This window comes from Humulus lupulus, chromosome X (genome assembly GCF_963169125.1).
Source record: "Humulus lupulus chromosome X, drHumLupu1.1, whole genome shotgun sequence".
Taxonomy (NCBI): domain Eukaryota; kingdom Viridiplantae; phylum Streptophyta; class Magnoliopsida; order Rosales; family Cannabaceae; genus Humulus; species Humulus lupulus.
The window spans coordinates 192,246,629-192,318,060 of record NC_084802.1 but is presented as its reverse complement, the minus strand read 5'-3'; the positions used below and the strand labels follow the sequence as shown (position 1 = coordinate 192,318,060).

Sequence of the window (71,432 nt, the reverse complement as noted above, 5' to 3'; positions counted from 1 at the left end):
GTTTGAGATTATCGAGAATAGCGGGAATTGGAGAGCGTTAATTATGATTAACGAGATAGGTGGAAAATACCATATATGCCCTTGGGAGCCTTTCGAAACTTTAAATTGACCTAGGGGTAAAATGGTCATTTCACCCCTAGGATAGATATAAGCCATTTTTGGCTGAGGTTGAGGTAGAAAAACAGAGCACGTTTGAGAGCTTTCCCGTATCATCTTCTCCTCAGGTTTCTTTGTGATTTTTGAATCAATCGGATTCTAGCTTGGGAAGCAAGCTTTGGAAGTTTAGGAGTGTGTTCCTCCATTGAAGGGCTTCATAAGCTGAGTTTTGGGTAAGTTTCTAGCCATAGAATTCCTTGGTTTGCTCTGTTTCAGCTTTGTTTTGCAGCTGTGATTTCTAGGTTGAGACTTTGGTTTTGTTGGGAGTTTTGGCAAGGGTTCCTATGGTCGGATGTTTGGGGTATGTTAGGATGGTTTTTGGGTTCATTTGGCATCAAAAATGGGTTTTGGAAGCTTTGGAATCAGGTGGGAATCGAAGGAGATGAAAAAGGGTGTTTCAGGGAATTTCAGTGCTGGAGGTAGCGCTCTAGCGCCCACCTTAGGGCGATACAGCGCTACTCAGGAGGCAGATGGACGTGTTGGGGGTTCTGAGTATAGCGCTGGGGCGCTAGGGGTTGAGCGTTGTAGCGCTACTCTGTTCTTTCAAAGTCCCGTTTTGAGTGTTTTTAAGGGTTTTTGACTTGGGGTTTCAATCCTTAAGGCCCGAGATCGAATCTACTCACCTTGTGGGCGTGTTTCGAGGTCTCGAGAGTGGTGCTTAGGTTAAAACCCTATCCATGTTGATTCTCATTAATTGAGGTTTGTACGCCCTGGTTTTCCCACGGGCTGGTTAGCAGGTGAGCCTCGGACTAATCAAGGTTAGTCCGTAAACTTCCCCAGGTTAGAGATCTGGTTTTCCAGGTCGTACTCACTTAGCTCGAGGTATCCTCAAGAACTCGCCAATGCTGCCTAAGACTGGGGGAAGGAGTCCTTAAGGCCGAAGGTTGGGTCAGTGAAGCAGCTCGTTGTGCGAGCTTCTGCTCGTGGATCTCTGATCCTTTGTAAAGTCAACACACGCAAGATAAACGTGCCTATATCTGACATCACATGTCCGATATCTCCCTGACTTTCCGGGCACGCATCAGGAACGTGCGCATTCAGACACCCACGGCTGGGTTGGGCCGTGCGGCCCATTATCTCCTTACATACTGATTAGACCACACTTATGTGTCAGGTTTAGGAATTAATCATAAATGTTACAGAGTTGATATGACCAATGGTAAGGTCACGTGATGACCTCCCTACCAACTTCCAGGTGCCTTCTCCTATAAATATGGGGACCCTGGGAGTTGATAGGGGTTGGAAAAAATAGTCTCTGAAGAGCCATATACTTTGTAAACCAAATACTCAGAATACATCAATAATATTGACTAGTGGAGTAGAATGATTTTAACCTTTGAACCACTTAAAAACGTATCTTGAGTCACATAGTTCATTCTCTAAGATTTCATATCTGTGACGGTTCTACTTTCAGCACGAATCCCTTTCTCTTCTTCTCTTAATTACCTGTTGGCGAAGAACCGCGTCAACAGTTTGGTGTTTTCATTGAGAGCAAGTTCGATTAGTGCTACCACAAACATCCAACTATGGTGACCACTCGATCCAGGCATGGCAACGAAACAGAACAACATGATGGGCAGGAGGCCCACCATGTTGCCATCCCTGATGAGCAAATTCCTGGAGTCCAGCAGAGGCCAGGAAAGCAGCCGGCGGGCCAGGACGACACTGGAAGCTCAACACCCCGGCCACCTAATCCGAACCCGTGTTATTATACTGCGGTGGAGATGGAGAATGCTCAACTGAGGAGCCAGTTAGCAACAGCCGGTCGGCAAATCCAGGATATTCTGGCCCGACTACCCCCTCTCACAACCAACGTTAACGTTGGAGAGAGGCAAGGTGAGGCTCCTAAGTCTCGCCGGAGTAATCGGTCCAGACATAGCCGTTCAGATAGGCCTTATGCAGCCAACTCTGCCCCTTCATCACACCATCAAGAGGCAAACTTCAGGGAAATGCCTGGGGTCAGACAACAGGAATACAGCCGTTCGGTGAGGACGTCAACCCCTAGCTCTCAACCTTCCTCGAGGGCGCCCAGGAGAGCTCGAGGAAACTCCCGAAGGAGATCCGGGGCGGGCGAGCAGCGCCAGCCCATCCCAGAAGACCGTCCTGCGCCTCGTCCAGCTCGCCCTGCGCAGGACCAGCAAGCTGGCAGGGCCGAAAGGCCCCCGCCAAATTTGATCTGTCCGGACGGAACTAGGATCGCCTCCCCAGTCAGGCATCCTCCTTCTCCAATCAGATACCCATCTCCTCAGCCCTTTCGGGACATCCCAGCCTACGGGAGTAGTAGGAGAGACCCGCCGTCGGCTGGGCCTTCCTGGCGCAGCAGGGTGCCAGGGGAAGGATCAGGTCGTAACCGCCAAAGACGCACTCCAAGCCTATCCAGCAGGAGCCACTGGACCGGTAGTCGCCGGAGTGATCTCTCGGGAGGAGACCTGCGTCAGCGACTGAGTTCGGCACAAAGTCACCAGACTACGCAGGGAGGCGACCTCCGAGATCACCTCAACTCTCACAGAGACGATTGAACCGAAGATGGTAGGCAGGCCCGCTCGGCAGGAGTCCGATCCGAAGTACGTAATGGAGGGAATGCCCCAAATAACCTGTCTCAAGATAGGAGGGGCAACAACCCACCTAATGTGTACAATGGGTCCGGAGCTGTGGAACAGCCCCGGAATAACCCAGGATCTCAGGAAAAAACCCTTGAGCGCCTAACTCAGATGGAGGAGCTGATGAGAAAGCTCCTAACAGAAAAAGAAAAAGACGAGTATGACTCTGGCGATGAAATGGAACTCTTCGCCCCCAATATAGCAGCGACGGCCTACCCATCTGGTTTCCGTATGCCCCATTTGTCAAAGTTCAACGGGGACGGGGACCCGTCGGATCATTTGGGGATGTTCAACACCCTAATGATGGCTCATAACATTGGCCCGGAGCTGCGTTGCTTGATCTTTCCTTCCACACTGATCATACCTGCCAGGCAGTGGTTCAAGCAAAGTAAAAGACAGTCAATCAGTTCCTGGAAGACTTTTTCAGCTGACTTCAAAAGGGCATTCCGCGCCTCCCAGGCCGCCCGAATCCAGGCAGACTCCCTAGCTAACGTAAGACAGCAGCCCGGTGAGACGCTAAAAGCCTACTTGAGCAGATTCGCGAATGTCGCTGCTCGAGCCCGGGACGCTAACGATAGCTCTAAGCTCATGGCCATGAGAACCGGAATCCTAGTCGGAGGAGACCTGTGGAAAGATATTCAGAGGAAGGGGGTCGGCTCGGTTAACGAATTCCTTAACAGAGCCCAAGAATGGATAAACTTAGAAGAAGCTGAAGCTTCAGCCGTGGGGACCAGCCAGGTTCCCGAGAAGCCCGCTGGGGCAGGGATGGAGATCGCGGTGGCAATCCCCGGCGACGCGCAGAACAACCAGCCCGGCGGTGGCAAAAGAAAGGGAAACGGTGAAAACAGCCAGCACGGTCAAAAGAAGAATAAGTTTGTGGAAAAATTCAAGCCCGTGTTCACAACATATACCGAGCTCACCCAGTCCAGGGAAAATATTTTCCTGGCCAACGCTGATCGGGTCCCCTGGAAGAGGCCGGAGCCATTGAAGCACCACAAGGGAAAGAGAGATACTTCGAAGTTCTGCCGTTTCCATAACGACATCGGCCACAATACCAACGATTGCAGACATCTAAAAGATGAAATTGAGACTCTCATCTGAGCAGGCCCCTTGGCGCAATATTCACGAAACAGGGTCCCAGCGAGTCGACCAACTCCAGAAGTCCCAGCCAATCAGCCCGGGCCTCGGGTAGATCAGGACGTCCCTCCTCCCGTGATCGAGGGAGAGATATCCACCATCTCTGGAGGGCCGCATATGGCTGGCACGAGCAGAGGCGCACAGAAGAGGTATGTGAATGAGTTAAAGGCTCATAACGGAGCGGAGTTTGTCCCGGAACAACGTCAGTCCAAACAGCAACGGTTAGAGAAACAACCGATAACTTTCACGGAGGAAGACGCAGGCCATGTCCAATTCCCTCATAACGATCCCTTGGTCGTAGCAGTCCAGCTCGCCAACCGGAAAGTAAGGAGAGTGTTGGTGGACAATGGGAGCTCGGTGAACCTCCTATTCCGATCCACCTTAGAAAAGATGGGTCTGACTGTCGCCGAGCTAAAGGCAACCTCGATGATGCTGTATGGCTTTTCGGGAGAAGGATCAGCAGCGATAGGGACAATCGAGCTGGTGATCACCCTAGGAGAAGAGTCTCGGACAGTCTCCAAGCTACTTGAGTTCGTGGTCATTGACTGCTCCGCTGCCTACAAAGCCATTTTGGGCCGACCTGCGCTCATAGCTTTCGAGGCCATCACTTCCGTTCGACATCTCGCCATGAAGTTCCCTACTTCAACAGGAGTCTGTACCATCAAGGGCGATCAGCTCGCTGCCAGGGAATGCTACAGCATTTCCATGAAGGGAAAGTCTAAACCCAGGCAGCTGGCAATGGCCATTCAGGGCGAGGAGGAATCTCAGGGACCCTTGGCGGCTCCTGAGATTGAAAAACCTCAAAAGACCGAAGAAGAAAAGATCGCCTTGAGCGAGGACATTGACCCCCGTGTAGGCGAGGACAGATCCGAGCTCCAGGCTATTGAAGAGCTTGAGGAGGTGAACATTGATAAACAAAACCCATCACAGACGGTTAAGCTTGGGAAGAACCTCTCTGACCAAAGAAAAGCGGAGCTGACTACTTTTCTACAAAAAAACCTGGACGTGTTCGCATGGTCGCACGAGGACATGGTGGGGATTAGTCCGAGTGTCATCATGCATACACTCCACCTGGATAAAAGTGTTCCGGCCAAATCCCAAAAGCAGAGGCGTTTAGGAACGACCCGAGCCGAAGCCCTTGAAGAAGAAGTGGCCCGGCTCAAAAAGTGTGGCTTTATCCGCGAAGCCAAATTCCCAATTTGGGTCGCTAATCCCGTGCTAGTTCCAAAGCCCAACGGGAAGTGGCGGACCTGTATTGACTTCTCCGACTTGAATAAAGCCTGCCCCAAGGATTGCTTTCCATTGCCAAGGATCGATCAGTTGGTGGATGCCACGGCGGGGCACGAGCTCATGTCCTTCATGGACGCGTACTCAGGCTACAATCAGATCGCGATGAACCCGGCGGACCAGGAGCATACCAGCTTCATGACCCCAACGAATGTCTATTGCTATAAGGTCATGCCATTTGGTCTGAAGAATGCCGGAGCTACCTATCAGAGGCTAGTAAACAGAATGTTCACGGACCAGATCGGAAAGAACGTGGAGGTGTATGTTGATGACATGCTTGTCAAATCAAAGACTGCCGACAACCATGTTCCCGACCTGGAAGAATGTTTTAAAATACTACGAGAGTATGGCATGAGGCTCAATCCTCAGAAATGCACGTTCGGTGTCGCATCATGGAAATTCCTGGGGTTCATAGTCAATACCCGAGGAATCGAGGCAAACCCCGACAAAATCAGGTCACTACTTGAGCTTCCTTCCTCCAGGTCGCGGAAAGACGTCCAAGGCCTCACAGGAAGGGTGGCAGCACTCAACCGGTTCATTTCCAAATCAACCGACAAATGTTTGCCCTTCTACAACCTGCTCCGAGGAAACAAGAAATTTGAGTGGACAGTAGAATGTGAAAGCGCATTCCTCGACTTGAAGGCGCATCTGGCTGAACCGCCCGTGCTGTCCAAGCCCAGGGCAGGAGAACCTCTTTTCCTCTACATGGCCGTCACTGAGGATGCAGTTAGCGCCGTGCTAGTACGAGAAGAGGACCAAGTTCAAAAGCCAATCTACTACATCAGCAAGAGACTCCTCGGAGCAGAGTCGCGATACCCACTGATGGAAAAATTGGCGTTTTGCCTAATCACAGCCTCACGAAAGCTCAGACCATATTTCCAGTTCCACTCGGTGCACGTCATGACCGATCAGCCTCTAAGGCAGGTGTTGCAAAAGCCTGAAGCATCGGGATGTTTGCTAAAGTGGGCGATCAAACTCAGTCAGTTCGAGATTTTCTATACTCCACGAACTTCCATAAAAAGTCAGGCCTTGGCCGACTTCGTGGCGGAGTGCACGGGATTCCAGGAGAATCCATCAGAAGGCTTGCCTTAGGTCGCTTCCCCACATTCGTCATGGAAGATCTTCGTTGATGGTTCATCTAACGAGAACGGCTCCGGGGCCGGAATCATCCTGATATCCCCCGAGGGACATAGATTCCACTCGGCGCTAAGGTTCGGGTTCAAGGCATCTAACAACGAGGCAGAGTACGAGGCTTTATTGGCTGGGCTGAGGGTAGCTAGTGAGCTAAAGGCGAGCTCCATCCAGTGCTTCAGTGACTCCCAGCTCGTGGTGAACCAGGTCCTGGGAGAGTATCAGGCGCGAGGACCCAAGATGGCAGCCTATTTGGCAAAAGTAAAAGCCGAGCTGGCCACATTAGGGCGAGGGTCGATCGAACAGATACCTCGGGAGCAGAACGCCAACGCAGATGCTCTCGCCAAACTCGCCACCTCGGGAGAGGCAGAAACCCTGGGGTTGGTGCCAATAGAATTTTAAAAAAAGCCAAGTATAGAGGGAGATCGGGCAGAGATCGAGATGATTGATATTAGGCCGACCTGGATGACCCCCATTCTTGAGTATCTCGTCGAAGGCAGGTTACCCGAAGAGCGTAACGACGCACGACGAGTCCTTTATCAAGCTCCTAGATATACGCTAGTCGAAGGAGTGTTGTACCGACGTGGGCACTCCCTACCTCTCCTTTGGTGCGTTCTTCCAAGTGAAGTGAAGGCCATCCTGCAGGAAGTTCACGAAGGATTCTGCGGAGACCACACTGGGGGGCAAAGCCTGGCCTTAAAGGTTCTCAGGCAAGGTTATTATTGGCCGACTCTGTCCAAAGACTCAATCTCGTATGTGAAAAGGTGCGACAAGTGTCAGCGATTCGCTGTGGTTGCCCGAGCTCCTCCGGTCGAGCTAAAAATGATCTCGGCTCCTTGGCCATTTGCCGTTTGGGGAATAGATCTAGTGGGCGCCCTGCCCACCGGAAAGGGAGGGGTCCGTTACGCCGTGGTAGCCATTGACTACTTCACCAAGTGGGCCGAAGCAGAGCCATTGGCGACAATAACATCAAAGAAAGTACTCGACTTTGTGGTGAAAAGCATCATTTGTCGATTTGGCCTTCCTAAGAAGATCGCCTCTGACAACGGCACCCAATTTGACAGCGATCTGTTCACCGAATTTTGTGAAAGGCACGGAATTGTGAAAAGTTTCTCGTCCGTGGCCTATCCCCAGGCGAACGGCCAGGTCGAGGCTGTGAACAAAACTCTAAAGACAAGCCTCAAGAAGAGGCTAGACGAGGCAAAAGGGGTCTGGCCAGACCAACTCCCCCAGGTCCTGTGGGCGTACCGGACCTCGCATCGAACTCCCACGGGTCACACTCCTTTCTCCCTAGCCTTCGGGAGTGAAGCAGTCCTCCCTGTGGAGGTTAAGGTTCTGTCGCATAGAGTCCAATCCTACGACCAAGACCGGAACCACGAACTCCTGTGCCATTCCCTAGACCTGATTGATGAAAAGCGGGAGGATTCGCAACTCCAACTCGCCCATTATCAGCAAAAGATCACTCGCTACTTCAACACCAAGGTCAAAAAACGCGTCTTTAGCGTTGGCGATTTGGTCCTAAGGAGAGTTTTCCTGGCCGGAAAAGATCCCAAAGATGGGGTTTTGGGACCAAACTGGGAAGGACCATACCAGGTCATCGAAGTCATCAAGGAGGGAACTTATAAGTTAGCTCGACTTGATGGAGGGGCGATCCCGCGGACTTGGAATGCCATCCACTTAAAGAAATACTATCAATGATCCACTTGTAAGGCCTGGAGGGCCACTTTCTATGTATAAATAAGAATCGAATGTTTCTTTTTATTTGCAAGTGTGATTTTAAAAGTAACCACGAAAAACCCTTTCCCAGTTACTTGGGAGGCATATGGTACCTGGACATAACCAGGTCTCCTTAACGACTTAGGTGTTGACTCTTATCTATGGGTAAGGGTTAGCGCGAACTAAGTCCTATCCTGGTTTTAACCGGGTCATAAAACTTAGAAGTTAACTTAAATTTATTGATCGTGGTTCTTCTTAAAGAGCTCGGGATATGGATAAAAGTTAACACGAACTAAGTTTTCAAAATAAGTTCCTGGTTTTAACCGGGTCATAAAACTTAGAAGTTAACTTAAGTTTATTGATCGTGGTTCTTCTTAAAGAGCTCGGGATATGGATAAAAGTTAACACGAACTAAGTTTTCAAAATAAGTTCCTGGTTTTAACCGGGTCATAAAACTTAGAAGTTAACTTAAATTTATTGATCGTGGTTCTTCTTAAAGAGCTCGGGATATGGATAAAAGTTAACACGAACTAAGTTTTCAAAATAAGTTCTTGGTTTTAACCGGGTCATAAAACTTAGAAGTTAACTTAAATTTATTGATCGTGGTTCTTCTTAAAGAGCTCGGGATATGGATAAAAGTTAACACGAACTAAGTTTTCAAAATAAGTTCCTGGTTTTAACCGGGTCATAAAACTTAGAAGTTAACTTAAATTTATTGATCGTGGTTCTTCTTAAAGAGCTCGGGATATGGATAAAAGTTAACACGAACTAAGTTTTTTAAAATAAGTTCCTGGTTTTAACCGGGTCATAAAACTTAGAAGTTAACTTAAGTTTATTGATCGTGGTTCTTCTTAAAGAGCTCGGGATATGGATAAAAGTTAACACGAACTAAGTTTTCAAAATAAGTTCCTGGTTTTAACCGGGTCATAAAACTTAGAAGTTAACTTAAATTTATTGATCGTGGTTCTTCTTAAAGAGCTCGGGATATGGATAAAAGTTAACACGAACTAAGTTTTCCAAATAAGTTCCTGGTTTTAACCGGGTCATAAAACTTAGAAGTTAACTTAAATTTATTGATCGTGGTTCTTCTTAAAGAGCTCGGGATATGGATAAAAGTTAACATGAACTAAGTTTTCAAAATAAGGTCCTGGTTTTAACCGGGTCATAAGACTTGGATGTTAACTTAAGTTTATTGGTCGTGGCTCTTTCTTAAAGAGCTCGGGATATAAATAACGGTTAGCATGAACTAAGCTTATATAAATATATATATATAAGTTAAGATTGCCAAGTAAATCGTCTCGAGGTGAAAACACCTCATGAAAAGGTTACAAAGAAAATAAAAATAATTAAAATTGCTCAAAGAGAAGTGCCCTAAGCCCCATTAGCTGGTCCTTTGGAGGTCGCGGTCTCGTCCTGCTCCACCGCGCCAGAGGCCTCCCCAGTCTCCGAGGGCGGTGCCTCTTTGTTTAGGCGGGCTTGGAGCTTCGGCAACAAAAAAGCCCAGAGGTCCGGCGGCATAAAAGAGAAGTCAGCATCCGGGTTATGGGCCCAGCAGTGATAGAACAGGTCCTGCATTGACTGCTCCGAGATGGCCCGCTCGGCTTCCAAGGCGGCCTCCAGGGCAGTCTGGGCCTCGGTCTTCGCTTCCTCGAGATCTGCTCGCGAAGTGGCAAGGGAGGTTTTAAGTTCTCGGTTCTCGGAGCGGCTCCTCTCTAGCTCGGCCTTCAAAGCCGCCAGCGCATCTTTCGCCGCCTGAGCTTCCTGAAGGGCGGCCTGGCGCTCAGCCTCCATCTCCTCGAGCCGAGCCTTGGTCCTAGCGATACCTCGATGAGCGGCAGCAATGCCCTGCAAGAAAGGAAGGATAAGTTGGCTAAGTGGAAAAACAAGGCATTGTGTAAGTGTTACAGCTTTAAAAGAGTGGGGCAAATTACCGTTAGGGTCATGTCCAACGAAGACTCTATGACTCGGACCGGGCTCGTTGCTTCGATAGCCCGGAGATCTTTCTCTTTGAGCTTGTAGAAGCGGCCGACGGCATAGCTCGCCGACTCATACACCATCCCCCGGAATGCTTCTAGGATCTTTCCCAGATCCTGGGGGTCGACCGGGATGCGTACGTCCGGAGTCCCGACCTCCAGTACCACGTTCTGGGTGGCTGGTGGAGACCGCTGGGGCGGCAGGGGCATGTGTCCTGCTCGGGCAACAGGGAGGATCGCCCCCTCGACCTGGGATGGCGGGGTCTTTTCCTTCTCCTTAGCCGGGGATTTGGTGGAGGCCCCGGCTGCGCTCTTGGACTCTCGGAGCCTTTTCAACCTTGGCCCTGCTGGGGGATTCCCGCCGAAGACTACACCCCGCAGATTACCCCCGGGCTGAGACATCTCTTCTGCCAAAGACAAAAACATGGTTATTACAAGTTAGCAAACATGCAGAGGTTAAAAGCAAAAAAGTATACGAATATTAAGGGAGCCCTACCCCCCGAGCTGGAAGAGCCTAGGACAATTATCTCACGAACTGGCGCGGATTCTAGGTCCGGTTCTGACTCGGGGCTTGACTCTTCTACATATTGTCTAAGCCCCGGGGCATAGGTACCCCTCTGAAGTGATGGCCATGTGCGTAAGTTGGTCCCATACTCCTCAAAAAGGATCGACCTAAAAGTTAGGGTGTTATCTACTACTATGGTACCCCTAGGCCGGCTCTCTTGGTGATCCAGCACGAGCCGGTCAACACAATGGAGCAGGAGTGTATTCAGGTCCGGGTCCCTCCCGTGATTATGGACGATCTGCCTAGGGTTGAACCTAACCAGCCAGGGGTCTGCAGTGGCCCTATCTACATTCTTAAACAAATAAGGGTTACCTTGACCGGAAGGACCCGCGGCTGCTCCGGTTTGGATCCTCTCCTCATCCATCCCCTGAGCGACCTCCAAGGTCCTCTTTCTATTCCTCACGAGCGGAACTTCAGCTGTTTCGTCCTCCTCGTCCTCCTCTTCCGCGACCTCCTCCACGGTGATAGGTCTGTTTGCGCGAGCTGGGGGCGGCCCCCGGAGCCTCTTTAGGTTCAGAGTCTGATTTGGAAAGATCAGTTTGCAGAACACCATCGTCTCGTCCGTCACGAGCGTGCGGTAGTCCTTTTCACTGGGGGGCAAGCCCGCTAGTGTTTCATATTGACCCCCGAGGGTCGCAGAATTCTCGGTCCTCGCGTAGATGGCTGCAAGATTGGGCTGGAATCAGAATGGAGTACGGGGGAGCTAAAATTAAACAAAACTCAAAAGGCGAGCTAGGGTCAGGGTTCACTTACGAGGACGATTGAAGTAGTGGTGCTCACAGTTCCGGAACCCAGTTGACATGAAAAACTGGTCCTTGAAGTCATTTGGATGACTTGGCAGCTCGATGACTGCCGCCGTATTAGGAAAACGGGTTAAATAGTAAAACCCGTCACCTCGCCCCCGCTGATCCGGGCTGGCTTTGAGGCAAAAGAAATATAAAATATCAGCAGGAGTAGGGACCTCCCACTCCTGCTTCTTGAACAAGTACCTCAACCCCGCCAGCAGACGGTAGGAGTTGGGGGGGAGCTGAAAAGGGGCCAACCCCACGATGTTCAGGAAGTCAGCGAAGCACTGATCCAGGGGAAGGAAGGCCCCTGCCTTGAAGTGCTCACCGCTCCAGGCCGCGAACGATTCATCGAGTGGCGTGCAGCTCCGCTCGCCCTCCGCAGCAGGCCGGGCAATCACTGAGGCTTTCCCCAGTGGGATGTTGTGGATGAGGAAGAGTTTGTTGATCTTCGGCTGGTCGGTTATCTTTGAGACGATTCTCTCCGCCTCAAAGAATGCGTCGGGGGCCACCTCAACCTGCTTCTCCACGGCCGGCCCGAAGTGGGGGATCGGCGAGCTTGGCATCACCGCCTTTCCTTTCTCTTGATGGGAGATCGAGCTTCCCACGTTCTTCTGAGGCAGGTCCCTTTTTGGAGCCATCTGGTCGCCTATCGAACAAAAGAAAACACTTTAGAAAAGGCGACCCAAGCAGAAGGACGAAGCAATTATTATTTACACGAGCTGAGGTAAGCCTAGCCCGTGGAGAGTGGAACCACGCGGTTCAATGAACACGCGCATATGCTCCCAACAGATCCCAGGTTACTCGGAATTCGTGTGTCAGGGGGCTCAGAGTAAAAAATTGCCTTGGGGGGGAAGTTTCAGCAGGCAAAATGTTGAAAAACCGCTTTTGAAGCATATCCCCTAAGCTACCCGGTTTTGCACCCAAAGTTCCTAAAAATCCTAACCAGAAATTGTTCCTGAAGAAGCATCTTGAAACCCATACTCTAAGGTGATTTCCTACAACAAGTGTGCCCTAGCCTAAAAGGGGCTGTCACCCTCCTACCCACGCAACCCCGAGAACCCTTGCATGCGGCTACAGTAAAAAATTTCACCTAGGCAGTGGCATGTTTTCAAAATGAATAGGGTCAGAAAACTTACAGTATATGGCTGGATGGAAAACGTGAGTGTTGTGTTGGTAGGAGCCTCGTCGATGCAGTAGCTTCCAAAGCTTTGGAGAAACTCGTGTGCCTAAGCTTCAAGAACAAGGAAAATGGTGGCAGTAGAGTCGAGGGTTTCGTTCTTCTGAAAGTCAGAGAAGGAAGAAGGAAAGAGATTTGGGGAAATTTCTGAATGAAGGGGTGGTCCGTGCGTAGGATGGCCACCCCCTTTTTATATAAGGGAAGGATCACGTGAAGAAGGCTCTTGGATGGCCCTAGTGAGGGATCCGAGGCCTTCCACTCGAAATATGAAACGACGGCTAGGCAATAGGCTAGGCCATTAAATGCGGTTCTCGTAAAACGTACCGTCACCACCCACGGCGTTCCACGTATCAGACGCCTACGCAAAAAGTGGAATGTGAAGGGTTGTAGGGAAGTCTAGAAGCCCCTACTGTGGTCTTCTATATATGACGTCATATACCACGAGCAGGAGCTTGGGGGGCAGATGTACGCCCTGGTTTTCCCACGGGCTGGTTAGCAGGTCGAGCCTCAGACTAATCAAGGTTAGTCCGTAAACTTCCCCAGGTCAGAGATCTGGTTTTCCAGGTCGTACTCACTTAGCTCGAGGTATCCTCAAGAACTCGCCAATGCTGCCTAAGACTGGGGGAATGAGTCCTTAAGGCCGAAGGTTGGGTCAGTGAAGCAGCTCGTTGTGCGAGCTTCTGCTTGTGGATCTCTGATCCTTTGTAAAGTCAACACACGCAAGATAAACGTGCCTATATCTGACATCACATGTCCGATATCTCCCTGACTTTCCGGGCACGCATCAGGAACGTGCGCATTCAGACACCCACGGCTGGGTTGGGCCGTGCGGCCCATTATCTCCTTACATACTGATTAGACCACACTTATGTGTCAGGTTTAGGAATTAATCATAAATGTTACAGAGTTGATATGACCAATGGTAAGGTCACGTGATGACCTCCCTACCAACTTCCAGGTGCCTTCTCCTATAAATATGGGGACCCTGGGAGTTGATAGGGGTTGGAAAAAATAGTCTCTGAAGAGCCATATACTTTGTAAACCAAATACCCAGAATACATCAATAATATTGACTAGTGGAGTAGAAGGATTTTAACCTTTGAACCACTTAAAAACGTATCTTGAGTCACATAGTTCATTCTCTAAGATTTCATATCTGTGACGGTTCTACTTTCAGCACGAATCCCTTTCTCTTCTTCTCTTAATTACCTGTTGGCGAAGAACCGCGTCAACAAGGTTATAATTGGTTATGATTAGGTGAATGCTAAGGAATCAAAGGTCGATTGTTCTCAGGAGTCGGTCTTGTTATTATTTCTCGCTCGAACCAGAGGTAAGAGAATTGCACCCCAAACGTGACATGCATAGTTATTCGTGAGGCATGTTGGTTGAATAAATGTGGACATGAATTGATTGTGGAATACTTAGCAAATATTGCTCACTTGTGCATGATACTGACTCATTAGTCAGATTTGGCAAAGGTGTTAGTATCAACTGTGAAGCTGTGACTTATTAGTCAGGTTCGGCAGTGGTACTGGGCACTGGTCACATTGCGCTGACTCATTAGTCAGAACGGCCTTAGCGTGTTCAACGCAAGCCAATAAAGATTAGATCTAATCGAATTTTTGCATTGAATGATTCAAAGAGCATTAATGCCGGACCGACCTCAAGGTCGATGAATAATATAAGCACTTAAAGGCTAGTGGCTTACCTAGCAGCCACTCTTCCACTTGAAATAGTGACTTGCTTGTTAGTCACTCAGTATGGTTTACCAGAACCTGTTGAAGGCTAGTGGCTTACCTAGTAGCCACTCTTCCATTCGAATTAGTGACCTGTTTATCAGTCACTCAGTATGGTTTATCAAAACCTCAAGTGATATTCACTCATCTGTTTGAAATCTATGAGCTCTGTGTGATTATAATGATAATCATTTGATGATGTTTACATATAATGTTATGTTTTCTTGCTGGGCTTGGCTCATGGGTGCTATGTGGTGTAGGTAAAGGAAAAGAAAAGCTCACCCAGCTTTGAGTGGAGATCTTAGGTGGTGATGTGTACATATGCGGCCGCTTGACCACCACGGCCAAGGAGTTCTCAGAGGAACTAGGGGGTTTACCCTATTTTTGCCGCTTAGGTCGATGGGGTTTGAAATTTTGGAACAGTAATGACCTTTTGAGTTGTAAACAACGTGTAAATGTTCTTGTGGGCCCATGAACAGTTTTATGTATCAATAAAACATATCCTTTCCTTTTTAATGGTTTTCACCTTAACCTGTTAATAACACTTAGATCACGTTTTTAACCAAAGGACTCAGGCAATGAGTCAAATTTCTGGTTCACCGTAACTGTTCTGGGGTAACCAGGGCGTTACAGAATTCTATACCGAAGGGGATACTCAATGCCACTCCTCAGGTGTATTTCAAAAGAGAAGGCCAAAGAATTAATGAGAGAGGTCCATGAAGGCTTTTGTGGAGACCATGCTGGGGGGCAGAGCTTATCGAAGAAAATCCTAAGGCAAGGGTACTTCTGGCCAACAATGAATGAAGACTCGATGGAATTTGTTCGAAAGTGCGACAAGTGCCAGAGATTCTCCAAGATTCCACGAGCAACCCCCAATGAGCTAAAACAGATGCAAAGTCCGTGGCCATTCGCAGTATGGGGAATAGACCTAATTGGATATTTTCCCACAGGGAAAGGCGGTGTCAGATACGCCGTGGTGGCTGTTGATTACTTCACAAAGTGGGCCGAAGCTGAGCCAGTTGCAACCATAACGACCAAGAAAGTGCTGGATTTTGTGGTCAAGAACATTGTGTGTCGCTATGGATTGCCAAGAAAAATTGTCTCGGACAACGGCACACAGTTTGATAGTGATCTGTTCACGGATTTTTGCGAGCGGCATGGAATTATCAAGAGCTTTTCTTCAGTTGCTCACCCTCAGGCAAACAGACAAGTTGAGGCAGTCAATAAAACACTAAAGGATACTCTGAAGAAAAGGCTTAAGGAATCAAAGGGGACATGGCCAGAGCAATTGCCTGAAGTCCTCTAGTCGTACAGGACATCCCATCGAATAGCAACGGGCCATACTCCATTCTCCTTGGCTTATGGGTATGAGGCTATGATGCCTATTGAATTAGATTCGCCATCACATCGATGGATAGCGTACGACCAAGATGATAACAACCAGTTATTGATGGAGTCTTTGGATTTGGTCGATGAAAGGCGCGAGCAAGCCCAACTCCGAGTAGTAGCTTACCACAAAAGGTCGCCCGGTATTTTAACTCTAAAGTACGAGAAAGGAAATTTAATCTGGGAGATCTAGTACTTAGAAGAGTTTTCCTTAACACCCATGACCAAGCCGCTAGAGTACTCGGACCTAACTGGGAAGGACCGTACCAAGTCGAAGAAGTCCTCCATCCAGGCACTTATAAACTTGCTCGCTTAAATGGAGATCTCATTCCTCGCTATTGGAATGGAAAACACCTGCGCAAGTACTATCAATAAAAAACTCTTCTTAAAGAATTGGTTTGTATTAATTTTACTTTTTACAAGTTTATGAACAAGGGTTAGTCATTTTTATGACTGATCGCTTATAAGTGTAAGATCATTTTATTGATCACTCGTACATACACGATTTTTCCATTTATTACGAGAAATAAAAGGGACTGTGCGTAGCCAGTCAATCTTACCAACCATTGTATTTATTACAAGTATTTTCTCATTACGTGTGTTGTTTTGCTATATTTTCATTTTTACAAGTATTATTTCCGAGTAGAAATGTTCGAACAGGTCCTAGTCAAGGCAAGTGACCGAGGACCTAAAGCTCCTCAATCACTTGGGGGGCATATAAGCTATCTAGTAAGCAAAGCATATCAAAAGGTATGTAAACACACGAGCAAAATAAGTGAAAGCATGCTATGGTACTTAGAGTATTTTTCAAAATTTTTGTTATTTTGTTAAATCAAACCAAAGTACTATGCTAAGTTCGGTCATACGAACAGATGTTATAATAAAATGCAAGTATTATAATATAAAAAATGAATCCCTTTACACCACGAGAAGTCACTGCTCGGATGTAATTGTTTGTTAAAAGGAAAAAAGCTGCCCATGCAGCAATAAAGATAGAAATTGTATTTACATCACGACCCGTAGGTCGTGTATCTACAAGATAAAGTTAAAAGAAAAACAAAAATACTACGAGGCAGGAGGGACTTGAGGATTCCCCTGGTCGACAGTGGTTTCAGCTTCATTTTCCGCGCCGTCAATTCCCGTGGCTAGGGAGATTTCTGGGGAGGCAGGAATGTTGGCTCTCTCTTCTTCCTCCAGGAGAGCAATGCACCAGGCTATTTCAGTTTGCCTCAGCTACTCAGAAAGATAATTGAAGTTGGCCCCACGATTATGCTTCCAGAACTCATAAAAGCAATGGTGGGTAGCTCCCTTATACCTTTCCAAGTTGCTGGCATTAGTCTCCTCAAGCTCCTTGACACGCCCCTCCAGCTCCTCAGTCTCTTTTCTACTCGCGATCAGCCCAGCCTCAAGCTATTTGGCCTCTTGACAATTAAGTTTAGCAAACTCCCTAAACTTCTCTTTGTCTTCATTGGCTTTAGTCAAAGCAGTCTGAAACTGTTGAAGCTCTTTGGCCAGCTTAGAGTTTTGCTCGAGCAGTTCAGTGTTTCTCCCGAGCAATTCAGTGTTTTTCCCCTCGAGCACCTTGACCTCCTCAGCATGTTTGGCGTCGGATTCTTTGGTCTGGGTGACCGAAACCCCTGTGCGGCGCCAGCCAGCAGTTATAGTCAGTATTCCCTACGATCAGATAAAGATATAAGATGATGGCGGGAAATGACAAAATAAACAAAACTTAGCAATAGAAAGCAACTTACACTGGCTATCTTGTTCAGTCCTCAGTTTATTATCTGATCGGCCTCCATAGAGTCTGTGCCGATGATGGCCTCTCGGCTGCGTTTTTGCTTGGAGAGTTTGTATATTCTCTCTCTGGCCGCGGTGACCACGGTGCTTGTCAGGACATCTCCAAGTTGATCGTGAGGTGGTTGGTTGGCAGGTACCGAAGGGTGCAGGGGGAGACTGTTGGTTGAGTGGAGACGGAGGGTGCGTTGCTTCTTTGGAAGGAGCGGCTGCTGGAGGATCCTTAGTCCAGGCCTTTTTGGTCGAAGGAGTTTTGCTGCTCTCTCCACGGTGTCGCTTGCTCTTGCTCGAAGGAGCAGCAGGTGTGCTGTAGCGGTCAAACATATCTCCAGACGACATATCTGCAAGTAAGGAAACATTGCGAGCAGTTAGAAGATATGTATAGATGGAGTTAAAAATGAGAACAAGGAAATTATAAGTAGAGTGCCCAAGCTATAACTATTGATCGATGTATTACATACTGAACTACTACTACACTCACTCAATGCCTGGAAGAAATATGAATTTAAATTGGGAGTGTACTTAAAGTTGCCGTCCCCATTAAATAAATGACAGAGAATGGGCAAACTGTCTAAAAGTGAGAAGACAGTACCGTTCTTGTCTGAAAACTCTTCGATGGGTGCAGGGGGTTCGGAAACTTTCTCTTTTCCCTTTCCCCTAGGGACAGGGGGAACATTTGCTCGCGGGGTGCTGGAGGGTTCCCTGATTGTCACCCCAGTTGCCCTCCTCCTTAGAGGCTGTGACACATCTTGGTGCTGTTCGGGAACTTCTCCGCCAATGGCACTCCTCGCCGTTGACTCCCTCACATCCTGGTGAGGTGCCAGAAGACCGACCAACCTTAGGTTGGCTTCGATGACTAGCTGTTTGACGCTTTTTTCTACGTCAGTCATGCTGGCCAGCGATGCTGCTTGAATCTCCATTTCTGGAGTAGGAGTTGGTCGTTGCCATGGACCTGAAGAGTGTTAATTTTCTAAGGAGGATGTAGATAAAACAAAAAGAAATAAGCGACCAGAGAATAAAGAAGTTACCTCCTTGGGTGAAGGCTAGGTTGTTGGCAACCAGATCAGTAGTTAAAAAGTACTCCTGGAAGTACTTTCATACATTGGACTTATAGGTAGTCTCACTCAGGAAGATGTGGGTCTATGCCTGGTGACAGAGATGAAAAAACCCCGTGTTGTCTTGGTTGGGGTTGGATTTAAGATTGAACAGGTAATTGATCTCATGAGGCGTAGGGACATGCCACTTTTATGGCTATAAAGGATATAGAGTGCAGAAAACATTCTATACCCGTTTGGAGTTATTTGGAAAGGAGCGACCTCGAAATAATTGGCCACTCCCTGGAAAAAAGGATGAAGAGGCAAGATTGCTCCTGCCTCGATATGATACCTCGACCAGGCGCTGAAGGCGCCTTGCCCGCTGGTCGTTGGTGGGTTTTGTAATGCTCTACTTCCTTAGAGCCGTTACTAAGTGAGTTTAAAATGTGCAATTAACTCTCTAATCGAGGTTTTAAGACAAAAGTTTAATTAAACCATAAACAGAGTCTTATACTTTGAAAATAATTCCATTCATCGAAAATCATAAAGCATTTAACACTTGGGATCCCAAAATACTGTTTAGAAATATTTACAACTCAAAAATATAACTAAAGTCGGCTAAACGACAAAATCTAGGTTTAGTACAACCATCTCCCAAAATACCCCTAGACGTGGCAGCCAGGCAGGCCAAACATGTACGCACCGCTTCACGCTCTCCGTACTCATGGTTGGTTAACTTCCCCCTTGCCCTTACCTGCACCATAGAGTACCCGTGAGCCGAAGCCCAGCAAGAAAACCCTCACAAGCAGATAACATATGCATATCAAACACTTAACATATAAACAAGCCATCATCAGGCTATACACGTACGAACATGTCGTCCCAGGCGCTTTACCAGGCCCTGGATTCATAGTCCACACCGTGAGGATATCCCAGGTATCCTTTAGGGTCTCGCCCTGGCAACTCGCAATTAGATGCTGCTGATAACTCTACAAAATAGAGTTATTTTACCATATTTTATATGCTAATTGTTGCTTAGTTCTTGAGTTTTTAATTAACTTATTAAGTTTTTATGTAATTTTTAATTTATTAGTCTTAGTGTAGTTTTATAGATTTTTATATGTTTTTATAGATATTTTATTATAATATGTTGTAATTTAATTATATGAAATTTGTATTGTTAAGTTAGAAGTTAAAAATGTAATTCTTTTGAACTTAAATGCTTTATTAAATTAAATTATAATCAATATTTTCAAATAATTAATATGATTTATTTATAATTGAAAATATTTGATTATTATTTAATTTATTTTTATCTTGTAGGAATTATATTGCATGCTTGAAAGAAAGAAGAGAAAAGAAAACAAAAGTGGCATTTATGAAGAGAAAATAGCAAATTGTGGCAGCCATATCCTCCAAGGCCCACGCCTGGCCCAACTCCCTCTACCTTCAGCACCTGCCCAAGGCCACGCCTGGCCCACTTCCCCCTGCTTCAGCCATCAACCATTTCAGCATATATACACTAATGCCCAGCCACGCCACCTGTCTCCCATTTTACCTCCATTACCTCCTTGCTTCATCAATCACCTGCCGCATCTCCTCCCAGCAACAAATCCATTTGGGCCAGCTCTCCACAACATAGCACATGGCCCAAGCCATCTCACAAGCCCACGCCTGCCATCTCCTTCAGCCAGCCCCTCCGTACGGCCCAGATACCCAGCTCGCCCCAGCCGCCTCTTGCTGCCATATAGCACCCCTTGAGCCCTTAAATTTGCTCATTGTCCCCTTGTCTAAAATGCCACATTTTTACCCATTTTTCTACACACTTTTTACCCCAAAATCATCATCACTCCTACAATTTACCCCTATTTACCATATTATTATTAATTTAATCAATTTACTTAATTTAAATTGATTATTTTAATAATCTCATTTTGGCTATAAATAAGGGTTTTGAAGACCATTTTGGGGTGCTTAATTTTTTGGTTACCATCTTTTTCTCTCATTTTCTCTCTACCATTCTCTCTTCCATTTGGGTTTTTCAAGAGCATTTTGCAAGTATGTATGTCATTTATTTTGTAATTTCTACTCTAGTTATGTGCTTCTAATCTTTTTCATAAGATTATTAAGATCATGATGAAGCAACTTGTAACTAGGTAATATTTATGTTGTATGTTGATTTCCCTTGTAATGCAACAAAGTCTATGGATTTTTCTTCTTCATATATTTCTTTCATCTTAAATATCTTGTATTTTAGATTGTTAGAACATATTTACACTTTGTACTTCATTAGTGCATAAACATAATATTCTTTGTGTAAGATGTGTCATTAAATTGTACACATCCATGCTTAGAACAAAAATATTATGTTTTGCCTTATAAATAATGTTCATTGATTTTTTTGTTATTTCATTAGATTGATTTACACTAAATGCTTTGAAATTCTAATTTTGAAAAGTGAAGAAAAATCCTATCTTTTTATAAGAAATTTGTGTTTAAAATTATAAATCTTTTTGAAAAAGGATAGTTTAAATTATTTTAACTATCACTAACACTTGGGAATCAATATACTAATAAATATTATTAAACTTACACTTTGTGGATTCTAGTATCTTAATAATCTTTTCTTTTAACACTTATTTTCAACTCATTATTGGTTTATTTTCATTATCTTAAATAGCTTTATTTTTCAATCTTTTATTTTATGTTCATAATATTAAAACTTATCAATCTTTGGAACTAGGTTAGAATTTATTACTTTTGATTTAAAATAGTTTCATTTTCGATTTTAGACAACTCCTTTGGGTTCGACATCCTTGCTTACGATCACTATTCTATATGGACGATTCGTGCGCTTGCGATATATAAATTTTTAAACATACCCGTTTTGGGTCCATCAAGTTTTTGGCGCCGTTGCCGGGGAGTTGCAAGAGAAAAGAAACGAAAATTATCTCAAGGTTAGTAAATTCTTCTACTAGTTATTTTAATTTTTGCACTTAAAAAAAAAACTAAAAAATATATATACTATAAAAAAAAAAAAGATAAGAAGAAAATTTGGGACGGTTCAACCACCCATAAAAAAAATATATACTTATATTTCTATATTTATTGTTTTTTTTTTATTTAGTTGACGGCACTTGTGCCTCCTATCTATCCTTTTAAATTTTTATAGTCGATGGCACTTGTGCCTCCTAATTTTGTTGTAATTTTATTTCTTTTATATCTTTGTTAGTTGACGGCAATTTTTTGCCTCCTAACCTTTGTGAAATTTTCTTTATTTATTTTGTTGTATTTTTATTTTATTTAAATTCCGCAAATTACTAGTTGATGGCAATGTTGCCTCCTAGCTAGTTGATGGCAATTTTTGCCTCCTAGTCATCTATCTTATGTTTAAGTTGATGGCACTTGTGCCTCCTAGTTTTTACCTTAATTTTGTTATGGTTGATGGCATGCTATGCCTCCCTACTCTTGCTTAAATTTTAGTCTTATTTAATTTTTGCCTTATTTTTCTTTGTCTTCTTTAATATTTTAGCGTAATATTGTGAAAAATACTTGAAAAAAAAAAAGAGAAACCTAAATCTTGTCCTTTCACCATAAGCAATTCTTGCTTAAAGGAAATTTGACCAAAATTCCCATCCGCCTCTACTAATTAACCTCGGGGAGTTGTTAGTAGTGCGCGAGTAAGTGGAATCAAATAGGCCTGGGGACAAGTAAACCATAAGAATTATTGTTGTGAAATCTCTAAAAATTCTAAGTATGCTCTGTGGTTGCGGTTTTAACTGATCTTCCACATCAGAAAATTGCTTGTTTGAGATTATCATTGTTGCCTTGTTTGTGAAAATTGTATGCATCATTGGGAACGTAACTCTAAAAAACGGTTAGTAAAAAGACGTTTATCTTTGTTTGAAATTGAAAGTGTTAGTAAAAATTTGAGCATCATGGAACCTATTGCTAATCCTCTTGATGAAAATGTTGTGCCTGAAAAAACTTTGCTTGAATATTTTGCACCTATTTCATCTAATGCTCCGTCATGCATTGTTTTACCTACTACTTCTGCTACTCATTTTGAGCTTAAACCCGCAATCATTCAATTATTGCCATCTTTTTATGGGTTAGATAGAGAGGATCCTTACATGCATGTCAAAGATTTCTTAGAAATTTGCTCAACATTTAAATTTCAAAATTTTTCTAATGAGTCGGTCAGACTAAGATTGTTCCCTTTTTCATTAAAAGACAAATCAAAAGCTTGGTTAAATTCCCTTCCCACGGGGTCTATAACTACATGGGATCAACTTTATAATAAATTCTTACTGAAATTTTTTCCTATGTCTAAAACTGATAGTCTAAGGAGAGAAATCTCCGAGTTTTTTCAAAAAGATAATGAAGAGTTTTATGAATGTTGGGAAAGATTTAAAGATTTATTATTAAAATGTCCTCATCATGGTTTTGAAAAATGGAGACTTGTAAAATATTTTTATGATGGTTTGACTCCCTCTAATCGTCAAATGATTCAATCTATGCATACTGGAAATTTTTTTAAATTTCAAGGACAAGAGGCGTGGGACGCCCTTGAAGATTTATCTGTCAATTCACAACAATGGAATTATTTTGATCCTAGGTCTAGGTCAACTAATTCACCAAAAAGAGGAGGAAGGTATGAAGTAAAAGAAGAATTAGACTTAAGAACATCCTTAGACAAATTAGCGAGAAAAGTAGAAGCTTTAGCCATAAGCCAAACTATAAATTCTCCAATACAACCAAGAAAAGATGTTTGTTCTATATGTTCTAGTCCTTGCCATAATGCCCAATCATGTCCTTCCTACCAAGAAGCCTTTTCCGAGGAGGCCAATGCACTTCATTCTTATGGGAAACCAAATGATAGCCCATTTTCATCCACCTACAATCCAAATTGGAGAAACCATCCGAACTTTTCATGGAGACAAAACCAACCCCAAATGAATCAAGGGCACCAATACAACACACAAAACCAAGCTCATGCCCCACAAAATCAACCATATCCGCAACAAAGAAAACCTTCCTTAGAAGATACTTTACAACAATTTATGCAATCCACCCAACAAATCCTACAAAATCAATCTCAATCTATTACCAAACTCGAGACACAAGTAGGACAACTCGCCACTGCTTTAGCTGATAGAGAAAAAGGAACATTCCCTAGTCAACCTATCCCTAATCCAAAAGGTCAATATGAGATAGGAAAGTCTAGTCATAATGGAGAAGTCAAATCAATTTCAACTCTTAGGTCTGGAAAGAAAATTGTCAAACCCGATTACATACCCGAGGTTGAAAACGAAAAAGAAAAAGAAAAGAGTCAGCCTTCTAGTTCTAATCTCAATGACTCATCAAACAAAGAAATTCCAATCCATCCTTTCATTCCAAAAGCCCCATTCCCACAAAGATTGCTTCCAATTAAAAAGGGCGGCCAATATAATGACATCTTAGAAGTTTTTAAACAAGTTAGTATCAACATCCCTTTCTTAGATGCCATTAAACAAATTCCTGCCTACTCCAAATTTTTAAAGGATCTTTGTACTGTTAAAAGAAACACTAATGTTCCTAAAAAGGCGTTTTTAACTGAACAAGCTAGTTCCATTATTCAATATAAGAGTCTTGTTAAATATAAAGATCCTGGGTGTCCCACAATTTCATGTATTATTGGTGATCATTTTATTAACAAAGCTTTACTTGATTTGGGTGCTAGTGTGAATTTATTGCCTTATTCTGTTTATAAGCAACTTGGTCTTGGTGAGCTAAAACCTACCTCTATAACTCTTCAATTAGCCGATCGTTCTGTGAAAATTCCTAGAGGCATTATAGAGGATGTTTTGATAAAAGTTGATAAATTTTATTTTCCTGTTGACTTCATTGTTCTTGATACTCAACCTGTGGAAAATATGCATGCTCAAATTCCTATCATTTTAGGTAGACCATTCTTAGCTACATCTAATGCAATCATAAATTGTCGTAATGATGTTTTGAAATTATCTTTTGGCAATATGACTGTTGAATTGAATGTTTTTAATGTTGCTAAATCTGTTGAGTGTGAAGAAATGCATGAAGTTAACATGATAGATAGTATTTGTGAAGATGATGGAAATGACTTACTTGATTTTTGTGAAAAATACTTTGGTATGAACTTGCATATTGATGACTTTAATGATGATGTGAATGCTTTGCTAGAGTCTATACCCTTAAATGAAACCAAAGTTGAACCTTTTTCACCCTTAGGTCATGTTCAATCAATTTCTGAGTCTCCAAAGTTAGACCTTAAACCTTTGCCAGAAAATTTAAAATATGCTTTTCTAGGAGAGTCTGAAACCTTACCTGTTATCATAGCATCCGCTCTAGATAAAGAACAAGAAGGTAAATTGTTAGATGTCCTTAGAGAACATAAAGAAGCCATAGGTTGGACCATTGGAGACATTAAAGGAATTAGCCCATCCATATGTATGCATAGAATCCATCTAGAAGAGAATGCTAAAACCTCTCGGGAATGTCAAAGAAGGCTAAATCCAAATATGAAAGAAGTAGTTAGAGAAGAGGTCATAAAATTGTTAGACGTAGGTATCATTTACCCTATTTCTGATAGTCAGTGGGTTAGTCCAGTTCAAGTTGTGCCTAAGAAGTCTGGGATCACAGTTGTTGAAAATGAGAAAAATGAATTAATCCCTACTAGAGTACAAACGGGGTGGAGAGTGTGCATAGATTATAGAAAGTTGAATAATGTTACTAGAAAAGATCATTTTCCATTACCTTTTATTGATCAAATGCTTGAACGATTAGCTGGCCGTGCATATTATTGTTTTCTTGATGGGTATTCGGGATATAACCAAATCCCCATTGCCCCAGAAGATCAAGAAAAGACTACATTTACATGCCCTTTTGGAACTTTTGCATATCGTCGCATGCCTTTTGGATTATGTAATGCACCTGCGACTTTTCAAAGGTGTATGATTTCGATTTTTTCTGACATGGTTGAAAGATTTCTTGAAGTATTTATGGATGATTTTTCTGTGTTTGGTTCCTCTTTTGATGAATGTTTGCACCATCTTTCACTTGTTTTAATTCGTTGCAAAGAGAAAAACCTTGTGCTTAACTGGGAAAAATGTCATTTTATGGTTAAAAAAGGAATTGTTTTAGGTCATGTAATATCTTCTGAGGGAATACAAGTTGATAAAGCTAAAGTTGATCTTATTTCAAAACTTCCCCCACCTAAAACTGTGAAAGAAATTAGATCATTTTTAGGCCATGCCGGTTTTTATAGAAGATTTATAAAAGATTTTAGCAAAATTTCTCGGCCTTTATGCCATTTACTTGGAAAAGAAAATGCTTTTGACTTTGATAATAATTGCCATGTTGCCTTTGAAAAATTAAAAAATTTGTTGACTACTGCACCCATTATTCGACCTCCTGATTGGAAAATACCTTTTGAAATAATGTGTGATGCTTCTGATTATGCTATAGGTGCTGTCTTAGGACAAAGACTTGAAAAAATACCTCATGTAATTTACTATGCTAGCAAAACTTTAAATGATGCTCAATTAAATTACTCCACAACCGAAAAAGAATTGCTTGCTGTTGTTTTTGCATTAGAGAAATTTAGATCTTATCTGTTAGGGTCTAAAATTATTGTCTACTCTGATCATGCTGCATTAAAATATCTCTTATCAAAAAAAGATGCTAAGTCTCATTTGATCCGTTGGATCCTGCTTTTACAAGAATTCGACTTAGAAATACGTGATAAAAAAGGATCTGAAAATGTTGTTGCTGATCATTTATCTAGACTAGTTGTTGAAACTATACATGATTCCATTCCTATCACTGAAACTTTTCCTGATGAACAATTGATGTATATTTCTTCATTGCCTTGGTATGCTGATATTGTTAATTATTTGGTCACTAAAGAAATACCATCTCATTGGTCTAAGCATGATAAATCTAAATTTTATTCTGAGGTGAAAAACTTTATTTGGGATGATCCTTACTTGTTTAAATACTGCCCTGATCAAATAATTAGAAGATGCATTCCAAACTGTGATCAATCTAAAATCATATCTTTTTGTCATGATCATGCATGTGGAGGACATTTTAGTGGTAAGAAAAAAGCTGCTAAAGTTTTACAATGTGGTTTTTATTGGCCCACTATCTTTCATGATACATATGTTTATTGTAAAGCTTGTGAACGTTGCCAAAAGTTAGGAAGTTTAACTAAAAGAAACATGATGCCTTTAAATCCTATTCTTATTATTGACATATTTGATGTTTGGGGCATTGATTTTATGGGACCATTTCCTAACTCTTTTGGTAATCTTTATATACTTGTTGGAGTTGATTATGTGTCTAAATGGGTTGAAGCTATTGCATGCCACACTAATGACCACAAAGTTGTGCTTCGGTTTTTAAAAGAAAATATATTTTCCCGTTTTGGTTCACCACGTGCTATAATTAGTGATAACGGTACACACTTTTGTAATAAGCCATTTGAACATTTGATGAAACAATATGGCATTACACATAAAGTCTCAACACCATATCACCCACAAACTAGTGGTCAAGTTGAAGTGTCTAATAGGGAAGTTAAGCACATTTTAGAAAAAACTGTGAATCCAACTAGGAAAGATTGGTCCTTAAGACTCACTGATGCATTATGGGCGTATCGTACCGCGTACAAAACACCCATTGGCATGTCACCCTACAGACTTGTGTATGGGAAGGCGTGCCATTTACCTGTTGAGTTAGAACATAGAGCCTTTTGGGCAATTAAGCAGTTAAACTTTTCTTTAGACAAGGCAGGTGAAAAACGAAAACTTCAACTAAATGAACTAGATGAAATTAGGAATGATGCATATGACTATTCAAAAAAGTATAAGGATCGCATGAAATTTTACCATGATAAAAATATTTTGAGAAAAGATTTTTATCCAAGTCAGAAAGTCCTTTTATACAACTCTCGTTTGCATTTATTCCCGGGAAAGTTACGCTCTAGGTGGTCCGGTCCTTACATTGTTCGTATTGTTTTTCCACATGGAGCTATTGAAATTGAAAATCCTAAAAATGGTGATATATTTAAAGTTAACGGACAAAAATTAAAACCATTTTTAGAATTAAAAACTGATGAAGTGGATGAGATACTCCTTGAGGACCCTGTTTACCATGCTCTTTGATTCTTGTGTGATCTTGATAACTTGTGTTTTATTTGTATTGTTGTTTTATGTGTGATTTAATTTTTGTTTGTTGTATCCTCTACTCTCTTAGCGGTGCACCATATCGAGGTACGACCATTCTAAACTCTAAACTCTCGTCAATTTTAATTTATATTTACATTTTGACACATTGAGGACAATGCTTAAATTAAGTTTGGGGGTATCGAGTTTATATGGTTATTATCATTAAGGAGAGTATGATTTATTTTGTTTATGCTTTACGTTGTTTTTAATTTCTATATTTTGTGTTAATTTTTGTTTTTATTTATGTTTGTGTTTGAAAAAAAAAAAAAAAAAATTTTGTTTTGTTGTCTTGTTAAAAAAAAAAAATAAAATAAAACAATAAAATTTTATTTATATGTTGTTGTTTTGTTAATTTTTTTCATTTTCAAAATTTTTTTTAAAATAAAATTTGGTGATATTTTTCATTTTCAATGATAAAAATCTTGATTGAGTTTGAATTTAGTTCTCTTAAAAATATGAATAATTCTTAAGCTTTGTTTTTAATTATAGGGTCAATTTTGCTTGTAACAAAAATTACATTTTTCATAACAAGAACACTCTTATTTCCTATAAGTTTAAGTGAAAAATAATTTTAATGAAAACCTATTTTTAAAGCAAAATTGACAATTTAATTAATTACATAAGCTTAACTGTTATTCATAATAATTTTTTAGAATTATTTTCATTGTGCAATTTTTGAGAAAATCCTTTTTATATCACCAATAAAAAAAAAAATGTATGTTTTAATTTTTCTTTTGCTTGAGGACTAGCAAAACTTTAAGTTTGGGGGTGTGATAACTCTACAAAATAGAGTTATTTTACCATATTTTATATGCTAATTGTTGCTTAGTTCTTGAGTTTTTAATTAACTTATTAAGTTTTTATGTAATTTTTAATTTATTAGTCTTAGTGTAGTTTTATAGATTTTTATATGTTTTTATAGATATTTTATTATAATATGTTGTAATTTAATTATATGAAATTTGTATTGTTAAGTTAGAAGTTAAAAATGTAATTCTTTTGAACTTAAATGCTTTATTAAATTAAATTATAATCAATATTTTCAAATAATTAATATGATTTATTTATAATTGAAAATATTTGATTATTATTTAATTTATTTTTATCTTGTAGGAATTATATTGCATGCTTGAAAGAAAGAAGAGAAAAGAAAACAAAAGTGGCATTTATGAAGAGAAAATAGCAAATTGTGGCAGCCATATCCTCCAAGGCCCACGCCTGGCCCAACTCCCTCTACCTTCAGCACCTGCCCAAGGCCACGCCTGGCCCACTTCCCCCTGCTTCAGCCATCAACCATTTCAGCATATATACACTAATGCCCAGCCACGCCACCTGTCTCCCATTTTACCTCCATTACCTCCTTGCTTCATCAATCACCTGCCGCATCTCCTCCCAGCAACAAATCCATTTGGGCCAGCTCTCCACAACATAGCACATGGCCCAAGCCATCTCACAAGCCCACGCCTGCCATCTCCTTCAGCCAGCCCCTCCGTACGGCCCAGATACCCAGCTCGCCCCAGCCGCCTCTTGCTGCCATATAGCACCCCTTGAGCCCTTAAATTTGCTCATTGTCCCCTTGTCTAAAATGCCACATTTTTACCCATTTTTCTACACACTTTTTACCCCAAAATCATCATCACTCCTACAATTTACCCCTATTTACCATATTATTATTAATTTAATCAATTTACTTAATTTAAATTGATTATTTTAATAATCTCATTTTGGCTATAAATAAGGGTTTTGAAGACCATTTTGGGGTGCTTAATTTTTTGGTTACCATCTTTTTCTCTCATTTTCTCTCTACCATTCTCTCTTCCATTTGGGTTTTTCAAGAGCATTTTGCAAGTATGTATGTCATTTATTTTGTAATTTCTACTCTAGTTATGTGCTTCTAATCTTTTTCATAGGATTATTAAGATCATGATGAAGCAACTTGTAACTAGGTAATATTTATGTTGTATGTTGATTTCCCTTGTAATGCAACAAAGTCTATGGATTTTTCTTCTTCATATATTTCTTTCATCTTAAATATCTTGTATTTTAGATTGTTAGAACATATTTACACTTTGTACTTCATTAGTGCATAAACATAATATTCTTTGTGTAAGATGTGTCATTAAATTGTACACATCCATGCTTAGAACAAAAATATTATGTTTTGCCTTATAAATAATGTTCATTGATTTTTTTGTTATTTCATTAGATTGATTTACACTAAATGCTTTGAAATTCTAATTTTGAAAAGTGAAGAAAAATCCTATCTTTTTATAAGAAATTTGTGTTTAAAATTATAAATCTTTTTGAAAAAGGATAGTTTAAATTATTTTAACTATCACTAACACTTGGGAATCAATATACTAATAAATATTATTAAACTTACATTTTGTGGATTCTAGTATCTTAATAATCTTTTCTTTTAACACTTATTTTCAACTCATTATTGGTTTATTTTCATTATCTTAAATAGCTTTATTTTTCAATCTTTTATTTTATGTTCATAATATTAAAACTTATCAATCTTTGGAACTAGGTTAGAATTTATTACTTTTGATTTAAAATAGTTTCATTTTCGATTTTAGACAACTCCTTTGGGTTCGACATCCTTGCTTACGATCACTATTCTATATGGACGATTCGTGCGCTTGCGATATATAAATTTTTAAACATACCCGTTTTGGGTCCATCAGCTGCTCCCGGCCCCTTGCCATTCTTAGCCTTCGCCGTTTCCAGCCCTCACCGTTTCCCGCCCTCGCTGTTCCCGACTCTTGCCGTTCATTCACATATATGCACACATAGCATAAGTAACCAGATACTTAAACATGTATAAACTCAATCAAAGGGGCTACGCCCTGCAGCACAATCATATGGGGCCATGCCCTGCAACACAAGCTCTACGGGAACAACAATTTTCTTACCTGTGTCCCGAGCTTTCCAAGCACCGATGTCCCGAGCATAGTCCCCTAGTCTGAGCCTCGCTGAAACCCTAGTCACAACACACCAACAATATCCATCCATCATGTTCTAATCCATTAAATAACTTTGGGTCATAATTATAGTCTCCGAGACCTTGAATTCTATCAATCTGGGTGATAAAATCCATCCCGAGCCTTAAGTATTGGATTCCCAAGCCTAAAACCTCTTTAAAGCCCAAAAATGCACTAAGCGTCGCAGCCCCATGAGGCCATGCCGCGGCCCGCCCCCAACCAGAGACCATTCCCCCCTAAATAGGGCAGGCGCGTCGCGACTCAAGCTAGGGCATGCCACGACCCACCCTTCTTCCAGGCCACCATTTTGTTCTAGAGGGTCGTGACTCAGCAAGAACAATGTTGCGGCCCGACCCTTCGAACCCAGAAAAATCCTCCATTTTTACCACGAAAACCAATCCAGTTAACCCCAAAATCAACCCAACAACTCAAGCTAATCATCATAGAAGTTATACCATGGACTCAGTAACAAAACCTAACAAGAATTCTAACTCAAAACCTCATCAAACTCAAAGATGATTCTTCACTTAACACACATGCAATACTCTAAAATTTCAGCAGAAAACTAGTATAATTCACTAAGTTAAGAGTTTACCTTGAGTTGAGTTAAATCCCTGGATTAGTTCTCTAAGCTCTAAGCTTCTAGCTCCCAAAATTCCCAGCTCCAATTCCTTAGTCTCTGGTTAGTTTCCACCAAAAATGCTCCAAGTTTCCAAAGGGAGAAGACTCCAAGAGAGAGAGGAAGAAAGAGGGTCGGTTTCCTTAGCTTCTAAACACTTCTCCAATTTTGTTTTTATTTAACTTAAGTTTCTAAGGTTATCTCAAAGCCTCGGGGTACCAAAAACGTCCCCGAGGGAAAAATGGTAAATTTCTCCAATATTCCCTCCTAAACATTTTATCTTCAAATATATCTCCAAATATTTATTTCCATAACCCGATAACCCCATAAAACGTCTAATACCCGAAATACCCCTCGACTCGTCCCGAGTCGGATTTTTGACCCTGTTGTGACTTTCTAGCTAACCGCTCCCTAGGACTGTCTCGGATCGTACAACACAGATATATCACAAGTATATCACAATTATTACAATTATCACATTTATGCCCTCAATGGGCTAAAATTACAAACATGCCCCTAACAACCAAACAGGGTCCACATGCATATTTAATTCACCTAAACATGCATCTCTAATCACATATTCATACAAATTCACATATTATAATATTAAATCATTTATTGCCCTCCAGGCACGCTAATCAAGGCCCTAAGCCTTATTAGTAAATTTGGGATGTTACAGGTTTGAACAAAGTTACCCTAGAAAGGTCGTACTTCCTGAGGTAATTGGTTAGCATCCTAGGAGTAATATTGCTTGCACTCGACGTCTGGTTGAAGGACGTCTCGGGGTTTGGCCTGTGTTGGGATGCCTGGCTCAGGAGTATTTTCAGCTCGACTGCTGGTCGAAGGAATTTCAGCCCGAGGAGCAGGCTGATTTGCTTGAGGGTTGGTTGGTTTCTTTTTCAGGGCGGTGGATTTTACTCTACCCATGTTTGATGGATTGGTCGAAGGTCTATTGGATGGGGTATGGGAAAAAGGAATCCCCAGAATGAGTAGCGACGTCTGTTCTTCGTTCTCAAGCAGGTCATCATCGATTGGCCTCTCACCTCCCCACAGATTGTGCATGAAAATCTGCGAACAGAGAAGGGGAGATGAGAATCTACGGTCCAAAAGACTAAAAAGTGTTAAGAGTTGGAATAATGTTGCTCGTGTATAAAAGTTAAGCTTTTATACGACCAGTAGCATTCTGACAAAAAGACTAAATCCTATGCGAACAATTTGGAAAACAGATCAGAAAGTAGAAGTACAAAGTTTTTCTAGGAGAAACTTTTTCGACTCTGAAGGAGCGGGAAAAACCCAGTTTTTCTACAGGCTTGAAAATTAAATTTTTACTTCGATTTTACGCCCTAAATTAATTATCCTGACTACCAAACTGATTCATAACCCCAGCAAAGTGTTTTTTTCTACCATATTAAACACCGATCAGTATACCCATTTACCCCAAAGTAGTTTTTTCAAGAACTCAAAGTCTGAAACAAACTAGAAACTAAACATAGCATGGCATCTCAGAGACGAAGAAATTCAAGAGGCTTACTTGGACGAAAATGGATGCAAATTCCTGAGATGTGGAATGGCTGGGCAGAAACTCCGTGAATCGTTGGAACCGTTTGGGTTTTCTGGATCCTGAGTGTAGAGTTCTTCAGAGTTCTTGAGGAAGAGAAGATTGGTAAAAAGTGAAAAGTAAAACGAATGAGTTATTTATATTGATCGTGGCACTGTAAAAGAGGTAATGATGGGAGTGAATTTTCAAGGCATGAGGAAACGCAATAGCCGTCAGACAATTTTTGGGGAAACTGAAAGGACATGATTAGCTGCCTTTTTCGAGAAGGCATAGACGACTCTGACATATTTGATGGGGTATGCGAATGGTCGGTCTCTTAAGTTTACTTTATGCTGGTCGCAGTAAAATAAACGTGGGGGGGGGGGGGCAAATGTTTACCCAAAAATGGCTCCTGATGACATGGCAAGAATTTCTTACACGTGGTTGGCACGTGGCAGTTCTGAGTGAAGGGGTTCTGTTCGACTATCGACTAGATGATTATTGCTTCATCAAGTCTCGCACTTATGTGCGACCAGTCTGGTCGCATACTTCTATTTACTTCCTTTAAGATATGCAATCTTGTAATAACTACACTTAATATATTTCTTTTTGTTTCCTTGATACACTATTCTTAAGGGTAATAAAGGCCCATCAGCCCTTGTAACCTCCTTGAGCCTATAAATAAGAATGAGAGGACTCAAGGAAGGAACTTTTGACTTTTGCACTTCTAATCTTTGTATTCAGAGAGAAAAGCATAGTGTGATTATCCACTGAAATTGTAATTCTCCCAAGACTGGTGAAACTCAAAGAACCCTAGTTCTTTGATCACAGTGTTGGGATTCAATATCAATAAGAATACTAAGTGGACGTAGGTCTTTACCACCTAGTTGGGGCCGAACCACTATAAATTGCTGGTATCACTTTCTTCCCATTTGATTCTCTTCTTGATTTCCTTTTTGTTCTTTGTCGTTTATTTGACTCTATGTCGTTGACCAAACAAAGGGTCAACAATTCTATTTCCTTGTGTAACTTTTCATTAAAAGTTATTAATGAAACTCTTATTTAGATATTTTCTCATATTCATGTGTACCTTAATTTCATTTGAGAAAATTTATCTTCATTGAACCTGAATAAACATTGAGTTTTATTCATTAAGTTACATTGCCACATAAAGTTTATTGTTGAGTAATAAATACATTGTAATACATGTAAGATAATACTCGTCATAAAAGATGATCTATCGCTATGATTCATGTGTTTGTTCCCTAACAAGGATAATCATTGGGCTTAAGTGAAACTTTAGTTTAAATGTAGATCAAGTGGGAGAATGTTAGAATATTATTAAATTAATTAAAGTTACAAAAAACCATAATTCTAATTAATTATGATTAAAGTCAATTGAGATTAATTGACAGATATTCTCAATATGGTCAGCATTTAAGGTAGTTACTCAATATTGAGTTACCTAATATTTCTGACATCAATTGTGGCAGAGACCTTGACGGAATGTCTCGCCTATATAAATATAGGGTTTCTGGTCCCCAAGCTTAACGCTCATTCTCATAAAGAGCTAGTGAAAGCTTAGAAGTCTTTTGCCCTCACTAATATTTTTTTTGTTTTTCTTTTGCAGATCTAAAGTTGTTAGGTCGAGGTTATCAAAATCAATGGCTGGAGGTATACTCCATCGATCTCATTAATTTTGTGACAATCATATTCAGTTTATTCTGCATATTAAAATTGTTAAGTATCTAAATTAAATTAGTCTTACATAAGAATAATACATTTTTGTTTAGATGTTGAACTTTCGTTTGAAATTTGCAATATATAATTTTTTGGTTCGAACATGATTTCGGCCTAATTCAAACGTGGTTCGGATTCGAACCATGGCCATTTTTTTTTTCTTTCAAAATTCTCCCCCCACTTGCTAACTAGGTCCAAACTATGTCCGAATCATGTTCGAGTTACGTCCAAACTACATCCAAATTAGATTCGAACAAAACAAAAAAAATCCTAAAGCAGAGATTTCAAACAAAAGTTTGTCCTCTTAATATAAACTTATTTTTCTAATATTTTTTTTAGCGCAGAATAACTCAAAAAATGGATACAAACTATTTTATAACACATAAATTATAAATAACAATATTACCTTTCCATTATGAATTGCTTGTTAAACTTCTTTAACTTGGTGAATTTTTGCCAAAAATAATTGTTTTTGTCTTTTCTCATTAAATTTGCCATTGTATACATTAATCAATGTAGTATTTTAATTAATTTATCTTATTTTTATTAATTGAGAATATTAAAAAGAAATTGAGTCCTAATTGCAATTGATAACAAAGACCCCTTTTTTTTAGTTGGGTTATTCAAACCAAGAGCCCAAGACAGACCAGGTTTCAGGAGAGACAAAATTATTAAGAAACTAGGAACGTGAGGAAGGGTGGAGGAAAATTCAATTCATCACCGTCATCTCATCTACGTTTTGGACCCACGATTGATTGAGTTAGCCAATCAAAAACGAGGATGCACGTGTTGTAATTTATCTCGCCAAGCAGGTGATCCAAAGCATCTTAATTAATTGTCTGCCAAATCAGCAACGACTAACTCCCTCCTTCAAATCTTAACTTCGGCTGTCTGTCTTCATTTCATTTTTTGTTAGAACAAGTAAAAACTGGGACGGGACTAGACTAGACCAACTTCCCTGAACTGCGAGACTTTTCTTTCCTGCTTAGGGTTTTCAAAATATTCCTCGCCTGAGCTCAATTTCAATATCTCAACTTCAAATTAGGGTTCCCAGCTACTCCTTTCCTCTTTCTGTCTTTGTACGGTCAAGGCATGCTGGGCGGCCGCAGAGATGGACCGTTGATGAGGGAAAAGGGCCAAACGGGCCGCGGATCACGAATTGCTATAGCAATTGTGATCGGAGTTCTTCTCGGCTGCGCCTTCTCTGTCTTCTACCCTCATGGATTTTTCATTTCCGATTCGACTATTCAAAACCGTCGAATCGGCCACTCGGATCTTCAGGTTTTGGATTTGTTTTTCTCTGATTCTTTCATTTTCCCCTTCTTTGACTTTCCGTTTAAATTTCAGATTTTACCGTTGACTTTTAGTTTGTGGGTGTTAATTTAAATTTAGTTGTGGTTTTGTTTTCTGTGATTCATTTGGGTTGACCTTAGTAAAAGGCATTATCACTTTAATTTAATATTTCAAGTGTTGTGTTTATTGAATACGAGTAGGAACTACTTAAAAAAAATTGGGCAGAGATATCTAAATTGATTGTAGTATTAAACTCCAATCGTTAAGTTTACGTTTCCTAGTATATTGTCGGTAGACTTTGAAGAGTGTAGAATTCGTTTCCAGTAACATTTAAAAAATAAGTCATGTCTGGCTATGTAGTGTCACGCCTTAGACTAATTATCTGCGGTAATCAATCTATAGCATAAAAATCGAAATGTGGGTCTTCCTTGTGGACCTGTTTCGTACAATGAAACTTTTTTCAGAGAAAAGGGGTGTTGAAATATCTCAGAATTTGGCTTAAGTTATTTCATTTACTCTGGTGAATGGTGTTTGTCTTGGATATTTATATTGCAATTTCGAGTCCTGATTTTTCCTAGCATACTTTAATCCTACTGTTTCATGTTCTTCATTTAGATAAGTTTATCATCATGCGAGTCATCGGACAAGATCGATGCCCTGAAGTTAGATATTCTATCACTATCAAATACGAACTCCGAGTTGCAGAAGGAGGTCAGAGATCTGACTGGGAAGCTACGACTGGCTGAACAAGTAAAGGATCATGCTGAGAAGCAGGTTTTGGTGCTGGGCAAGCCTCATAAAGCTGGGCCTATGGGTACTGTCAAAGCCTTGAGAACTAGTCCAACTGTCAGTCCTGATGACTCTGTAAATCCCAGATTGGCTAAGATTTTAGAGAAAGTCGCAGTTCAAAATGAGATTATTGTTGCACTTGCAAATTCAAATGTTAAAAGCATGTTGGAAGTCTGGTTCACTAGCATCAAGAAAGTTGGTATCACTAATTATTTGGTTGTAGCCCTTGATGACGAGATTGTAGATTTCTGCAAATCCAATGACGTTCCTTTCTACAAGAGAGATCCAGAAGATGGTGTCGATTCGATTGCAAAAACAGGAGGGAACCATGCCGTATCTGGAACTAAATTTCGTATTTTGAGAGAGTTTTTACAATTGGGTTACGGTGTGCTTCTATCAGACGTTGATATAGTGTATTTGCAGAATCCATTTGATTATCTTCAGCGTGATTCAGATGTTGAGTCTATGACCGATGGTCACAATAACATGACAGCTTATGGATATAACGATGTCTTTGATGAACCTTCCATGGGTTGGGCGCGTTATGCACATACAATGAGAATCTGGGTTTATAACTCTGGTTTTTTTTACATACGTCCTACAGTTCCTTCGATTGAGCTTTTGGATCGCGTGGCTGGACGGCTTTCACGAGAACCAAAGTCCTGGGATCAAGCAGTTTTTAATGAAGAGCTTTTTTACCCTTCGCACCCTGGGTACGAAGGACTTCATGCTGCCAAGAGAACTTTGGATTTCTATCTTTTCATGAACAGTAAGGTCCTATTCAAAACGGTTAGGAAAGATCCTAACTTAAGGAAGTTGAAGCCAGTAATTGTTCATGTAAACTACCATCCGGATAAACTTCCAAGAATGAAAGCCGTGGTTGAGTACTATGTCAACGGCAAACAAGACGCACTAGATCCATTCCCAGAGGGTTCTGCGTGATAGCAATAGTTCTCATGGATGTCCTTGTTCTGACTTAAGGATGATAGGCTCAGAAATTCACGTGCTACACAACTTGGGTCGATTTGATTGCAATTTGCTCATGGGGCCACTTGAATTTATCTCATTCCGTGTCTCTCTTAATTTCTTTTCCTTCTGTTTTTTTTTTTTTGGCTTTTTATTCAATTACACACTAGAATTTTGGTTGCTTTGTCTTCATTTAACTTTTGTTCTGTTTCACGTGATTATACGGAGTTACTGACAGATCCATGGGAGTGTTCTCCCTCTATCATACTCGATCATTTTGTTGTACAAAAGGTCTAGTTTTCTAACTCTGCGCGTCATCTCATGTTGTCTAATTTGGTGTTTGACACGCAATGCCGTGGATTTGCATTAAGCAATTTTATACTTGGAAGTTCAATTTACTTTGTTGCATTTGTTCTGTCCACAGATGCTCTAACTTATAACCACCTTCGTCATTAGATAACTATACTATTCAACCCAGAGATAAGGTTGGTATTTAGTAAGGTTTGGAAAAAAAGCATATGGCCATGGGGTGTTTTTTGTCACATTGCTCCTGATAAGATAGGATGGTGTTTTTGCCATCATTTGCCACTTGCGAACATCCTTTTAACGGATTCCTCCTGTTACTATACGTATTTGGAGATTCCAAATCAACACTTCAAAAAAATGGATTTATCTCCACTGCTTAAAAGAGGTCCTTCCAACCACAATTAATATCAACATCGTTCGGCATATTTTTGGCTGCCAAAAATAAACGAGTCCTTTCCCTTCATTATCCCATTCCCATCAACGTGTGAGTTCTTTATTAGCTAATCTATAGATTTGCATGAGCTGGAGTATATCTCTTCATCTTGTCAAGTTTTCAAAACTTTCCAATTCAATTAACCACGGAATGGTACTCAAGCATCTTGATTGGACCATCGAAGTCCATTAAGACAGTGAAGCGGATCCCACCACAGTGACAAGGTTGTCTTCCGCAAACTAGTTCATGAGTCATGACAGTGCCTTATATCGACCACGAAATTAATTAACATCACATAAATTTTCCGAATAACGGTCGCCTTGTAGATTTCTAATAAGCAAAATCAGGAATATTGGTGGTGACCAATAATCTTTACGCTGTCGTTTTGGCGTTTTATAACTTATCCGGATGGGCTCTTGTGTGGTTTCAAAGCTCACGATTCCGATTTCCACACCCACACCCCTTAACCCTCTACCCACTCTGTCTGCTTCTGTAATATCCTTTTCAACGTATCCTTCCTCATTTTGTTTCTTAGTCCGCTCTGCCCAGAACATAAAAACCTCGGAACTTCAATGCCCAGAAACCATAATTTGCTTTCTTCACCTGTTGTACAGAGAGCTCAAAAGGATAAGTTCCCGCCATTCTCTGTTTTTGAATATTTCATACTAATATTCTGTTTGTTTATTGGGAAATTCATTCGGAAGAAAGATTAGTTGATGGGCATTGACTAGAAACATGGAAAGGTTTTCGCAGAAAGAGGGCATTCTCATAGGATATAGTGTACGGAGATCGTCACTCAATTCTGGGTCTTCACCAAAAACATCTTTCAGGAACTCCGATGTGGATTTCCACGACGTTTTTGGTGGTCCTCCGAGGAGGTTTTCAATGCCGGAAGTACCGCACAGCTTCAGCGACGCGAACGAGTCTAGAGGTAAGGACGAACTCTGGACCGGTTCGGGTGAGAAACCAGTTTTTGGTGATGAGGGAATGAACCGGAGACGGTACCATAGCTCCGACTTCTTTGACGACATATTTGGAGGCGATGCCTCCGCGACTTCTACTCCGAAAAAACAAGGACGGGAGTACCCTTTTCCTTCTTCTCCAGGTTCCCGGGTTCTAAGTCCTCTGCCACCTAGAGCTGAGCCTTTCGGAAGTTCGTCTCTTTCTCAATTCAGGTTTCGCTTCTATTCCTTTCTTGAACTGATTCATGTTTGCCCAAGTAGTCAAAATTTAAGCTTTTCTTTTACTTCTGTTGACTCTTTACCTTAACATTTTTTTTATGGTATTATACACTAGGCTTGAGCGTATTAAGTTTTTCTTGTTCTATATTTTGACTAGAGCTCATTGAAAACTCGTCATTTTCTTTCTAGTCTTCCTCCTAATATGATCAAAACAGTGGAGCTTCCAACCTTCGGTTCCCCTGCTCGTAGTCTACTTAAGTTGAATGATGATGCTTCCAATGAGATAAGCGATTTTTATTCTCCTGGCGCTTCTCTTCCTAGATCTTCAAAGGAAGCTATCCAAGGTACTGAGGGCTCAAGAAATGATGTGTGGTCTTCTTACAATCAAGGTTCCTCATCCCAAGAAATTCTTCTCAGCAGTGAGGTGTCATCAAACTTGGCTGGATCTGATCAAATCGATAAAGGAATCAATTTGAAAAAGGATCCAGAGACTTCAGAAAAGTCCAGTACTAGTGGACACTTCCATTTTTCGATATATAAGTGGGCAGGTAAAGGGGTTCCACTGGACATCCCTCTTCGAGGTAGGAGAAGTTCAAGGTTGAGAGAAATGACCAAATCTGATGAGCCACCCCCAGGAACCGATGAAGGCGTAAATCAATCAGCTAAAACCCCTTTATCTGATTCCTCCTCTAATAGCCATATAACTCTAAATGTTCAATCCAACAAGTTTGAAAACAACAAACAAGAAAATGAATCAACTCAAGATGAAATCACACCAGAGAAGATTAAACGGAATAAAGTTGATGATGTAGTCATTCATCCTGTACCTCAAAGAATAATGGGATACGTTCCTGGTATTGCCATCTTGTACTATATTTTTTTTCTTCTTATTATTATTATGTTCTCTTGTTTTATTATCTTATTCTTTATAAGAATCAATCTTGTGCGATACAAGTAAACGTGAAACTTCATTATTTGGCAGAAAAATCAGGGAAAGGAATCTCTGCCAGCAAAGAAGAAGCTCACCAGCCTGAGATGAAACCCATTAATTCTCTGTTATTTGATAATGGTTTTGAAAGAGGTAAGCTGCGTTCAAGTAAATTGTTTTAGGCACCATATATTTTCTTCCTCCGCTTATGCCAATCTCGTTTTTTATTTAGACGCAAGCAATGTTAAAATAGCTAAAATGGATGATCAAATGAAGGAAAACAAGGCGAAAAGCACAAAAGCTTCGTCTTCAGTAGTTGGAAATAGTAAAACTGCAAAGAAACAGGAACGAATAGATATTTCCCAGATCAGTTCAGAAGTGGATGGTGCGAGTTTCCGAGGTTCACCAAAGAAGTCAAAAGAGAGTTATGGGAGAAACAAAGTCAAGGGAAGAGTGAAAGATTTCGTTAAAATGTTCAACCAAGAAACTCCATCAAAACCCAAAGATGGATTATCATTTCGAAGCCAGAGCTGTAAATGGAACAATAAATTCAATTTAGAAGTTGAAACAAGTATTAACACAGCTGTAACAGATGAAAAATTGAAGATGCATGAGGTAATATGCATAATATTATGGAATGGTGCTCACTTTGACTTGAATTTATTGGTGATGAACTTATAAAATCTCTTATGATATTTTTAGTCAAGTGGGGATCTTAAACAATCAACAAAAGCATATGCTTCTACACCAGGGAGCCCCAACCCGACCACTACTACTGGTTAGTAGGTGCTTTAATATAACGAGGCATAACTAAAGAGCCATTCAATATGGTTTAGTACGTGCTGTAATGTCTAAGAGTGTTTCACCGTTATCGTTACAGGTTCATTCCCAGATAACATTAATGTTAAAGTCGAAGAAGAAGCGGATGAGTCTTTCCACGAGAACTTCCAGGTATCTCATTTTTACTCTTCCAAAATTGTGGATAGATTATATCTTCTTTACTAAAGTTTCTGGTTTCAAGGTATAACTATTTGATGCGGAAAACACAAAGAAATGGCAAAGCAAAACTCTCACAAACAATCAATTAAACACGTTGAATGCGCTTCACAACCCAGTCAAACTCAAACCAGAAAAAAAAATCACCATGAAAACCTTGACAGCACCACAATAACAATGCATGAAAGAAAATCACAACAATAGGATTTACGAGGTTCGACCAAGGTGGTCTACATCCTTGGGAGAGCAGCCAATCTTATTCTTCAATCAACAACGGTTACAATAATGGAGGTTCTCTCTTTTCAAACCCTCAAGAAAAATACTCTATCAAAGCACTCTATTTTTCTCTCTAGTGTTTCCCAGCTTACAAAATTATAATCTAGTACATCTCTCAAAAAACTAAGTCACTTGCTCTATATATCACAGTTAAAGTGGCCTTACAATGGAAGAGAACCAATAAAAATGAAGTTAGAACCTCCTCTTAACTAACCAAACTGATTTTCCCACCAAAAGATATCTTTTCTTGAAAATACGCTTGGGCGTCTCGATGCACAAGGATCAGTGTCACGACGCCTAAGCCCTTTCTTCAAAATTGGGCTTCAAGAACATTGGGTGTTGAAACGCTAGCGGAGTTTCAAACAGGCGTCACGATGCACAGGGATTAGTGTTGTGATGCCGAAGCCCTGACTTGAATTGTTCATATCTTTAGAGAACAACGTTGTGAGTCGCGATGCTTAAGAACAGAATTCCAAAACAAAGAATATCTTTAGTTATGTGAACCAATAAATAATCAACAAATCTTCACCTTGGTTTAATAACTCTGTCTTGTTGATTGCTCTCTCAACCCCTAACAGGTCAGCCACTCTTATCATTAATCAACTCCAAGCAATGCTCAAATTTATTGCTTGGAAATGATTTTGTTATCATCTCAAAGAGATTTCTTAGAAATTTTCTCCACTTTCACTGAACCTTTAGCAATCTCCTCTCTTGTAAAATGAAGCTTTATATCCACAAAATTGTAATCCTGTAATCTCTCAAAAAACTAAGTCACTTGCTTTATATATAATAGTTAAAGTGGCCTTACAATGGAAGAAACCAATTAAAACGAAGTTAGAACCCCCCTCTTAACTAACCAAACTGATTCTCCCACCAAAAGACATCTTTTTTTGAGAATACACGGGTGTCGTGACGCACAAGGATCAGCATCACGATGCCTAAACCCTGACTTGAATTCTTCATATCTTCAGTGAATAGCGTCATGAGTCGCGACGCTTAAGACCAGAATTGCAAAACAAAATATCTTGAGTTATGTGAACCAATAATCAACAATTCTCCACCTTTGTTAATTAACTCACTCTTATTGACTACTCTCTCAGCCCCTAAAGGCTTAGCTGCTCTTAACATTAATCAACTCCAAGCAATGCTCAAACTTATTGCTTGGAAATGATTTTGTTATCATATCAGAGGTATTTTGAGGTATTTTCTTCAGTAGAAATCTTCCCCACTTTCACTGAACCTTTAACAATCTCCTCTCTTATGAAATAAAGCTTTATATGCACATGCTTTGTTCTTTCATGATGCACTTGGTTTCTTGTCAATTGAATAGCACTTTGATCATCACAAAACACTGTGATAACCTCCTGCTCAATCTTCAATTCCTTGATCAACCCAGTCATCCACATCGCCTCTTTTATAGCTTATGTTACAACTATATACTATGCTTTAGTAGCAGATAAAGCTACTACCTTTTGCATGGTAGCTTTCCAACTAACAATCGTTCCATACATAGTAAAGACATAACCTGCAAGAGATTTTCTGGTATCCAAACAACTGGCATAATCTGAGTCTACGTACCTTTTTACTATGTCAAACTCATTCCACTATTGCTTATCTCCAACAAAGGTCAAACCCCTCCTAATGGTACCTTTAATGTATCTCATGATCTATTTCAGAGCTTGCCAATGATATCTTACAGGATTCCCCATAAATCTACTCACCATGCCCACTATATATGCCAAATCTGGTCTTGTACAAACCATTGCATACATGTTTGAACCAACTACACTAGCGTAAGGCATCTTCATCATGTATTCTTTCTCTTCTTTATCCTTAGGCACTTGAGACACACTTAACTTATGTGTTGAGCCAAAGGTGTGAGCACAACCTTTGAATCCTTCATCCCAAATATGTCAAGAACTTTATGCAAGTATCCTTCTTGTATCAAGTATAACATCTTGTTCTTTCTATTCCTTCAAATATCCATGCCTAGGATTCTACTTGCTGCTCCAAGGTCTTTCATTTCAAATTCACTTCTTAGAATCTGTTTCAACTTGTTAATTTTGTCTTTGCTTGCTATTAACATATCATTCACATATAATAGGAAATAGATTATATCACCATCCTTAACATGTTTGAGATAAACACAATTTACAAACTCAAAAACGAAATCAAAACATGTGGATGTGTGAACCGAAATGTAAAACACAAAAGCTTGCACGTGACATGAATCCTTTTTCCAAATTCTATATAACAAGCCCTTGTGAGTTGCTTGAGGCTTCAACAATGGTGGAATAAGGAAGGATTGAGATAAAACTTTAATTTGAAACTCACGCAGGTCAAACAATTTTTGATGAGTTTATTGGAGAAAACTTGTGATCTTGGAGAGCTAGAAAGAGAGTTGAGAAGTGTGATCAATACCTCACAACTCTAAAAACGCCTATTTATAGTGTAGGATCCGTCGTTAGGCTTAACGAATAGGATAAACTTTTTAAGCTCATCATTTTGTAACCGTTTAGTTTTTTTAGAACAATTTATGCATTATATTTAACCAATCATAACACTCTTAACTAACCAAACTGATTTTTCCCACCAAAAGACATATTTACTTGAAAATACGTTGGGGCGTCGCAACGCACAAGGATCAACGTTGCCACGCTTATTGTCTTTAAAACTGAGCTTCAGGAACGTTGGGTGTCACGACGCACAGTCAAGCCATTGCGACGCTTGCGGAGTTTCAAACAGGCGTCACGATGCCCTAAGCCCTGACTTGAATTCTTCATATCTTTCGTGAACAATGTCTTAAGACCAGAATTCCAAAACATAGAATATCTTGAGTTATGTGAACCAATAATCAACATTTCTTGTATATTATATATTACAATTATTATCATTAGTGTTATGTCGTTTCCATTTTACTTAATAAATCTTGTTTGGTTGCGCTGATTGGCAGGTAAAAGAATTACCCCAAATTGGGAATGAGAACCCGGAAACTGGCCCGCATAATCAAGAAATGCAGGTAATGTAAAACATAAGGACTACTCATATATATATATATACATACTACTTGAAAGATAAATACATTCAATTTTTGTTACTAAATTTTAAATTATATTATTCTCTCATTTTAATCCCTGAGCTATGATTACTCAAATATCACATATATTATGGACCTCTGAACTGTGTACTTGGGTCTCAATTTTAGTTCATAATCTCAGTTTGAACTATTTTGATCAATTTTTTTTTTTATATACAAAAACATATAGTTGAAAATAGGGCACTTGAGACTAATAGTACTTGATATAATGCAGGATCTAGACACTAAAATACGACAGTGGACAAGAGGAAAGGAGGGAAACATACGCTCACTACTTTCAACTCTACAATACGTAAGTGTTGATGAGATGATAAATAACAATTATGTCAAAAGCCACACTTTTATATATTATGAAAGTGAAATGTTTACTTACTATGATAAGTACTTAAACTAATTATAATGCAGGTGCTTTGGGCAGAGAGTGGGTGGAAGCCCGTTCCTCTTGTGGATATAATTGAAGGCAATGCCGTGAAAAGATCATATCAAAAGGCTTTACTATGTTTACACCCAGATAAGCTACAGCAAAAGGGTGCTGCTTCTCACCAAAAATACATTGCAGAAAAGGTTTTTGATATTTTACAGGTACCTACTACGTATGGTTTGCATCTCTTTTCACAACCCAGTTAACAAATTCGTATTAGTTTTCTTAATGAGAGGGAAAATAACAATAATAATTCTCCGCTCTACTACTGGCTCACCTTATCTGTATGTAAGTAGGTGTCTTTACATATTTTCTTATTATTTGATACAGGAGGCATGGAATTACTTCAACTCACTTGGTTCAGTGTGAGGAAACAGTTTGAAGTAGCTAGAGCAAGCTGGCAAATCTACATTGGTTATGTACATATCAATATAAGGTTTTGCATTTTGGATGTGGATAGGTTATACTCGATTGGTTTCTATAAACGCTTGGGAATTTCTGTGTTTGTATACCAGGAAAAGGTGATTTCCTAGTAGCATTTTATTGAAGTCTGAAGCATTTGTTTTAAATTTTTTTTTTTTCATTTTTGAATAAGCATTTGTTTTAGTTGTATCGGCAATTCTCTTTGAATAAATTGTATAAAAGGTTTTGGTGTTAAAGTCTTGTAATTTATCAGTGGGCAATAAAATGCAAATTCTAAGTGATCATTTGTGCGTGGAGTGTTTTTGGTGTTGGGGTGATTTTCCCACCTAATGTATGAGACCCAAGTTGGAGCTAATGGACTTGGACTCGCTGCGAGCCCATGTCCCTTTAGAGATTAACATGGATCCTGATCCAAATATGTGTAGTTGAATACTGAAATTCATGGATTCAAGTTTGGACCCTCGAGGTGCTTAGCAAAAAAATTTATTTAGGACGGGCTAATTGTGTATAAAAAAATTTAGGAGTTTTGCTGTTATTCGAGGTGGGCCCCTGACCTGACGGGGTGTTTTTGCCTTGGTAAAAACGAGGCGGAATTCAGGTGCGACACCACCTTGCTCCGCTCAAATTTTTTTTTTTTATACTCAAATCCAATATTAAAAAAAGATTATTTTGAGATTTATGCAATTATTATATATTTTTCTTAACATTATTATTATTATTTATAGGATGTCTTAGTGTTAGTTCTATAATAGTATAGTGTTGGTTCCACAATAGTAATGCGTTTTTATATGTATCTATGATATCCTTTAATATTAGTATTCTTTTTTTATTTTTAGTCTAGAAAAATGGATTACAAATATTCTATATATTTGGAATATTTTTTTATTGAAATGGGGTCAGTATATTTTATATACTATTTAAAATTTTATTTCTTACTTTTAATTTAAATTAATTATAATTCAAATTTTGTTTTAAAAAAAAGAGTTAAACGGGTTGGAGTTTAGCCGGGTAGGTCAACCCGACCCACTCCAAAGAACGAACTTATGGGGGCGGGGCGGGGCAGACCAGTCTCATTTACATACCTAATTTAATATAAAAATTAAGGTGCTCTTGTACATAGCTCTGGCACTAATGTACCACAAGGATCTCCTAAATTTGTGCCAACATTGAGGTGGCCACCCTAGTGTCTACTCTTGGAAGCCAATTTTTGAGTTTGCGATACGAGTAATAATGCCTAAAGCTACTTGGGAGGCGGTTTGGAGACATGATAGCTATTTGCAATGAATTTTAGGACCTATTGCAACCTCTAGTTTTTCTCCTTTAGGCTATAGCACCTTCAAGGCTACATAAAACCTACACTGGACCTGATCGGCGATCTGGGTTCAATCCTTAAGGTGTCCAAAACAATCTAATGGTTAGAAGTATTTCCACTACTTGCTTATAAAAAAGAGTTCTACCACCTAATTTATTTGAAGCCGAAGTTTAAAATTTAAACTATTTCTCAGTACAATTAATTCATTCTCTTAATACATATATTGACTCTCAATCATTTCTTGAACATTCTCAAGGGATTTATCGCACTTAATTGCATTTCTAACTTCTTCATGGAATGCTAACTGAAATTGTACCAACCTCCTAAGAAATTACATTTTATTGTTGAAAAGTCTTATAAGAGACACAAATGTATGATATCATGCTCGAACTTTTTTGAGATCGGAGTTTAAACCTCGTATTTTTCTGTAATACCAAAATGAAAATTTTCACCCATAAATAGATAGTTTCATAAAGCGCTAATAAATTGATTTTTGCTGCAAGTTGCACCTTAGAATTAGAAAGTAGCTAATAACCGCTAGGCCACATAAAAATTTCGACTATCTCATTCTCATACAATAATCACTAATATAGAGAAGAATAAAATTGAAAATATGAAGTGGACAAGCCAGAAAAAATAAGACAAAAACTAATATAAGTGGATTATCTTCTTTTCTTTTTATAAAGAGAGGTTCACTCAGGCAGCAAGAAGAGTTGGTATTTTTTTTTTTGAAAATTCGGTGACAAATAAAGAAAAAAATTCTTTATTCATTTGACTTATATATGAAAGTTGGAAGGACAATATTATAAAATTTAGGGAAAGAGAACTATTTTTTGGATTTGTCGCTGAAATATTTTATTTGTTGTAGTGCATAAAGGATCTCAGTGCATAATTTTGTCACTTTTTCTTTTGTTGATAGAAATAGAAGAATAGTCCAAACCAAACATAGGAATTTTGATCACCATTCATTCCAACGTCGAAAAACACACACAAATATATAGGAGAGTATGAGTCCGTGGTGGGAGTGGGTTGAGTTGAATAAAACGGTATACTCTCTCCTGATCCTGAGATCCCTTTTCCTTAGTCCTTTGTTTTTTACTTATCAACTTTATTTTGTCACATTATTCCGTTGATTGAAGATTCTTCGAGAATCCCAAAAACAATTACAGTGTGTGTGTGTGTTTATTGATACCACCCACGTTTCAATTCACACCAAACCCAAACTAAAACCACCCCACACTCTCATCTTAATTAAAGTTACCAATTTATTTATGGGTTAATTACATCTTTTACCGTAATCTAAAAAAAAATTCGTTTTATACGGTAATGTTAACAAATTACAAAAATACGGCATTTACTACCTATCACCCCGTGTGTGTATATATATATATATATTAACCCTTTGTTTTACTTTTTTATTTCAATTTTTAATAAGAATTAGGCATATCAAATAATATAATAATAAAAGTAATAATAATTATACTTACTATCTTCAATAAAATAAAATAAAATAAAGTAATTTATTTTATTTAAAATAAATATATTTATTAATATTTATACAATTACTCAAAAAATAAATAAATATTTATACAAATTACAAATATACTGTTAATTAAAATTAACATTAATAACTATATGTTACAATATATAGTTAAAGATAATCACAATATTATTATTCTTTATAAAAATATTATATATATTTTTTAAATCATAGCTAGTCAAGTCTCAACACTCCATGTTAAACCAAAATCATAATCTAATCCAAGTTTCAAGTTTTGTTACAAAAATATATTTAAAGTTAAAAAATTAATTTTGTAAATCTTTGTAATAATCATGTTAAATTAATTTATAAATTTTTATGTAAATGTGAGTTACAAAAATAAACTTTTTAGTTGTGAAATTAGTTTTGTAAATTGTTGTTACAAAAATGTAAAACTTGTTTAAAGAAAAATGTTGTATTTCACCACTATATTCAATAAAGTGTTTTATAAATAATGAATATCTTAAATTTATATTTTTAAGTTGTATAGCATAAATATGATGTTTCATGTAATTTTTTGGTACAATATTGTAATAATATGAAAAAGTATAATAATTTTATGTATATTTTCTTTATGATTTCTTAACTATAAAATATTTTCGTAAATATTAGTTACAAAAATATCTTTCTTAGTTGTAAAACTAGATTTGTAAATTATTGTTACAAAAATAAAAAATTTAGTTACAAATTTGTTTGTAAGTTTTATCTACAAAAAAAAAAAAAAAATCTACAATTCTATAAGTGATTTTGAAAATATTATTTACAAACACGTAACAGATATTTACAAGTTCGTAACATATATTTACTAGTTTGTAAACGTTGATCACAAGAAATTGTATTTTACAGCTTTTATTTATGATATTGCCACTCCGTATTTACAATTTTGCCATTCCGTGTTTTTATCCAAAAATTCCGTATTTTTGTAAGGTACCGTATTTTTCAGATTTTTTTTAACTTTTAGTGCATTTTTGTAAATTTCCCTTTATTTATGCCATTCAGTACTAACCTTTAGTTTTGACTATTATTATTATTATCATCAAGGTTTATACTTTTTTGGACATGTGTTTTTTCCCATTATTTGTTTGGATCCTGTATTTTGAAAAATTATTTTTTAGACCCTATATTTTGTAAAATGGTTAAAATAGAACCCTAAACTCAATTTTGGTCTATGTTTTCTCAACTAAAATCACAAATAATTTACCAAACTAACAATTCAGAACAAAAATAAAATCATTCTGCTTAAAAACTGTGTTGTTATATTCAATTTTTTCTTCATCAAAATTAAGTTTAGGGTTCTATTTTAACCATTTTACAAAACATAGGGTCCAAAAAATAATTTATCAAAACACAGGGTCCAAACAGGTAATAGGAAAAAACACAGAGTCCAAAAAAGTATAAACCCTTATTATTATTATTATTATTATTATTATTATTATTATTATTATTATTTTTTGTTGGGGACTATTATTTTTTTTAATCTGGCTGAAATTATGATTAGTTAAAAATTCTTTTTATGAGAACCTCAAAATTATTATGTGAACTTTTGTATAATTATGTTTGATTTTTACATTATAATTTTGTATACAATAACCATTTTGATCTTCTCACATTAAGTCTACTACCAAATTTAATTATAGGTTTTTAAAAAAGATAAAATATAGGAAATTTTACATTATTCTCTACATTAAATTTGTTTAATACAATATATATAAAACAAAACATAATTATGTTATAATATACATTTATATATAACAATTATATTTGCTATCTTTTTGTATCTCCTACAATTATCCAATCCAAAATAGTCTCTAAAATACTCTGACCAAGTTCTCCCAATATGTATTTTTATACCTCAAGACATGTGTGGGCACGTAGAATTATGGTGAGAATTTTTATGATTCACAAAATATTCTCAATACATGAGATTTTGGAATTTTCAAATCTGGGATAATTTTCAGGGATAGAAAAAATATTACAATATATTTTTCTCTTGTGAAAATCTTAAAAAATTTCTCTCTAGAATATTCACTTTGTTAAGCGTATTAAAAACTATTTTCTATCATATAGATTTATAAATGAATTAATAAATTCAACCTTCAAATTATAAACTAATTATTAAATAATTAAATAAATAAAAGAAATATTCAACACTCAGTCTTGGACCTAGTCACACGCCAGTCACAGTACAATCATTGTGATTGGACTTTGTTCAACTTTATTAACAATTGTCCTCCAAGTAAAGGTGGTGTAACCTTTCATAATTCAGGTTTATCATTGAATGTATTTGTCAAACTTCGAAATTCATGTTCTTCAAGTAAGAACTTTCGGTGTCTCATATAACAATTCTTTCGAGAGTGTTTTAAATATTCAGAATGAGTCTCCTCTTCACAAATGGGACGTGCCTTATACCCTTTAACACTAAATCCAGAAAGATTACCTAAGGATAGAAAATCATTAATGGTCCACAACAACACTGCTTTAAGATTGAAATTTTCTTTCTTATAAGCAACGTAAGCATTAACCCCCTCATACCACAATGTGCTTAAATCGTCAATTAAAGGAGTCAGGTATACATTAATATCATTTCCAGGTTGTTTAAGACCTGATATCAATGAGGTCAACATGGTAAACTTCCTCTTCATACACAACCATGGTGGTAAATTATAGATTACTAGCATTACAGGCCAACAACTATATATACTACTAAGGGAAGTGTGTGGATTAATTCATCAGTAGAAAGACCTAAACGAATATTTCTCGGTTTATTGCCAAATTCAGGCCATTTCACATCCACTATTTTCCAAGCTGGAGAGTCAGTTGGATGTCTCAGCTTACCATCCTTTACTCTATGCCAAATTAAATTTTTAGCATGATCATCATCGGTACAACCGAACCAAACAAGGTATCGGTGATTTATACCATAAAACATTTGCAGGGACACATTTTCTAACCGCATCAATTTTTTTTCTATGGCCACTCACCACATGTCGGACATACAATTGCATCAAAAAATATTTTTCGATATAAGATGCAGTCGTTAGGACAAGCATCTATTTTTTCATATTGCATGCCTAACAAACGCAACGTCTTCTTTGCCTCATAAAATGAATACGACATTTCATTACCTTCTTGTAATAAATCTCCTAAAAATGATAACAACTCTGTCATTCCTTTATCACTCCACCCATGTTTGACTTTTAAGTTATTCAACCTAAGTAGTGCTGATAAGTTAGTGAACCTTTTACAATTAGGGAAAATGGGTTTTTCAGCATCTTCTAAGAGGGACTGAAATTTAACTGGATCCACACGAGACTCATATTGTGCATCATCAATCAATTTTGCAATATCATCAACTTCTTAATCCACATCAAAATACTTATTATTCTTAGATGGTCTCTTATCGGTGGATTTCATTCTTTCTCCGTTCAAAAACCACACTTTATAACTTTTGTCTATTCTGTTCCTAAATAAGTGATCTTTTACTTTAACAATTGTCATCCTGACAATGCTACCACACTTAACACAAAGACAAGGAATACTATTATGAGACTGAGTATTCCTTGCACAAAATTACAAGAAAAACTTAACTCCATTCCTATATTTCATTGATAACCTATTCGCTGATATCCATTCTCTATCTATTTTCAAACTTCACACAAACAAAAAAAACCAAATAAACAAAGAAATAAACATTAACAATTAGGTTCATGAATTACATAATTGACAAGTAAACAAAGGAAACAATATGTCCAAAAAATATTGGGCAATATTTATCCTATTTCTATCACATTTCCCAAATTTTAAAACATACATGTACACAACATATAATATACACAAAAGTATTCAACATATTAATCAAATATGCATAATTTTCATATTACTAAATCTAAAAAAAAATTGGGCAGCATTTCTCCTATTTCTATCACATTTCCCAAATTTAAACGAACCTATATTCATCACATAAACACAACACACCAATTAATCAATCAAACATGCATAATTCCAGCCTTATATCATCACACACACAATCTTATAACTTATCTCCACTAATTTATAATTCCTACATTCCACTAAGTTCAATATCTTAATTATATATTAAGGTCAAAAATATTATTACCTTCAATATAAAATCATCCAAAGCTTGATCTCACCAACAAATTCGTCAACAAAAAACATATTCAAATATACCAATAAACAAAAAATAAATGAAAAAGTTATCAAAATATAAAGAAAAATATACTAAAACTATTCTAACTAAATAAACAATAAAGTGAAACTTAAAGAAAACACATAATTTAATTATACATACTCATTTAAATACTTAAACCCGAAATTAAATAACATTTTTTTTGAAAAAGTTAACAAAACATAAAGAAAAATATACTAAAAATATTATAACTAAATAAATAATAAAATGAAACTTAAACAAAACAAACAATTTTATATATATACATATTCAAACTATTAAACCCAAAATTTTAAAAAATAAATAAAAAGTTAACAAAATATAAAGAAAAATTTACTAATAATATTAAAACTAAATAATTAATAAAGTTGAACTTATAGAAAATATATAAACTAATCTATATACACATTTACATAATAAAATCCGAAATTAAATTTAATAAAAAAATTGAAAAAGTTAACAAAAAAATAAAGAAATTATAATAAAAAATTTATAAAAAAATAAAATATTAAAATGCAAAGTTTAAACCTAAAACAATTATATAATCTCATTATAAAACTAACCAAAAATTTAAAATATGAAATATAGCTATTTCATAAAAAAAATCACAAAAATTAAATTTAATTCATAAAAATTAATAAAATTGTACTTACTTGTGGTAATTGAGTAATGTGGGTTCTTGAAGTAGCAAACCCCAAAAAACTAATGAAATTTTTGAGTTTTTAAATAATAATCTTCAAAAAAAAAAATCTAAAAAAAAAACTATGTATAAGATTCATAAACATATATAAATCATCATTTTAACCTTAAAATTGAAAAAAAAAATGAAGAAAACTTACCAAAATGTGCCAAAATGTTTGGAAGAGCATATGGTTTTAGAGAGAAAACACACAATTTTTTTTCCTCGAATTTTAGGGTAAATGAGCTCTCTAGGGGAACGAAGGGCTCTTTAAATGCGCATGGGCGTTAGCGTCAGTACCCCACTAACGCTAACGAGACATTTGAGTCAGTGAGACACTGACGCTAACGATGACATTAACATCGTTAGTATCCCTCTGACTCAAATAGTCACCACTAACACTCTCAGTGTTCTAACTGACGCAAATACTCTTTCATTTGTGGCAGTGCCCAACTGCCACAATTAACGACGTTAGTACTGCATTGACTGACACAAAATGTGTATTTTGGTGTAGTGAAGAGATAGGGATTTTAATGAGAGGGGCACAATTTTTTTACAAAATGACATATATTCGAGTTGCCTATTAATTTTGTCATATTGTTGAAATATAGTATACTAGTAAGCATAGACCATTAAAATTTCCTAATAAAATAAATAATTAAGATTTTATTTTATTTTTTTTATATTAAAAGAGGATAAATTAGAATATGAGATGTTTTCTTAAGGTGGAATCTAGTATTACTAGACTATATATCTATGACAACATTAAAATTATTGTTTATATCACATTAATAATTATTTAATTATATTTTAATAATTATATATTTTGATGTTAGTAATTTTAAATCTTTCCTCGGAAAAGAAAACAAATTTATTTGAAATTTGGGGAGAACGTACAAAAAAAGAAAAGAAAAGAAAAAAAAAAGATTTTGAAGTTTCGCGTAGCTGTGTTTCTCAATCATACGTGGGTTTGTCGGAGAGTGAAGGAGAGGGAGCGTGTAGTTAAGAGCGCGTGGATAGGGTTGGTTGTACAATCCCTCCTGGACTGGACAGCTTTATCCGTGAAACAGGTTTGTCGTTTTACCATCTTCATTTTCAAATAAAATTGTCGTTTTACTTTTCTCCTGTTTCTTACGGTGTACCCTCCTCCTCATCCTCACTCTAATTTAGTCTTCACCAAATAATCAAATAAATAAATCAAAACTTTCTCATCTCTCCATCTCCGTGAAATGAAAATAAGGAGAGAAGAGAATCCAAGGTTTTTCTTATCAGCATATATATTAAAATTATCACACGTTTTCGAAAAATGTTTTTTTTTTTTTTGGTTAAAATGACTTATTTTTTAAAATTATTTTGTATTCTAGCTTAATTTTAATAATTTTTTGTAAAATATTCTCTTATAATTTAGACAATTAGTCGAAATTTAAATAGGTGGTCGAAAATTTTAAACAACTACTGGTCGAATTTTAGACATAGGTTATTTAACAAAAAATTATTAAAAGTAAGTCAAAGTACAAAACCACATAAAAAAAAAAAATTATTTTCACCAATTTCTCTTCTAAAAAAAGATAATTATAATAATATTTATAAATGAGAGTACTGTTTTTGCTTATTGTAGAGCAAGATTAATTGTGTTCTTCGTGCCTCGTAAATCCAAGCACTAAAAAATCTTTATAAAGTGTATATATTTGTTTATATTCTCTCAGTTTCAGCTATTATAAAAAGCAAGGTTATACGTCTTAGAAAATCAGATTATTGTTATAAATTGATACATTTACATCATATCCAATTCAATATGTAAATTGTGTATCAGTTTTATCACAAAAAATGAGTTGATACTATATTTGACTCAATATTTGCAATTGTTCTTCAAGATACAAATTAACTAAAAAAAATCAATAATTAATTTAATATTTATTGATAATATACAAAAAGTAACTTTTTTTTTTCATTTTTTATTGTAAGAGAAGTAGTTATTAATTATTAATTAATAAATTAGTGATAATATGATAAATAAAAAAAATGACATTAATTATTTTTGTCAAATTTGGCTCATGTTATTATATTTTGTGCTAAATTTGACACATATTTTAAAATATTATTGGAATTATAATTTTGCTAAAATATGCTAAATAGAGATGCTTTTAGTCCTATGAGTGAGTCGTTAACAAATGGAATTTCTTGATTATTTATAAAATTTATAAAATATTTGAATGCCATTTCTCTTTTTTTAATGATACATAAATTCCATCCTCTACCAAATATGGCAAAACCAGCTGAGTAAGAGTTTTTTTTTAAAATTTTTTATAAGAATGTGGCTTTCTTATTCAAACATAATTAATGAATATACTATATTTGTTCCATTGCTGGAATAAAGTTAACTGTGATTTTTTAATATAAAACTTTCATTGATTTGTCAATCCGATATATATTGTTGTCAAATTAACGGAATAAATTAAAACATTTTATTGAAATCCAATAGATATAAAAATAAGGGATAATAACAAATTTCTCCAACAATGTTGGACAAATTAAGGTGTTGTTTGGTAACAATTAAAAAAATTAGTTTTTTATTTAATTAATTAAAAATTTAAAAATTAAACATAAAATAATATTTGCTAACTTTATTTTTATTTTTTTAAATTTTAAACAAAATTTTGAAAATAGAAAACTTTTACTTCCAAATTTTTTTTAAATCGACTTTTAGTTTTTTTTTCTTTCTTCAAATCAGCACCTCATTATATATTGTTAAACAAAAAATAAAAATAAAAGTTTTCAAACGCATTTATTATTTTTTATTTTTAAAAACAAAAAATAGTTATCAAACATATTTTTATTTTTTTAAAATAAAAAAACAAAAATAAAAATAATTTGTATTTAAAAAATTCAAAAACAAAAATTTTATCGAACACAACCTAAATTAGACAATTAGTTTTTGAACAACCTCCTCAACTAAGTATCATTTAAATAAAATAAAAATAAAACATATTATAGGAAATAATGCTAAGTGAACTATCATTTTTAAAAATAAGCTGAAACACAAGTAGAAGTGTCATTTTTATTTTTAATTACTTCTTCTTCTCATTTATTAATCAAAGAGGTACAGTTCTCTAACAACATGATATTAACTTAGTCAATCTAATAAATTGATAGTTGAAGTTGAGTTTTCAATGTTGCCCCTCTCTCTTTTTCAAATTGAATCATGCATTAATATTACATTATTATTATTTTTTTTCCTTTTTAAAATCTAAGAAGAAGATACATGACTGCAGCTTATTTGGAATACATAGGAATGAGGAAACATTTACAGAGACAACACACGTGCATATAAAATTTCTCTGAGATAATAATTTAGCAATATCTCTCTGGTTTCATACATAGTCCAAAAAAAAAAAAAAAAAAAAAAAAGAAAAAAAGAAAAAAAAAAAGAGATCATTTGAAACCCATATCATTAAATTTTCTTCCTATAAGTCTGTTTAGTTGATTTATTTTTCAGAATTGGGTAGTTGACATTAATGGGGAACTGCACTTGTTTAGAATAAATAAATAATTAAACAAACACTTCACAGAATTTGCATGAAGGCTTTAAAAGAGATGGATTGGACAGGAAGGATGCAGCTGTATATATGTACTCCACTGTAGGTTATAGTTAGTAATAGCTGGCTTTTTTTTATTTAAAAAAAAAAGAAAAAAAATTATTGAAGGAAGGCTTTTTTTTTTTTTTATTATTATTTTATTTATTTGAAAATAAAAGAAAAAACACTTTTTGGGTACTTTAATTATAGATATCCATTGACTTCCCTCCAATTTTCTGTAATTTATTTCCCAATCATCATGTGCATTATTGATACTTTTTTCTAAAGGCAATAGAGTTTTTAGTGTTCTTTTTCATTACCAACCTGAAAATTCGTGCATAAACATGTTTTTACAGTCACTTTTATATTCTGTAATAAAAAGAGATGAAAAAAAAAACAATGATATATATAACCGTTTCAACACAATTTAATAACTGAGTGAAATGAGTTAGTTGTCTCACTTTTTTTTTTGTCTGATTGTGAACTAATAATAATAATAATAATAACAATATACCCTCCAAATCCATCCAACTATAACGAATTTAGTTAAGAAAAATGTAATTTTTGTGAAATTAAAAATGAAACATAAATTGGTTCACGACTTGAAAGTTGCTTGTTGTCTCTATCGCTATTCGCTAGTCATGACTCTCTAATCAAATGTGTCTTATTCAACTTTCATTTTCAAAATTTGAAATTTTTGTACACGTACGTAATATAAGCTAATGATGATTAGGATAACGGAAATACAAAATAACTAAAACTAATTTTACATTTCAAAAAATATAATAAATTATATTAATTCTAATACCAAAAAAAAAAGAAAGTAAAATAGTCTTAAAAAAACAAATTGACCAAAATACGATATTTAAAATTGTTTTGTTCTATTTTGTTTATTATTAAAATTTTAAAAAATTATGTTATTTAAATAAAGCACATGATAACATAATGATATTTTATCTTTATTACTATTTTATTAGGTAAATAAAAGTATCTTTTTATTCCATAATAACTAAGATGAGAAAGTAATGTTCAAATAATACCATTTTATCTAAAATTGATAATCTTGTTGACATCAACGTGGAACACGAAATGAAACCACAGAAAAGAATACTGTGTTTTTTTTTGCCTATAATAAAAAGGTTTATACAAAAAGAACTAATTTATTAATAAATTTGCTAACTGTTTCTTTAGTTTAAAAACATGGGAGAGGCCAAATACTCAAAAACAATTTTTTTAATAAAAAAAAAAGTGTTGAAATGAAACATCCAATTTTTATTTTTAATGTAGGATTATAAAAATGCTTTAATTTAAAAAAAAAAAAAATTATATCCAAATAATGATGGGAACACTAATCCAATGAGAGTAAGAACTAAACCAAGGAGGAGTATCAATTAAAAATAAAGATGAAAACTTGACTAAAAAAATGGGTTTGTTGTCTCACTTAATTCTGTTGTGAGTTAAATCAAGTGATGGGGTGCAGAATAAGCATGCTTTTTGGAAGCCCCAAAAAAGAAAGGAAAAAAAAAAAAGTAGGGGAAAAGAAGGTATGTGGTTAAGTAAAAGACAATGTGATTCTCGGGTGTAACACTATACCAGGATGCTTTGCTTACTTGAATAATACTCCTATTTGGCTCTTTACCTTACCCATTTCAGGATTCATTTTGGCATTCGTCAAAGAAAGAAAGGTTGTCTGTGATATTTTGCAGAGCTGCCAAAAAAGGGTGAGGAGGAGACAGGACCAAGAACAGGGAAACTTGGGTCTTTTCTTTTTTAACCTTCTAAATTTGGCCTATTTTTCTCTTCTTTCTTTTCTTTACGCTTGGTTTTTCTTAGTTGATGTCAAAATTCAAAACACGAGTGCATTTGAGGAGCAGCTAAGATTTTAGCTTCTGGTAGGGGCGTATTGTTTCTGCTCCTGTGATTTGTGGAAGATGGTTTTTTCTTTTCTTTTTTCCTAAGCCTTCAATAACCAGGTCCTTTGAGTTGGTAAGCTTTCTTTTAACTCTTCGAGTTTCTCTGCTGAGTTGTTTGCCCTCCATTTTTGTTTTCCTTTCTGGGTTTCTTTAATTATGTTATATGGGCATGTTTGGTTTCTGGGAAACCTTAGCTGCTCCAACAAGATTGAGAATTTTGAAGAATGGGTTGTGTTTCAAAATGTTTTTATTTTTTTATTATTTAGTCCTAAACAAGAGCAGTTCACCTTCGTAACTGAGATCGCTTGGTTTCAAAATAATGTTCTAAACTGTATGTTGCAGCAAAGGTTGCATATAGATCTCGTTTTGCTGATAAAGCTTCTATGTAGATCTGGCATAATTATTGCTCAAAGTCTCAACTTTGTGCTGATCTTATTTCTTATTCTCCCTCAAATTAGCTCATTTCACTTGTTGATCACAATGCTGACATTTTTGTTACTTAACGGGAAATTTGAAACTGCATTGTTTTTTTTTTTTGTATGTAAAAGCAATACCTGAAATTTGGTAACTGCACTAATTTTTTAGTGTTCTTTTTATTGAAGAGATTAGATCAAGTTTGAAAGTGATATCTCTTCCACTGCCCGTGTGTGATTTCTTATCATGTTCTTTCTTTTTTCTTCTTCTTTTGTTTTCATAGGAAAAAATGTGGTGAATTTCATTGTCTTAGTGATTTATTAACAATAGAAACTATCATTTTGGTCAATCGAGTATATATATATACCAATGCAGTATTCCAATTTTTAACAGTGTTGAATATGATTTTGTTTTGCCAACCCTAGTAAATTGGAATGAGGATTATTTTTTCACTATTTAAAAAATAAATATTAATTCATTTCGGTTGACTTAAATGATTTATAAGCTCTTAATCTCTCATCTGCCTATGTGAATTGCTTTTGCCTTTTAAACAAATGATTATCTTGAACGCTGTCAAATGGACATGGTTTGTAACATGCTAACAAGTCTGCAGACTTTTTAATATTAATAAATAATAATTCTTATTTCACAATCAGTGGCCATTGACAAATGCTTTATGTATAGGCTGGAGATTGGCATTGACTACCGAAATCTGGTGTTACTCTTCCAAAAACAATGAAATTTGGATTAAAGAAAGGGTGGAAATCCATCGGTCCACTTCGGTTGAGGGGGAAAACAGCCACTCGGTTCTGTCTGTTTTCAAAAACAAAGTCAGCCAATTATGGTCCAGGAAGATCACCAGTCTATCTGAATGTGTATGACTTGACTCCAATGAATGGTTATGTCTATTGGGCAGGTCTTGGTATTTTTCACTCCGGTGTCGAAGGTGAGATATAAATGCTTCTCTGATAAAATATTCCGACCTCTATGCTGTTCCAATGGAAGTTTATTGTTGTTCTTTAGGACTTGGGAGATTATGACTTTCTCTTATTTCTTGCTCAACGCTTTAAATTTCGGTTTGTGCTGGTTGCAGCATGAAGGATAAGAAAATGTCACTATCACTACGATGAGCTTAACCGTTGTTTTGACAATCAAATGACTCTTTTTTTGCTAAAACAAAAAGGGTTATTGGATTAGAAACCGGTGCATATATATTATCCCAGTAAACCTGATAGATTGTGCAAGGCATTAGGGACTCAAAACTTCTGCATTTCCAGAAAACAATTCCTGCTACTTTGTTCAGATTTTAGTTTCTGAATCAGTTTGGGTGTACATGTATTTGTGCACTCATATTTAGACATGAAGAATGGAGCAACATGTTTGTCTGAAAGTGGCTGTTCTCTGTTTTGTTTTTCTTTTTTTCTTTTCAAATAATGAAGCTGCATGTCCTAATGTTTTTACTGCATAAATTTCAGTTCATGGTGTAGAATATGCATTTGGAGCTCACGACTACCCAACTAGCGGTGTTTTTGAGGTTGAACCTCGACAATGCCCAGGATTCAAGTTCCGGAAGTCGATATTCATTGGGACTACTTGCTTGGATCCTATTCAGGTTAGGGAGTTCATGGAGCGCCAGTCTACAAGATATAATGGTGATACATATCACCTGATTGTCAAAAACTGTAACCATTTCTGCAAAGACATTTGTTACAAGCTGACCGGGAAATCGATTCCGAAATGGGTAAATCGGCTGGCGAAGATAGGTATGTTAATGTTACATTATTCCATTCCATCTTTTGCCTATTTGACATAGTAATGTAGTAGTATATCTGTATTGCAATTTCCACGGTTTTGCTTCTATAATAATTGAACCCCTGCTAGTCTTTTTTTTTGTTTTTGTTCTATAGTTGCTTACCACCTGCCCTTTTGAAATTCTTTCCGACTTAGTACTATTTTATTCGTCGTATATGCAAAAACTTCAACGAGGGAGTTATACCAATAAGCTGAGTGTGTGATGAAGTGATTAATTTAGGTGAGAATATGCACTAATTTTGTTAGAATATGTCACCACCCACTGTTGTCAAGGTTACTGTAAAACAAGTGTACACGGCATAATAGAAACACTGTAGTTTGAAATTGTGACTATTGTTTTTAGAATTTGGCAAAGGCCTTGCTTGCTCCATTTATGCAAAAGATTGCTAAAATTAACATCATTCTGATTTGTGGAAGGTTCAATATGCAACTGCATACTCCCTGAGGCTCTTAAGATTTCGGCGGTGCAACACGACCCCAATTGCGGACCATTCGACAGTGAGAAAAGGAGCCTGAGAAGTAGTGCCTTCAGTTGTTTGTCATCGATATCAATGCGGCAGAAGCAATTATCAACTTCCTCACTGTTTCTGCAGTCGCCCTTAAGAGGTTGTTTACCCCCATGGGAATTGAGAAGATCAAACAATGGTTCCTTGAAGGAAAGGTGAAAAACGAAACCACATCAAAACAAAGGTTTCTCTAGCATCGGTAGATGTTTCTTCTTTTATGATGACCAGGCTCCATAAAAAAGCCTAACACGAATGAGAACTTGTGAAGAACTTTGATCTGAAGCCAGTACTATAATGCTGTCATCATTATGATTGTTGTTCTCATGGGATTCTGGGAGTCTTATGACCGAGGTTTGTCAACTGTTTAGCTCTAGTTTTCTACTGTCATTTTTAAGAAGTGAACTTTTTCTTTTAGTCTAGTGCCATATGGCACACTTCAAGCCATCCCCTGCGAGTGTAAATCTTGTTATGAGCAGCGTTGTTCCAATATGATTGTAGCCATCTTGGGGTGTAAGCTATGATTCCATTTTAGTTTGAAAATGGGTTCCAGGTTCCAACAAGGTGACCAAGACAAGGAAGGTGTTCCCCACCCCCACCCCCACCCCCCACAAAATAACCAGTCAAAAAGTCCATAACCCTATTACATTTTCCAATTGATGTGAGCAAAAAGAATTACTGTCCTGAACAAGATTTTCCTGGTATATATATCATATTTCCAATGTCAATAGTAGAAGCATACAATGAATTTACAGACGGCGAATCCGAAATTAGCATTGGGATAACATACCTGCAGGGACACGAAAGAGATCATTCAGATTTACATATGCAAACATTCCTCCAAAAGGGTCGAAAGACATTAACTTAGAGAGAGCAGATACAATGTATTGAACGTGAGCTTCAATTATAATTTTAAAAAATTGTTCATTGGTCGTGCATTTCCATAAATAAGTTACACGTCAATAATGGCACACACACCCGACTATGCCCAGTTAAATTTAAGGGGTGGTGGTAATATAATCTCCTCATGTTGTGATTGTGCATCATGAACAATTGACCACTAAAACTAAGAAACTCAACCGCGACTACATATCATTTGGGAGCGAGGCCATCTAATTATCAATCGTCTTTCTGATGCAAAACAGTAGGCAGGCTATTATTACCATTGAGAGCAGCATGATATATTCTCTTTTCAGCCAGTCCAATATCTGACATTACCAAATTACCCTGCAAGCAAAATAGAAGCGACAATTGAAATCAAGAGAGTTAAATCACCAGCAATCTAGGGATACAAATATATAACATTACTATAAGCCATAACACATTCTTGAGAATAACATAATTCCATGTAAAATCTCTAACAAAAAAACTAGAAGTTATGGTCTCAAGCAATAAATTGCACACCTCTTTGGCCATAAACCTTCTGACGTTATCAGCAAAAAGTTTTGGATCATTCTTTTCCTGCTCATTTGGGTAGTAGATGGGTAATCGAGTCACCTCCAGGTAATTAACGAATTGACAGAGAAGCAAAATCACATGGCGGACCTGCAAATAAAGTTTAGCGAGTAAGCTTAAATCAAATGGACAAAAGTAATTATTTATGTCATATTATTGACCACACAGTATATCTATGGACGGAAGACAAAGGAACAAGGTTAATACACTGTACATTAATGAGTTTTGACCAAGTAAGATTAAATCTTCAAGAAACACATACCCCAGATATCGAGTCCCATGCAGGACTAAATCTTTGGTAAGGATATCTCAAGATCACTGGAAGAACTGGAGCTTTTGCCAGAAAAGCACCTGTCTTGAATGGGAGAAGGAAGTCTCCATTTGTTGTTGTGCCTTCTGTACTAAAACTAAGATGAGTTAAACATCAATAAAAATGACTTGAGCAAGTACAGAACACGTCAAAATGCTTTGCCGGGGCCAACAGTCGAAATGAAAATAAGTCCACTGTGGTTAATAAAAAAGGAGAGAAGAAAAAAAGACCTGGAAAAAGCATCATAAGGGGCGCAGACTCATCCTGATGAGATTGGCAGACTCTTTCAGTAACAACAGCTGCAAAAATGACAAAGGCAATAATATCTCAAACAAAGAAAGACATAATACTCAATTACTATTTTAAAGACAATAGGAAGACTAGACTGCGTTTTTTATGCGTAAGCCTTGAAATTACGTCATGATGCTAGGGATGTATAAATTTCTATGTACCTGCAACACCCTTGAAATCAGAGGACCTTGACTCCCGCTGGACAAAGACACAACCGAGGCATTTGCTGAGAGAAGAAGAAAGAGAATCACAAAAATTGAGTATCCTTTGGCACCATTCATGACAGGATATAATCAACAAAACTAGGGGAAACGAAATGCTGAAAACACTAGCTGGTAAAAGATCAACATCAGATAACTAACCTGATAAGCCCAACCAGAGGAAGCCTAGCCACTGATCTCTTCACCAAGTAAAAATCCAGGGATAGAAGTATTGAAGGGTCAGAACAGAATTGGGTCAGTAAAACATCAAAAAGTTTATACAAAGAAAATGGTGACATACAGCCCAACAAACTCTCGCCTAAGCTACCTCTTAAAACAAAATATTCTCAAGCACGGGTAACTGGACAAACCTTGGCAACAAAGCTTGGAAATGAAGAAGACATGTGATACAAGATATCCACATACGAGACATGGTTAGATATAATAGCCCCAGGCCTTTCAAGCTCTTCAGGCTGATCTTCGTTCTCATTCTGAGAAATTAAACATGTTATGAAAATAAATATAGTTGAATAGGGTGTACTCATTCTCTTCCTGATCCAGAGTGAAAGTCAACATAGATGAAGCAATATTTGTATTGAAATATGATATACCTCAGTGTTTGACTTGGGATCAGTACTGATAATCCGATAAGTCTCATTGATCCAATAAAACCCAAACACGAAAAGCATAGCCCTAGAGAGGATTCGTCCACAGCTAACGATGACGGCCCTCCTCCACCCACCCATGTGAGCGTAATCCTCTTCCTCTTCACGGTCCTCATCCCGATTCGGAGCCCAAAACAGAGTACAAATCCTACAAATCAAGTAATATACCACCAACACGGTCATCCCAGCCACCAATCGAATCGGAACCAGAGTCACCATAGCTAACCCGAGCAGAACCTTCTCTTGCAACGGCAGCTGGCCGCGTCCCATGGGTCCGTACACATCAGTGCGTACGTAGGCCGCAAATTTCTTCTCCATCTCTTCGAGGCTGTCACCGGAGACTGCGGCGGAGGAGGGTTCCGGCTTAAGAAGAGGACGGTCGTCCTTGGCGAAGGAACCATCGTCGTGGATCGACTCGGCCGTTTTGGGTTCCGGCGGCTGTGCGGCTGAACTCATGTCTTTAAGCTCGGACTCCATTTATTTATTTTATTCAGGGAAATTTTCTCTGATGAGCTCTTTCAAAGTCTAACCTGATTTATCATTTTCTTTTTTTCGAAAAATGTTTCAGATTTTCTTTTGTGTGTTTAGCTTAGATCTGCAAAAATCTGAAAAAGTGGGTATGGTCCCGGGAAGCTTGCGGAGACACGCCCAAGTGAGTAGTCGAAAATAATTTTTTTAAAAAAAATAATAATAATATTTCCTCCAATACTCGAGAGACGTGTACGGAATAAAGAAAAGTTTCCTGCGGGAGTCTCTACATGTCTACCATAGAGCTCTAACGTTAAAGCCGTCAGATCTCAACTTACAGTTAATTACACGGCTGTGTCGGCGTAGATTTTTAATCAACCAGCCGTTGGATTGAATAGATCGATGAAAGCGCTTTCTCATTCAAACACTTATCTTCTATCCGAAAGAAAAAGGGGTCTCTACTTTGCACTGTTAGGATAAAGTCAATTCTCCATGGAGATACGGGTGCAACAGATACTAGTTCAATAAATTATTATTTTTTTTTTTGTTGAAACAAACTATTTAAATTCATATTTCGGCTTACAAATAAAATAAAAAGTAGTAAGATTTATCTTATAAATATATTAAAAAATAATATATAGAAACTAATATATTGTAAATCATTTGAAAAATATATATTTTTATTAACTTTTGTAAATATTTTGATTAAAAGTATGTTTTGAAAGGTGATGCATTGCACGCCATACAAAAAAATATGACAGACCATGTTTCGCGTGTGCTACTATAGCACCCCTAGTTGCTCATTTCTATTAAATTACTAATTTTAATAATAATTTTATAGATTACATTATTTGACTGAAAATAGAGTAAATCTTTATTTAAAAATGATTGCAGCGTTTGGATCCAATGTTCAAAATAAAAGAGAATTTGATGCAGTCTTAAAAATAAATAAGTACATCCCACTGATAAATTAACATAACGAAAGACTCCAATGCACTAAGGCGTTCTATATCGTTTTCTCATTCAATAGCTCCTCGCAATATACATACATACTTATGGAAAACAGACTCAACTTACCATTCGTGCCAAACAAGTCTATATAGTGTTTACCTACAAGGGAAAAGTAAGAGGGTTAGCTAAAAACCCAGTAAGGAAGTACAAACAAGACATACAAGCATAAGCGACATATTTCATACATTCTTAACATACTTTTCTTATAGCAATCGCTATCAACACAAGTCATAATCACAAACATGATACATAAGCATAATCGTACATCATAAGATCGTAAACATAACCATGAGATCAATTGCAACATAAGCATAAACATTCAACGTAAGGTCATAAGCAACATAATCATAAGTGTACAACATAAGATCATGACTCCCCTATTGTCCAATGATCACATGTGACTCCCTTTTGGTCACTTCCATGGCACCCTTTAGGCCATTAATTTCCCTAGCACCCTTTCGGCCAGAATCTTAGGCACGTCTACCTTTAATAATGCTGCAACACTAGGTTAAGCAAACACAAACAATTCCATACATATCATCATAACTAGAGTCCAGTCAGAAACAAAACAGATTTCTAACTAACTTCCTTACCTCAGGTACAAGCAAAATAAGAGTGGGAATACTTCACAACGAGCCTAGAATAACAATCAAGCACTCATCTTAATATCATGTAAAACCACATATGAACATTTCAAGCACATCTCATGTGTGCATGGGCTATGCACACGTGGCATCTATCTCACATAAGTTGCACCACAGTCTTAACTCTAACAAGAATCCATACATTAAGTCACATTCACAAGTCTCTCATAAAGTCACAAAATGTCATTTTACTCATCAATCCTCAAAGATCTTTAAACAAGAACCTTAGACTTAATCAAATAACATATAATTATGCGTAAAAGTGCACTTGCATGTAATATGCATACGTGAGGTCATTCTCAAAATCTCACTCAAAGTTGGAATTATCATGCTTTTTATTTCATGATAATTTTATAAAAATTCAGCAAACATTTTTAAACTTCAAAATTAATTTCTAATTAGTTTCCTATTATGCTTGCTGTTATTTATCATGTTAAAATCATTCCAATAATATGCATAAAATTTATTTTAAAAGCTTATACAACTCACAATAATTCATAAACTCAATTTGACAAAGGCATAGACTTGCTTATTAACCAATAATTAGGCATTACAAAATGGGGCGGTGAGGCGGGGCGGGGCGAGGTCCCGACTCGACGGGGCATCTTTTCCCCGATAAAAACTGGGCAAAATTTGGCGCGGGCTGATGCGCCGCCCCATCTCGAAAACTTTTTTTCTTTTCTATACTCAAACCTAATATTAACAAAAGATTATTGTTGACTTGTGAAATTGGCCAACGATCGTATATATAGTATACGATACATTTTGAACGAAATAAATATAATGAACGACAAAGTACAAATATCTCAAACAAACACACAAAATTTTTATAGTGGTTCAACCCTGTTCTAATGAACAGTAATAACCTAATCCACTTAGCTTTTAGTATTGAATCACTCGATAGACAATTACACTAATGAACAAAAGTATTAACTCGTTGTTAATTTGCCTAGAGTTTCTCCCCCAAATATTCGTCAGTTCCCCTTCAATGAAGCCATGGGTCCTTTATTTATAGTACCCTGGGGCTGTTACATGATCAGTATCACTAGGATAGTGGTTTGGTACACGATTATTAGGTAGTGGAGATACGTGTCCACCTCCCCATGATTATGAGATCGTGGGTCTTCTCATTGTTTCTCTAGATCGTGGTAGACAATGCACGATTGAAATCTCTGGGAAAATGTTAAGTCTAGATTGGCATATGAGACTTAGGTGCTAGGCCTGCTGGTCCTCTAGGTGCTAGGTCTGTGATTTTCTGGGTACTAGGCCTGTTGATCTTCTGGGTGCTAGGCTTGTTGATCTCAGTCTGAACGAGCGTAAGTTTTACCCATTTTCGGGAGTGTAGGCCGACCACCCTATGGAGGATAGGGTGGGTCGAGTACCTGAGAGGTTCTTGGGCATGTTGGGCCGACCACCCCTAGGGGTTGGGGTCAGGTCGACCACCCCTAGGGGTTGGGGTCAGGTCGACCACCCCTAGGGGTTGGGGTCAAGTCGACCACCCCTAGGGGCTAGGGCCAGGCTGACCATTTAGGCCTGGCCAACTTCCCTATAGGTCCTAGACCTATCTTTTTTGCTCATCTGTCTTTTTTCAATACTTCATCGTTTTTCCCTAGTTTGTGATGCCATGTGCCGCTTTCTCATTCTTCACGTCATCCTTGGATTTTTTAGGGATAACATTTGCCCCCAAGTTTATTGTAATGTGTTCAACATTATGGTAAACTTGATCTTTGTAATGCCCCAGATTCCCTAATATGGTTTAATGGCTAGATTAGTAGGCCGGGAGGGCCATAACTGTTTAATTATGCCATTAAATGTGTTTATGCATGTTCATGAGAATTATATTATCATATGATGTTAAATGCGTACATGTGGGTCCACATTTGTTTACAGGAGTGTTTTGGTAATTTGGCCCGATGAGGGCATAATTGTATATTTGTTTGCATGTCAATGGTATATTATGAGGCCACATTATAATGTGGATTGGTTCGAGTATTTCGGCGTGAGACGATCTTTAAGTGTAATTTATCGGTTTGGTCATAACAGGCTTAAGCTCGGGGCTCGGGGTGAGTCTCGGGGTGTTTTTAATGATTAGAGCGTTACCTGGAATTATAGGGTAACATGATATGAATTATTGGTGTTTGAGAATATTGAGATTAGCGGGAATTGGGAAGCGTTAATTTTGATTAACGGGATAAGTGGAAAGTACCAATTTTACGCTTGGAATGATTTTAGAAACCTTAAGTGACCTAGGGGCATTTAGGTCATTTGGGTTTGGATTTATATGACTTTAGATGGCTGTAGAGAAAACAGAGCAAAACAGGGTTTTACTTTTCCTTCCCGTACATCATTCTCCACCATTTCTCCTTTGGAGTTTTTGAGCTCAAAGTGAGGTTTCAAGCTAGGAAATCAAGGGGCTGGGTTTGTAGACTTGGTTTAGCCATTGAAGGAGGTTCAACTCGAATTTGAGGTGACCATCAAGGAATTAAAAGATTGATCGTTCTTAGGGGTCGTTCTTATAATAACTCTCACTCGAACCAGAGGTAAGAAAACAGTGTATGAACACAGTTGCACCCTGTATATGTATATGACATGATGGTTTGTTATTGAAGCATGTTGGTTGTTATATGTGGACATGGATTGCATATTAAATGCTAGTGAATGTTGATTATCTGCTTATGGCACTGACTAGTCAAGGACACTGACCCAAGAGTCAGAAATGGCAGAGCGTTGTGAACGCTGGGCCAAATGAAGATTAGATCTAATCGATATCAGCATTGAATGGCTCTATGGCATTAATGCTGGATCGACCCTAAGGTCGATGAACTTATAAGCGCTTAACTAGTCTAAGACTAGCACTCAGAGCCAGGGCATAGGGCCCCGGTGACCGTTTGTCACATGGCTAGGGAACGCTGTTCCATAGTTACGACTCTAGAGTCGGGAGGAAGGTTATGTTGGTGACCATTCACCATACACCTATCCTGATCAAACTTATGAAAGGATAACTTATCAGTTAAGTCCTGGTGACCCTATCGTCACATGGCTAAAGGGAGATGTATCCACTTTCGTGACTTTTGCTACTGTCACCTATTTGCTTTGGACTGATAGTCCTGGATGATTATTATGGTCATCGTTGATATTATATCATGCTTTGTTGTGTTTTCTTGCTGGGCCTTGACTCATGGGTGCTGTGTGGTGCAGGTAAAGGGAAAGAGAAGCTCACCCAACCTTGAGTGGAGAGCTTAGGCGGTGTTGTGTACATATTTGGCCGCTTGACCACCATGGTCAGGGAGTTCTCAGAGGGACTAGGGGTTTACCCTATTTTTGCCGCTTAGGTCGGCGGGGATTGTAAATTTGAGACAATAGTGACCATTTTGAATTGTAAACAACTTGTATACGTTTTTAATGGCTCATGAGCAGTTTATTTACTTAGTGAAATGTATCATTTCCTTTTTACTGGTTTTTCACCTTAACCTGATAATAACACTTAGATCACGGTTTTAACCAAAGGACTCGGGTAGCGGGTCAAATTTCCGGTTCACTGTTCACCGTAACTGTTCTGGGGTAGCCAGTTGTTATAACTTGGTATCAGAGCAATGCCAAGGTTAAGGTTCCTGTAGACTGGCTGGGTATGTACACACATCACTGAAGTCAAGCTCGACTCATGGTTTGGTAACTATTTATGTGGTTATATGTATAACTGCTTAAATGTGGTATATATGCTTTACCTGTATGCATGAGACACCATGTTGAACCTGTGCCCTGAAATATTATACCTTCAGCAAATGTGTGCTAATTAGTATTGAGATTGCTGGAACCTGCTTATTAGTGTGGTTGTTTATGAGTTATTATGTGATACATGCTGAGTGCTGAATGCCATAAACATGTATCTGTTTGGGAATATTGAATGACTATGGAATGTGATAATTGTCTGTTTGTTCTTGGACCGTAAGGCGGCAAGAGGTTTAGTTATTACTACCTGACTGGCCGTATTGATTATTATTTCAGTAAGGTATTAGTGACAGAATGAACCCAGGGCAGACAGACATGCAGCTGGCCAGAGTGATCCAGGCTAGAATAATAACAGTTAGGGTCAAGAGAATGACCAATCCCAGATTCCACAGCCAGCACCTACAAACTGGCAGCAGTTGTTTGAGGAATTGCAAGCAACCGTGTTAAAACAGGGGGAGGAACTTCGTCTCCTAAGACAGCAGCAAGTGCCTGTAGTGGCCAATGCTGCAGAGGCACCTTCTGTGTCAGTGCCAGCTACTGGGCAGCTACCTGAGGTTAGAAACAAATGGGAACCTCTTTATGAAAGGTTCAGAAAGCAACAACCTCCTGTATTTGAGGGCAGTGCAGATCCTGCCAAGGCTAAACAATGGATGAGCATGATTACCACTATTCTTGACTTTATGAGGGTAGCTGGTAGTGAGAGGGTAGCATGTGCTACCTATATGTTTCGGGATGATGCCCGGATTTGGTGGGAAGTGATTGCCTAGACCAAGAATGTTAATACCCTGAGCTGGGAGGAGTTTCAGACCTTGTTTAATGAAAAGTATTATAATGACGCTATTAGAGCGGCGAAAGCTGAGGAATTTATTAGGCTACTTCAGGGAAGCTTATCAGTTACTGAGTATGCCTTAAAGTTTGACCGTTTGGCAAAGTTTGCCAAGGAGTTGGTGCCCACTGATGGGACCAGGAGAGAGCGTTTCTTGCAGGGGCTACAGCCCAGGTTAG

General features: G+C 37.7%; 4 protein-coding genes and 1 non-coding gene across 8 annotated transcripts; 3 read left to right on the top strand and 2 right to left on the bottom strand.

The window, feature by feature from the left end:
- Positions 1 to 22,820: 22,820 nt before the first annotated feature.
- Positions 22,821 to 22,927, bottom strand: LOC133807604 (small nucleolar RNA R71). Its single transcript, XR_009879507.1, has one exon. It is a non-coding gene; the product is annotated as a small nucleolar RNA R71 (small nucleolar RNA).
- Positions 22,928 to 35,478: 12,551 nt separating this feature from the next.
- Positions 35,479 to 37,964, top strand: LOC133804933 (arabinosyltransferase RRA3-like). Its single transcript, XM_062243040.1, has 2 exons — positions 35,479 to 35,892; positions 36,520 to 37,964. Exons 1-2 carry the CDS (start codon positions 35,704 to 35,706, stop codon positions 37,633 to 37,635), a joined length of 1,305 nt encoding a protein of 434 aa, XP_062099024.1. The 5' UTR covers positions 35,479 to 35,703; the 3' UTR covers positions 37,636 to 37,964.
- A 140-nt stretch (positions 37,965 to 38,104) lies between these two features.
- LOC133804932 (J domain-containing protein required for chloroplast accumulation response 1) lies at positions 38,105 to 46,004 on the top strand. The gene is made up of 10 exons (XM_062243039.1): positions 38,105 to 39,573; positions 39,769 to 40,433; positions 40,562 to 40,660; positions 40,740 to 41,122; positions 41,210 to 41,285; positions 41,388 to 41,458; positions 44,733 to 44,798; positions 45,091 to 45,168; positions 45,282 to 45,458; positions 45,628 to 46,004. The coding sequence occupies exons 1-10, from the start codon at positions 39,134 to 39,136 to the stop codon at positions 45,664 to 45,666; spliced, it is 2,094 nt and encodes a 697-aa protein (XP_062099023.1). The 5' UTR covers positions 38,105 to 39,133; the 3' UTR covers positions 45,667 to 46,004.
- Positions 46,005 to 58,436: 12,432 nt separating this feature from the next.
- LOC133804936 (deSI-like protein At4g17486) lies at positions 58,437 to 62,071 on the top strand. 2 transcript variants are annotated; one of them, XM_062243045.1, is made up of 4 exons: positions 58,437 to 58,733; positions 60,024 to 60,285; positions 60,815 to 61,102; positions 61,569 to 62,071. In XM_062243045.1, exons 2-4 carry the CDS (start codon positions 60,075 to 60,077, stop codon positions 61,814 to 61,816), a joined length of 747 nt encoding a protein of 248 aa, XP_062099029.1. In that variant the 5' UTR covers positions 58,437 to 58,733; positions 60,024 to 60,074; the 3' UTR covers positions 61,817 to 62,071. The 2 variants fall into 2 exon arrangements, with proteins under 2 accessions (XP_062099029.1, XP_062099028.1); XM_062243044.1 differs by having other exon boundaries at positions 58,499 to 58,998.
- Positions 62,072 to 62,283: 212 nt separating this feature from the next.
- On the bottom strand, positions 62,284 to 65,234 carry LOC133804934 (lysophospholipid acyltransferase LPEAT1). 3 transcript variants are annotated; one of them, XM_062243043.1, is made up of 9 exons: positions 64,522 to 65,234; positions 64,282 to 64,401; positions 64,073 to 64,110; positions 63,872 to 63,936; positions 63,650 to 63,718; positions 63,372 to 63,505; positions 63,059 to 63,199; positions 62,818 to 62,881; positions 62,284 to 62,444 (listed from the first exon to the last, which is right to left on the bottom strand). In XM_062243043.1, the coding sequence occupies exons 1-9, from the start codon at positions 65,050 to 65,052 to the stop codon at positions 62,425 to 62,427; spliced, it is 1,182 nt and encodes a 393-aa protein (XP_062099027.1). In that variant the 5' UTR covers positions 65,053 to 65,234; the 3' UTR covers positions 62,284 to 62,424. The 3 variants fall into 3 exon arrangements, with proteins under 3 accessions (XP_062099027.1, XP_062099026.1, XP_062099025.1); XM_062243042.1 differs by having other exon boundaries at positions 62,284 to 62,352; XM_062243041.1 differs by lacking the exon at positions 62,284 to 62,444 and having other exon boundaries at positions 62,540 to 62,881; positions 64,522 to 65,233.
- Between the last annotated feature and the right edge of the window lie 6,198 nt (positions 65,235 to 71,432).

What these genes read in the sequence shown, in the direction of transcription:
- LOC133804933 (XM_062243040.1), top strand. Translation starts at nt 35,704, where the DNA reads ATGCTGGGCGGCCGCAGAGATGGACCGTTGATGAGGGAAAAGGGCCAA. An exon ending in TCGGCCACTCGGATCTTCAG is followed by an intron (nt 35,893 to 36,519) that starts GTTTTGGATTTG and finishes TTCTTCATTTAG; the next exon opens with ATAAGTTTATCATCATGCGA.
- LOC133804934 (XM_062243041.1), bottom strand. Translation starts at nt 65,052, where the DNA reads ATGGAGTCCGAGCTTAAAGACATGAGTTCAGCCGCACAGCCGCCGGAA. An exon ending in TTCCAAGCTTTGTTGCCAAG is followed by an intron (nt 64,111 to 64,281) that starts GTTTGTCCAGTT and finishes TACTTGGTGAAG; the next exon opens with AGATCAGTGGCTAGGCTTCC. An exon ending in TGATTTCAAGGGTGTTGCAG is followed by an intron (nt 63,719 to 63,871) that starts GTACATAGAAAT and finishes TCATTTTTGCAG; the next exon opens with CTGTTGTTACTGAAAGAGTC.
- LOC133804936 (XM_062243045.1), top strand. Translation starts at nt 60,075, where the DNA reads ATGAAATTTGGATTAAAGAAAGGGTGGAAATCCATCGGTCCACTTCGG. An exon ending in TTTTCACTCCGGTGTCGAAG is followed by an intron (nt 60,286 to 60,814) that starts GTGAGATATAAA and finishes CATAAATTTCAG; the next exon opens with TTCATGGTGTAGAATATGCA. An exon ending in AAATCGGCTGGCGAAGATAG is followed by an intron (nt 61,103 to 61,568) that starts GTATGTTAATGT and finishes GATTTGTGGAAG; the next exon opens with GTTCAATATGCAACTGCATA.
- LOC133804932 (XM_062243039.1), top strand. Translation starts at nt 39,134, where the DNA reads ATGGAAAGGTTTTCGCAGAAAGAGGGCATTCTCATAGGATATAGTGTA. An exon ending in AAAAATTGAAGATGCATGAG is followed by an intron (nt 41,123 to 41,209) that starts GTAATATGCATA and finishes TGATATTTTTAG; the next exon opens with TCAAGTGGGGATCTTAAACA. An exon ending in CTTTCCACGAGAACTTCCAG is followed by an intron (nt 41,459 to 44,732) that starts GTATCTCATTTT and finishes GCTGATTGGCAG; the next exon opens with GTAAAAGAATTACCCCAAAT.